The 71,388-nt window shown below is 44.0% G+C and overlaps 2 protein-coding genes across 7 annotated transcripts; one reads left to right on the top strand and one right to left on the bottom strand.

Annotated features, from left to right (window-relative positions):
• The first annotated feature begins 10,927 nt into the window (after positions 1-10,927).
• Positions 10,928-17,005, top strand: FABP1 (fatty acid binding protein 1). The gene is made up of 4 exons (XM_084900036.1): positions 10,928-11,059; positions 12,822-12,994; positions 14,693-14,785; positions 16,886-17,005. Exons 1-4 carry the CDS (start codon positions 10,993-10,995, stop codon positions 16,934-16,936), a joined length of 384 nt encoding a protein of 127 aa, XP_084756162.1. The 5' UTR covers positions 10,928-10,992; the 3' UTR covers positions 16,937-17,005.
• Positions 17,006-30,879: 13,874 nt separating this feature from the next.
• Positions 30,880-68,164, bottom strand: SMYD1 (SET and MYND domain containing 1). Of its 6 annotated transcripts, none has more exons than XM_084900248.1 (11): positions 67,676-67,955; positions 50,634-50,810; positions 47,242-47,455; positions 45,000-45,130; positions 43,056-43,094; positions 39,604-39,793; positions 36,807-36,899; positions 34,663-34,826; positions 33,553-33,721; positions 31,729-31,898; positions 30,880-31,406 (listed from the first exon to the last, which is right to left on the bottom strand). In XM_084900248.1, the coding sequence occupies exons 1-10, from the start codon at positions 67,810-67,812 to the stop codon at positions 31,740-31,742; spliced, it is 1,473 nt and encodes a 490-aa protein (XP_084756374.1). In that variant the 5' UTR covers positions 67,813-67,955; the 3' UTR covers positions 30,880-31,406; positions 31,729-31,739. The 6 variants fall into 6 exon arrangements, with proteins under 6 accessions (XP_084756374.1, XP_084756373.1, XP_084756377.1 ...); XM_084900247.1 differs by having other exon boundaries at positions 30,880-31,245; positions 67,676-67,948; XM_084900251.1 differs by lacking the exon at positions 43,056-43,094 and having other exon boundaries at positions 30,880-31,245; positions 67,676-68,151.
• Between the last annotated feature and the right edge of the window lie 3,224 nt (positions 68,165-71,388).

Raw genomic sequence — 71,388 nt, 5'->3', positions numbered from 1 at the left:
TGGCCAATACATTAGTAGCTCTTGGGAGTAATAGGAATCAAGAATATCCCAGGTTGCCAAAACTGGTTTGGCTCAGTGGATAGAGCGTCAGCCTGCAGACTGAAAGGTCCCGGGTTTGATTCCGGTCAAGAGCATGTACCTTGGTTGTAGGCACATCCCCAGTAGGGGGTGTGCAAGAAGCAGCTGGTCGATGATTCTCTCTCATCGATGTTTTAAACTCTCTATCCCTCTCTCTTCCTCTCTGTAAAAACTCAATAAAATATGTATTTTTAAATTCAATAAAATATATTTAAAAAAATATCCCAGGCTATAAGAAAGCAAACATCTTGCCCTGGCCGATATGATTAGGGCACTGAGGGGTCACAGGTTCCATCCCAGGCTCTGGTTGGGCACATGCAGGAGGCAACCAATAGATGTGTTCCTCTCACGTAGATGTTCTCTCTCTCTTTCTCTCTCTCCCCATCCCCCACTCAAATTTCCACTCTCTCTAAATATCAATGGAAAAATATCCTTGAGTAAGGATTAACCAAGAAAGAAAGAAAGAAAGAAAGAAAGAAAGAAAGAAAGAAAGAAAGAAAGAAAGAAAGAAAGGAAGGAAGGAAGGAAGGAAGGAAGGAAGGAAGGAAGGAAGGAAGAAAGAAAGAAAGAAAGAAAGAAAGAAAGAAAGAAAGAAAGAAAGAAAGAAAGGAAGAAAGAAAGAAAGGAAGGAAGAAAGAAAGGAAGGAAGAAAGAAAGAAAGAGAGAGAGATCAAAACATCCCAAAGAGTTGCATTTATCTATTATAAAAGATAAGCATATCAGCTTGGGGAAGTGGCCCCAAATTTCCTTCTTTTTCAGATCCTAATAAAAATCCTCATTCCATCCATTGGCTCAGATTCGCTGGGAAGGTGTAGTAGGGAAATCAGTGGAGTTGTGAGGTCCAAAGGTCCTTAGCCATTTTGTCAAGCATGAGAAGACCTTTCATCCACACAGGAGCCAGGGTGCAGCTCTGCCTGTTATCTAGGGCCATCAGAGGCCTCTGGACTGAATGCTGAGTTCAGAACATTTCAGGCCTGCCAAAGGAGCCATTGGCTCCTGCTGCTTCCTTAATCTCAAGGAGATTAACTTTATCTGCAAGTCAAAGGTCCTAGGACCAAGTTCTTAGATAGGAAGAGTAGACTCGAACCACTAAAGCTGTGATCCACCCACTGGGACGTGTGTGCTGACACAGGGCTCCCAACCACTGCCCATCATTCTTCCCAGCCCTGAAAGAGAGGCCCCAGGTAGAAGGAGGGTGAGAACAAGGGAGGCTCATCAGAGGACTCACCTGCCCAAGATATTTATTTCCCCCATTCGCCTGATGTCCTCCTCTTCTCATTCCCAGTCTGAAAACCCTACTATTATATCATGACTGGCTTAGATAACATACCAGAATAAGGTTACCAACTGTTCTGAGATAATGCCTTTCTTTGTTTGTCTTTTTTGTTGTTGTTGTAGTTATTTGTGATATGACATGGTAGTCCATGGTATCTATTATTATTCTATTTTAACATCTTTGTAACAATTCTTTTGAAAATGTTACTGGTTTATGAAATCCAGAAATTGAGGGCACTGAGGGGAAAGAGGGGGAGTTATAAAGTAAGGTTGGTAAAATACAGCCCTTCACCATCCCCTACCCAAGTTCTCTTATTTCACTAGACTTCTTTTGTCACTTCATCTAGTTGACAATGAAGACCAAAAAGTAATAGGAATAAACAACATACACACAGAATTTTAAACCCCACATCTACATAAACATGATTCACAGATTTACCTCTACTCGACTCAGACAATAGGTATCCTCCAGAATGAAAGTCAGTGTACCCAAAGTCATTATAACCAAACCAAGTCTACTTTCCAATATCACTTCTCACAATGTCCATCCCTCCCTCAAACATTCATCGCTCACAGTCAAATAGACTATTTGCTTTCATAGCCCTGCTTTTTCTTCTGCCATTAGTCAATCTGTTGAACTCCTACTCATTCTTCAAGTTAAGGCCTCAGTATCACTGCCTCTGTGAAGTTCTCCCTGATTTCTCCCCACAACTTTTCTTTCAGGCAAATCAAATGCCCTTTGTCCCTATGTCCATAACATCCTGGACATATCTCTTATTCAGCATGTAACACATGGTATTTGAAACAGCTGACTTGCTCTTCTGCTTTCCCTAATAAGCTACAACTGTCCCTCAAAACCTTTACCACCTGTGTCTTTCTACATCTAGCACCTAAAATAAACTACTTGGCATATATTTGTGCTAAGGAGATTATTTAATTCAAAAGAAACAGATTGAAGCAAGTAAAACTTTATTGGCTAAAACCAACATCAACCATTATACTTAGTTAAAAAAAATAAGAAAACTTAATAAAATTAAAGGTAAAGCAATGTAATTTACTATGACCATTATTCTTATCACAGTTTTGGGGATCCTGGCCAAGACTATAGAGCAAGAAAAAGAAACTATAGGCATAAGAACTGTAAAGGAAGAGATAAATTGTTATTATTTAAGATTATATGAACATCATCAATTAAAAAAGAAATAGAGAGGACTTCTGTTTCTGGCCATGATTAACCTTCCTGCCTAAAACAACCAAAAACTAACAAAATATATGAAACAACAGTTTTGAAGCTACTGGACAGCATGCAATGAGGAAAACTGATCTCCAAAGGATTGGAAATAGTTGATTTGGACCTTACAATCGTCCCAATTTATGGCCTTGAGTTTCCAGGCTATGGCACAGGTAGGGGAAACACAGACAGACCATGGTGAATTCCCTGAGCTGAGTTGGGGAAACACAGCTGAAAATCCAGGAGGACTAAGTCGGCTGGAGTTTTCAGAACAGAGTACTGGAAAAGGGAGTGGCATAGGCAGAGAGCCCCAGAGATCTGCAGAGTGTAGCTGTAAGTATTCACCAGAGAACTGATCAGCAAGGGAACTATTCAAAGCCAGCAAAGAAAGAACCAAATGGATTAAAGCTAACAGTGTGATGCTTACATGAAATACTGCCTGTTCTATTGCATGATTTATGGGACATTGAATACATCACACTGAAAGGTCTTGTCTCAATACTGGGGAATAATTATCTCTAGTCAGAACACTGATCAAGTCCTGCCTGTCGAATCTTAAGATCCAAAAGGATCAAATTATTTTGAAGTAATAAAACTATATCTCAGAGGGGAAAAAAAAAGGTAAAGGATATTAGTGGGAATTCAAAAATATTCACAACTCAACAGGGTAAAATTTACCGATAAAAAAATTACCAAGCTTGGCCTTGGCCTTCATTGCTCAGTGGTTGGAGCATCAACCCACATGCCAAAGGGTCTTGGGTTCAATTCCTGGTCAAGGGTGCATGCCTGGGCTGCAGTTTTGATCCCCAGCCCCAGTCAGGCATGTGGGGGAGGCAACCAATCAAAATCTCTCTCACACATTAATGTTTCTCTCCCTCTCTCTCCCTCCCTCCATGCTGCCTTCCCTCCCTTCCACTCCCTCTAAAAATCAATGGAAAAATATCCCCAGGGGAAGATTAAGAATAAACGAACAAAAAATTACCAACCTTGCTGAGAGACAGGAGAAAACAACCTATAATAAGGAGAAAATTCAATCAATTGTACCTTCTCAGACTGACATAGATGTTAGAATTGAAAGATAAGGATGTTAAAATGGTCATTGTACTTGTATTTCATATGTTCACTATGTTAAGTACAGATATGAAAGATTATATTAAAATCCACATTGAATTTCTAGAGACAAAAACTGCAATGTCTGAGATGGAAAGTACAATGGAAATAATTATATCAAACACTAAATGAAATGTCAAGCAAAAAAAGAGTGCATAAGATATGATTTCATTTGTATATAAAATTTTAGAAAATTCAAACTAATTCATAGTGACAGAAATCAGACCAGGGGTTGCTTAGGTATGGGGACAGTTAAGTGGCAAGGAGTAGTGGGGGCGGGGGAGGTGGGGGGGGAGAATTACAATGGGACTTGAGGAGACCTTAAGCTGTGATAAATATGTTCATTATATTGATTATGGGGATGGTTTTAAGAGTTCCTATATCAAACATTAAAGTATACATTTTAAATATGTACAGTTTATTATATGTCAATTAGTTCTAAGTAAAGCTGTTAAAAATTATCTCCTAATATAAAATAGTTCAGCAAGGTTTCCAGCTTTCTAGCAACCAAAAATAATTGCATTTTTCTGTATCAGGAATAACAGATTAGGAAATATGATAGCCTGGCCAGTGTGGCTCAGTGTCAACACAAGAACCAGGAGGTCATGGTTCAATTCCCAGTCAGGCCATATGCCCAGGTTGCCAGCTTTATCCCCTATAGGAGGTAGCCAATCAATGATTCTCTCTCAGCATTAATGTTTCTATCTCTCTCTCTCTCCCTCTCCCTTCCTCTCTCTGAAATCAATAAAAACATATTTGAGAAAAAAGAAAATATGATAGAATTTACAAAATCAGCAAAAATCATAAAGTACTTAGGAGTTAACATTATAAAACATATGATACCAGCCCTGCCTGAGTAACTCAGTGGTTGGAGCACCAGCCTAGTGTTCAACTTCCGATCAAGGGCGCATGCCTGGGTTGCAGGTTCCATCCCTGGCCCCAGCTGGGGTGTGAGACACAAAGATGATTTTTCAATCACTGCTTACATTTGGACGATTTATTCAAACTCCATTTTGTTCAAAAGGCAACTTGAACTGCCTTCATGCTCCCTACTAGACGGTAAGCTCCTTTGTAGAGTCACAGTGTAACCCCACATGAATTACATGGTGGGTCACAGTATGCTTGTTGAATAACTTATTCAGAAGTGGATGAGTCGCCCTAACCAGTTTGGCTCAGTGGATAGAGCGTCAGCCTGCAGACTGAAAGGTCCTGGGTTCAATTCCGGTCAAGGGCATGTACCTTGGTTGCAGGCACATCCCCAGTAGGGGGTGTGCAAGAAGCAGCTGGTCGATGATTCTCTCTCATCGATGTTTCTAACTCTCTCTCCCTCTCCCTTCCTCTCTGTAAAAAATCAATAAAATATATTTAAAAAAGAAGAAATGGATGAGTGGTGTGTGGCATGAATGGAACCCAAGCTGGGTTCCATTGGATGAGGGAAGAGAATAATGTGCATGATCACCATTGAGCACAGAGCGACCCAAATGGGATGGTCCTGTAAATCCAGTATAGGATGAACTACAGATCCAGCCTCAAAGCTTTAGTATTCAGTGAAAGTGCTTTGTGCAGTTCCGCTGCCACCTCAGGGTCTTCCATTTCTTTGTGATCTCTCTTCATGCACACGGACTGTCCGCTTTTTTTAATTACAGTAATCAGACATTTGTGAATCAACAGTCGCCCAACAACCGTTAATGATTCAAGAGGTCAATAGCACCTGGACTATTGTCCTATCCACGTTTTCCAGACACGTCCTCACAGAATGGCAATGCTAAACTCTGGTTCAGAAGAATTTTCAGGAGAGTAACCAAAATGCACCTCTACATATTGTATTGTGGAAATAATAAAAATCAAAGACACAAGCTTTGGAGTCCAACAGACTGGGTTCATTTGTTCTATTTGGCAGCTTTCTACTTAAGTAGATGGAAGCAGTTACTAACCTCTTCATACCTGAGTATTCTCATCTGAAAAATGGGAATAAGATAATGCTTGCCTTACAGTATTGTTTTTGAGATTTCAGTGTGACAGTACAGACAAAGCATCTACTTAGCGTTCAATTAATGGAAGCTGCTATTTTATCACTATAAATAGAACTAATGGAATAGAATAGAAATTTGGGGACATTGATCTAGAGGAGCTGAGAAAGCAGCGGAGCCTGGAGGGATGTCAGTGGAGTGGCTGACCTGGCTCTGAAGGGCTGATGGCTCACAGCTCAAAAACAAAGAGGATGTAGGATTGCAGGGTGTGGAATGCCAGTTAGCCAAGGATCATTTGGAAGAGATTTCTCTTTGACCTATCAGGCTAATCTAATGCCAACTGGACCAGCGTTCAACCCTCAGAGGGCAAAGGAACACACGAACCCAGTGATACAAGACAAACAAATGCTATTAGCTTTTTACAACCAAAACAGGGGAGTTATAAACTAGCCTTACAGTTAGTTTTGAGTTCTTCCTTGATTGCATCAGCCCTCAGATGATCTCCACTGCCTGCCACGTAATCCACGGCTTTCCCTCTTCTGTTCACAGCAAAGGAGATCCCACTGAGGACCTAAACTAAGTCCTAGGAAGGCCTCACTTTATACAAAAAGGATATTTCTGAAAGTTATTGTGTAAGAGGAAATTTTGCTGAGTACACTTTTCAGAGTAGTCTGTGTAGTCTGATTCCTTTTACAGTGCAAACCACCACCCACCATGTTTGTTTGCCATATGTGTACTTTTGACCCTCAGTGGGTCTATGTCTAAAATGTCCTGGGCATTACATGGCTTTAATGCAGATCCTGCTCTAGGTACTGGACTGTTGTTATCTGGCATCCTTTAAGGAATTTACAGTGAGAAGAGACAGGGTAGGAATACGAAATAAAAGCCTTAAGAATGTCTTTTTAAAAGTTTTCCTGCTTTGCCGAGACCAGTTTGGCTCAATGGATAAAGCGTCGGCTTGGGGACTGAAGGGTCCCGGGTTTGATTCCGGTCAAGGGCATGTACCTTGGTTGCAGGCATATCCCCAGTGGGGGGTGTGCAAGAGGCAGCTGATCGATGACTCTCTCTCATCGATGTTTCTAACTCTCTGTCTCTCTCCCTTCCTCTCTGTACAAAATCAATAAAATATACTTTTAAAAAAATAAAATAAAAGTTTTCCTGCTTTGACCAATATTTCTAAGTGGTTAGAGCACAGGCCTGTGGACTAAAGGGTTCAATTCCCATCAAGGCCACGTACCTAGATTGAAGGCTCCTTCCCAGCCCCAGCCCTGGTCAGGACTTGTGCAGGAGGTGACCAATGGATATGTCTTACATCAATATTTCTGTCTTTCCATCTCTTTTCCATTCTCTCTAAAAGATCAATGGAAAAATATGCTCAAGTGAGGATTAATAAAAGAATGGCTCAGTGGTTGAGTGTCAACCCATGAATCAAGAAGTCACTGGTTCGCTGAAACCGGTTTGGCTCAGTGGATAGAGCGTCGGCCTGCGGATTGAGAGGTCTCAGGTTCGATTCCGGTCAAGGGCACGTACTGGTTGCAGGCACATACCTAGTCGGGGGTGTGCAGGAGGCAACTGATTGATGTTTCTCTCTCATTGATGTTTCTAGCTATCTGTCTCTCCTCTTCCTCTATGTAAAATATCAATAAAATATATTTTAAGAAAGAAAGAAAGAAGAAGTCACTGGTTCTATTCCTGGTCAGGGCACATGCCAGGGATGTGGGCTTAATCTCCAGCAGGGCATGCAGGAGGCAGTTGATCAATGATTCTCTCTAATCATTGATGTTTCTAACTCTCCCTCTCCCTTCATCTCTCTCTAAAATCAATAAAAACAATTTTTTTGTAATTAATGAGGAAAAAGTCCTGGGGTCAGAATTAATAATAATTTTTTTTAAAGTTTTTCCTGAAGGATATATATCCTTAAATCAAAAGGATTTAAAACAGCACAAAATAGCTCAGCTGGTTTGGCTTAGTGATTGAGAGTTGACCATAAACCAAGAAGTCACCGTTCAATTCCAGGTCAAAGCACATGCCCAGGTTGCAGGCTCAATCCTCAGAGGGAGGCATGCAGAAGGCAGTTGATCAATGATTGTCGCTCATCGTTGATGTTTCTAACTCTCTCTCCCTTTTCCTTCCTCTCTGAAATCTATAAAAATATATTTTAAAAAAATAAAAATAAAACAGCACAAAATAAAAACACAACAGTTCCAGGACCTACAACATGGCCAACAGAGCTGATGCAAACTCTTTACTCAGCACAGCTAGAAGGTACAGAAAATACAACTGAGGTCACAAGCAAGGATTAAAATCCCAGGTGCCAGTAGCACAGAGGGCGCTGAAGGTCAGAGCAATGAGCAGTGAGATGAGTCTGGGCACCTGGCGTGGTTGCCAGACCTGGAGACAGGCCGAGTGGCCAGGAGCATGGCTTTTCACACCCCTCAGAAGAGGAGGCCTTCGGCCTGACACAAAGTGGGATATGAGACACCTGGTAGGGCAGCTGCACCATAGTAAACCAGGGATTAGAGACACTACCCAATGGCCCAGGGAAATAGGAAGAAGCTTGTCCCCAAGCATGGAGACAAACATCAAAATTGGTCCTGGGCTGGTGACACCTGATAACCTCTGGACACGTGGCAGAGGCAAATGCAAAGTGCTCTGAGTCTCTCTGATATGAGCTCACGTGCCAGAAGGACTTGACTGTCACACAGGGCTTTCACAGGCGGAGAGAAGTGGACACTCTGAAAGGCTGACTCCTTGTCCAGGCGGAGAAAAGAGCTGGGCCCAAACCCAGTACTTCCCATCTGCAGCCCTGCCTCTCGCCGATGGGTTCCCAAGGCACACAGGAGAGTGGCCAAGCTAGTACTGTAGATGCCTGGGATCAGACACAGGTGCAAAGCTGCCTCACTTAGAATGAATGCCAGTCATATCCTGGCCATTACCTCCTCTCCCTCGCCTCCATGCTGCTCAGCTGAGAAGGGAGCGTGAGAAGAGGGGATGTCCAGTGGGGACTGGAGGGGCACTGGCATCTCTGGTTGACAAAAATCAGAAGCCGCTCCCATGAAGTGGGAGTCTCTGTCTTGAAAGCCACTTGAACTTTGTCATCCCAATCAAGCTTATCTCTTCCTGTGTTTGCTCAGCTCATGGGTGGGAAATGTCCTTCCCCTCTCCTCATTTTATGGAACACTGTTCACAAGGGATAAATTTTGAAATGGCCACTACCTCGTTGGCCTCAAAACTCACACACAAGAAACCTGACCAAAAGGAGGCTGGTGGGAGTTGCCTGAGGATTGCACTGTGTAGGACCTGGAGGGAAAGAGGGGTCAGGATCCTTGACTGCCAGCTTGGTCTACCTGCCTCTCCATCTGTCAGACTTCCATTTGGGGCGGGAGCTGTCAGCTCTTCACTGGCTGTGCCAGACCCCTGACCAGGCTATGTGCGTTCTGCCCAGGAAAGGAGTACCCAATGGGTCCAGGCTTCCTAGAGGCCTCTGGGATGGGTGCTGACTTGCACTAAGGAGAAACTTTCTCAACCCTCCTTCCCAATCTCCACCTTAGAGCGCAGTTAGCAGCACTGTGGGATGGGGGGGCAGAGGGGGTGTCACCTGACATCTGTGGTCATGGGAGAGGGTCCTGGATGTGGAATTTATATGCCAGCTATAAGTCAAAAGGAATTTTAGGCTGTAATAAAGCATGAAAAGCATTTCTTTCAGCAAAAAAAGGAGCAACAGCTCAGGAAACACAGAATCTAAATTGTGTTCCGCTAAGACAAAGGGGAAAGTTCCCAGCCAGGTTCTCAGTCTCCCGGCTGCCCAGAGCAGTGATCCTGTGGTTTGAGAGTATGTGCTACCGGACTCTCCATACCTCTCTCTGCCCCTTCTTTTCCTCTTACAGGAAGAGCCGTGGCCTCGTTATGGTTTGATGGCTTTATTTGGTGACCCATCATTAATTGGACACTTCTCAAGCTCCAGGTATTGGGAAACCCAAGGAAGAAGTGCTGTGAAAGAGAATACATCAGGAAGTAATCCCAGTAGGAATTAGAGTATAGGTGTTTGCCAAGTGCTCTCTGGGCCCAGATGAATCCCAGAGGGGGTGCACATGTGAAGGAAAGACGGGCACAGAGAGCGGAGTGAGAGCAAGCACGAGGCATGGACGGCCCTGACCTGTCCAGTCAGCTCAGCAGGTACTGCCTTCTTTCTCTCCACTACCCTTTATCTGCAGGATAAAACGCATCTCAAATGCCACACCTTCTCTTTAATATGTACTGTTCTAACAGTTCAAAAAGGAGACTGCTGCCCCAGTTAGACTGTTACTAATTAGACTAATTGACTAATGAGTTTGCCAACCACTGTCATATACTACCCTTTACCTCTTTGCACACAATATGCCACAATTGCCTAATCCTCACAGCTTCCAACTACATGGTAACAGTTAGTCTAGCAGTGGTCAGCGAACGCATTTGTCAAGAGAGCAGCAAACCGCAGCTCTCGAGCTGCATGTGGCTCACAAGCCGCAGTTTGCCTACCACTGCCCTAGCCAGTTTGGCTCAGTGGGTAGAGCATCAGCCTGAGGACCAAAGGGTCCCAGGTTAAATTCTGGTCAAGGGCAGGTACCTTGGTTATAGGCTCAATCCTCCACCCTTGTCAGGGCACATGGGGGAGGCAACCAAATGATGTTCTCTCTCCCTCTCTCCCCCTCCCTTCCACTCTCTCTCTAAAAAAAAAAAAGAGAGAGAGAGAGAGAGAGAGAGAGAGAGAGAGAGAGAGAGAGAGAGACTGATTTGAACTGCGGAGGAGTCTGTGGAGGAGACATTCCTTGGAATACAAAATAGCTCTAAGACCTAGAGTCTAGGGGCTGATGGCATCTTTGTAAAAATTAGATCTGTGGGAAGAGATCAAAAGGTTATGTAAATAAGGAGAGGTTTTGAGTTTAAAGGGATTACTTAGTATTTTCCTGTTTGTATAGCTCTAGATACACACACGTATATATACACACATAAACATGTATGCACAGATATGTATACATACACACATATATGCACACATTTCATGGGTGAGTAGCACCTTAAAGGCTGCAGGACCATAGGGCTTTGCACTTGATTGACACCGTTAATGTTTGCTGAATTAAAGCAAATCTCTGCTGTGCCCATCCTGTGTGTTCTTTATCGTTGACCATTGCTCTCGAGTTAATATTTGAACCTGGCCATAAAGGGGGTGACAGATGTTGACCTATGGCCAACACTTCAAGGGGAAATAGCCTCTTATAAATCAGCCCACACTGGACAGCCCCACCAGCAGAGCTGCCGATCAACTGTGGAGGGAGCCTCATCGCCACCATGAATTTCTCCGGCAAGTACCAGCTGCAGAGCCAGGAAAACTTCGAGCCCTTCATGAAGGCAATGGGTGAGTGCTGACCTGGACACCAAGCGGCGGTCATGGCAATCGGTGCCTGGCCCGGCAGGTGGTGGCCAGTCACAAATGCAGGCTGGATGCTGGGATGGGAGGAGAGGCTCGGGCTTTATGCAGCCCAGGGCCATGCTGTGCTTGTTCCTTCTGTAGTCTCTGGCAGCTTGTGCTGGTCCTCACTGGACGAGCCACCCATAGGCAAGTGGAAGGAGCACTGATCTAGTGACTGATTTGGATTGAAGCAACCTCTGCTAGTAACTCATTGTGTGACCTTGCTCACTCATTCATTCATCCAGCCAGCCATTCATTCTCCAAACATTGACTCAAGGCCAACCATATTTTAAGCATTGTGCTGGACAGATACAAGGGAAACATGTCAATGACCCACATTTCCAAAGTCACAGTTTAGCGAGGAAAAGGAGACGAAATAAATACAACAAAGAATCTCCTAATGTGTATTGAGAGTTGACTCGGTGCCAGGCACTGTGCTGAGCCCTTGACATGCAGTATCCCACGGAATCCTCAATGAAAAGCTCTGAGTTGGGGACTATTACTTTTCCGATTTTACAGTCAAAGCAACTGAGACCTCGAAAGGTTAAGTAATCCCAACCCAGGTCACTCCGGTAGGGAGCGTTTGCACCAGGAATTGAAGCAGGCACTGGTTCCCAGAGACCCCACTTTCACCCGCTGTGTCCCCCAGAGGATTGTGCAGGAGGATGTGGTGCTCACAGGAGGGCAAGGAGAGGAGGTTTGATGGTGATGAAGGTGAGCCTTGGCTAAACCTTGGAAGATGAGCCGGTGTCCACTAGGGGACTGGAAAAGGGGATTGCACTCCTGGTAGAGGAAGCATTATGAGCAAAGGGGCCATGTGACAAGGAAGGGTGATGCTCTACCCACTGAGCCACTATCAACGCATGTGGGTTTGTAAAACTCAATTCATATGACACCACATACATGCTATGAAATTTGTAAAGCTCTGTCCCAGGGGAAGGGACTCCTGATACCTCCTCTTCGAGAGCCTTGCCAGCAGAGGTCAAGATAGGGCTAGGTGGACAGATGTTGACCAGGACAGGCCTAGTTGGTGCATGTTGCTCTGGTATAATAGCATCCCCAACCCCACTTCTCACTCTCAAGAGTGATCTGGCTTGAAAGATAAACTGTATCAGCCAACTTGAGTGTGGAGGATGAAATGCTTATACTCAAAGAGCAAATTCTCTGGGTGTTAAAGGAGAACAGTGAGGAAGAAGAGTGAGCAAGAACCAGGTGCTCATGATGGGAGAGATCTTCAGCCCTAGCCGGTTTTGCTCAGTGGATAGTGCATCAGCCTGAAGACCAAAGGGTCCCAGATTTGATTACAGTTGGGGGCACGTACCTTGGTTGTAGACTCCTCCTTGGTCAGGGAGCATGCATGAGGCAACCAATCGATGTGTTTCTCTCACATAGATGTTTCTCTCTGTCTTTCTGTCTTTCCATCTCTCTAAAAGATCAATGGGAAAATATCCCCTGGTGAATATTAAAAAAAAAAAAAAATTAAAAATAAAAAAAAGACAGAAGAGTATCTTCTATATAAACCAACTGACAAGATGGTGAGCCAGCTGGGGCAGGTCAAGGCCCAGGTTACTAATAGGACTCCATGCTTGTGGCCTCCTGGGAGACACAGCATTTCCCTCTCCCCCTCCATACTACAAGCTTTCTCTGTGACCTCTGCCTTGCAACTCCCACCTCTGCTGGTCTCTAAACCTCAGATGGTTTTCACCAGGTCTGCCTGACGACCTCATCCAGAAGGGGAAGGATCTCAAGGGAGTGTCGGAGGTCGTGCAGAATGGGAAACACTTCAAGCTCACCATCACCACCGGATCCAAAGTGATCCAGAATGAGTTCACCTTGGGGGAGGAGAGCGAGCTGGAGACCATGACTGGGGAGAAGGTCAAGGTAAGAGATGCCCCTCCAGTCACACTCTGCTTCTGGAACTTTTCTTGGAACTTAGTCCCAGGGCTTCCTCCCTCGAGGGTCACACCTCACATTCCCACCATGGATGCCCTTTCTCTGAACTTACTTCTGGGAAAGTAAGCAGAAAGACAACGTCAGCTCCTAGGGAAGAAGCTCTTAGGGAAAACTTCCCAAAGGACCGATGATGAGGGTGCTCTGGCCCAAGAATCCAAGCTCTCCCACTACGGAGGAACTGGCGGGACCATGCATTCAACAAGGAACTAAGTCCCAGGTTCTTCCAGGCCCAACAGTGGGCAAGTGGGGGTCAGTGAAAAACCCTTCACAGAGTCCTGGTCTCCTTGAGTCCAAATTAAACTGGCTTTGCTAGGCCTCGAACCATTGGTCCTAGGGAGAAGCTTCCTGGAGGAGGTGCTGACAACCCTAGAATACCAAGTCTTCAGGGGTGACCCCGGCCTCAGCAACCTCATCTGTAAAACAGGCACCGTCACCCTTCCCAAACTGAAGACAGGGCCACATCTTTTCCGCTGGGCGGTGGCTCAGGTGTGTAATGAGCGCTGGGTGCGGGCTGTGTGAGCATCAGCAGGTGCTGGCATGGAGATCCAGGCACTGGGGTGTCCTCCACCAGGAGCCTCTCTTCCTTCCTTACAAACTCCACCCACCCCACATGGCCTTCAGCCACCTCTACTCCTCCCCTCCAGACAATTTCATGCATTGGGCTCAGCACGTCGGTACTTTCACCTTTGATCGGTCTTTATTTCTGCTTCTCCAGATAAAACACTACAGGTCAAGAAATCTGGAATAAAACTTAGGAGGAAAATCTTTTCCATGTGCCCATAGGAAGGGGCACATGGTCATGGGTTTTACCACAGACCTTTTCCGATTGTCCGTTTTGGAGGCAAATTTTTAATGCTGGCCAGTGTCTTCTGCTCCCTGTTTCCTCTTCCTGGGTTTCTGTTAGCTCTCCCTGGATACATAAAGCTTGAGGAGGATAGATACCCCAAGAAGAACGATAAGCATACTGGAATGTGCTCTCCCAACCGGCCAGTTCTGAAATCTTGCTACCACCTCCCTCCATTAGCTTGGAGAATTGAGATTTTACTCAAGTTTACTTCAGTGTTTTGAGCCAGTTAGGTGTTGTATGCTGATTTCTAGATCACCAAGTATAAATCTAAAAGTCTGGCAAAAGATACCCTGACCATTTCTTCCAGTTATTTTCTTTTAAGTAAATTTTTTTCATGTTTTTATTGATTTCAGAGAGAGGAAAAGAGAGGGAGGGAGAGAGAGAGAGAGAGAGAGAGAGAGAGAGAGAGAGAGAGAGAGAAAGAGAGAGAGGGAAACATTAATGATGAGAGAGAATCATTGATTGGCTGCCTCCTGCATGCTCCCCGCTGGGGATATAAGCCCACAACTGGGGCATGTGCCTTGACCATGAATCAAAAGGTGACCTCCTGGTTCATAGGTTGACGCTCAACTGCTGAGCCACATCAGCCAGGGCTTCTTTTAGTTTTTAAATACAATTCATTTCTATTAGGAGTCAGAGAGCTGGGAGGTTGGCCTTATATAAAGATGAGCAATGGGTTGTTGTAAGCAGAGACCCATGTCGGGGAGCCAACATCATTAGCAAATGCCTTGCTCCCAGCCAAACCCTTCCTCACAGGTCATCTCTTCTGTCCCCTGCAGGCAGTCGTTAATATGGAAGGTGATAATAAACTGGTGACATCTTTCAAAGGCATCAAGTCCGTGACGGAACTCAATGGAGACACAGTCACCCACGTAAGTTGCCACTCTGAGCTGTGGCTCCCAGTGTTTGAGGGAAGAGGTGTAGGGCCAGGTGAGAAGCCACCTTTCCCCCTCCTTTGCTGCTGTTCGTCTCTGCTGCCACCTCCTGAGGACCCACTATGTACCAGGCAATTGACACACATATCTGCAATCTTCCCAGTAACCCTCCGTTTTCTAAATGGGGACACTGAGGCAACAAATAGCAAGGAAAGGCAGAGCTAGGGTTCCTCTGAGTGGGGTATGTCTCACAGGCGGCCACCCACAGTTGCGCCACAGCACACCTTCGGGGGAACCACTCCCCTTACAGACAGGTTAGGCTTGCACACTTGTTACACTCGTGCAGTGTCTGCCAGTCAGAAGTGTTAGTCTGAGTTGAGTGCATTAGGTAGCTTTCCAACAGATCAGTGTCTTGAGGAAGGGGCACCCTTTTCTAATTCACCAGACTCCACATGTGCAGGCAGCGACCCCCCACTGGGGCTTCCCCACTCTCCCTGGGCTCCTGCGGGCTGTCCTTCCACCACCACATTCCCGGTCTGGATTCACCACTCCAGCCTTCCCATTTCCTTCTCTCCTCATTGCTCTACCCTTCCTTCACCAAACCTAAGTAAGATGGGGCAAGAGAGGCGCTGGGTAGGGTCATGTAGACCTACCAGCACAGCCCACCCTCCTCAGTCTCCACTGGGATTTGGCCTCAGGACACACTCATGGGCTAGAGGGCAGAAATCCACTTGTCGCTTCCTGTGTGCCTCTGATTCCCAGAACAGCCCTTCCACTGACGCAGAACCCACATGCAAGGAAGGTTTTGTTTGGCCAAAAGTTGGGCCCTTTTGTTGCTTTTTGTTTTGTGACAATGCAATGATTATTAGTCATAATAGCCCTTCTCTTCTGCCTCCACACTCACCAAGAAGCCACAAAGACATCTATGTGCCCAGCAAGCCCAGAGCAGGCAGCAAATGCCTTTGCCTATTTGGCATTAATAAGGAAAATCCTATTCATGGCAGTTTTATGGCAGCTTATGAATCTGGCACACTGTCGTGGTGTGTGCCATGTCATCCTTGGTGCCTGGCTGCCAGCCACTTCTGTCTCAGACCCAGTGCAGTGTCTCTCCATCAATTATGTCCCCTGGCTCTTCCTTGCCCCAGACTGTACTTTAGGGAGTAACAGCTGGGGTCTGTCATCACTCAGTCCAAGTGGGGAAATCCCTCAACTTGGGACAATGTGAGCAAGCCCTCCACCCCCCACCCCCAGCACATTCACAGCAGATCAGGGAAACACCAGCAGGGGAGCAGAAGAGAATCAGTCCTGGGCTTGGCCTTGGCCAATGTCCTTCAATACTCTCTGTCTCTTCTAATCCTCACATCTCCCATGAATGAGGCAGGATGAGGGGTTTAATAGACAGGTTGGCCTGTCCAAGGTCATCTACAATGAGTTGTAGAATCAAGGTTCAAACCCAAATCTTTCCATTCCATTCCATTGCTGCAGAAACTAAGAGACTCCTTTTTAACTGTAATGACACTGCAACAATCTTGTTCAAGAGAATTAGTGGATCAGTGGGAGGGTGAGGAGGGGGGGGAAAGGGAACATGCCTCAAAAACTGATGAGTCCAAGATATCTAGTGTTTTTATATGCTTTGCAGCTTTGGAGGAAAATTATGCTCTATCTGCTATGTTCCAGACTGGGTGCCTCAGTGTTTCCATATACGTGTGTCCTTGCTATTCAAGATGTGTTGGGTACATAGTAGGCACTCAATGAAACTTTGAGAAACTGGATTGGACAAAACTGGTTTTGATAGTCTTGCTCTAAGAGCCATTAATGTAGAAAAGACTTCAGTAAGAGTCAGGACAAGTCTCTACATGAGGAAGGAAAGTGACAAGAAGTTGGCCTGGGATTTTAGAAAAGATTGCCAACCCTTTCTCTGGTCTTATAAAAAACAGAGGGCTCTTTGAGCTGTTCCATATGATAGCATATTTACAGCTATTTTGATGATTTAGTCATCTTTTGTAATTCAACATCAGGTGGTTAGAGAGGTTAGATTGTATACTTATTACAATTTTGCAATCATACTTACTGCATGATTTCTTTTCTGACTTTCAGACCATGACATTGGGTGACATTGTCTTCAAGAGAATTAGCAAGAGAATTTAGACATCTTCACTTCATATTCTTTCACTGTATAAAATTAATGTAATAAAGTAACTTTGTTTTAAAAAAAAAAAATGTCTTTGCTTCTTGGTGGCCTCTCACGGATGGTGTTATTGACATCAGTAAGCACTTACCACCTATATTTTCATAAACTTTGATAACCTGCACATTCCATCCTCATGGGGTCAGGTCTGAAGCAGACCCCAGGCGGCCCACTTGAGCGACCCCATAAAGATCATGAAATGTGGCTGGATTTGTAGAACAGTCCTAAATGACCTTTCCCAGGAGTTGGGGCACATGGATTCGCAGTGTGCTGGCCCAAAGGGAAGGGTGGGTCCCTGTGTGGACAGAGAGTGTGGCCACAGCGGCCTCCCACACCAGTGGACATGAACAAAGAGAGTGGGCACTGGCCCACCAATGAACAGTTCCCCTCCTAGGGGAGGAATGGTGAGGAGCTTAGCAAGGGTGCCAGAGTAAACAGAGAAAGCTCAGAGGGAAATCCCCTACATGCAATGAGCAGAGGCAGAATGTGGGAGAAGAATGATTTCTCTGAACAGTACCTTGTACCAGGTTCTGGTAGTTGTTATAGGTTAAGCTGCATCTCCCCAAAATTTGCATGTTAAAGTTCTAGCCCTCATTACCTCCAGAATGGGACCTTATTTCAAAGGGTGAGAGTTGTTGTTGTTGTTGTTGTTTTACTGCTGTATACTATTCCATGGTATAAATGTATCACAATTTTTTAATCCACTCACCCACTCATGGGTATTTGGGCTGTTTCCAGATCTTAGCTATTGTAAGTTGTGCTGCTATGAACATAGGGGTGCATATATTCTTTCTGATTGGTGCTTCAGGTTTCTTAGGATATATTTCTAGAAGTGGGATCACTGGGTCAAATGGCAGTTCCATATTTAATTTTTTGAGGACACTCTGTACTGTTTTCCATAATGGCTGTACCAGTCTGCATTCCCACCAGCAGCAGAACACTTTATTCTGATATTTCTGATCACAAATGTGTGTGTGTGTGGTGGTGGGGAGGGAGAATGGTACCCACGCCGAGCAATTTTAGGACACCAGCTGTGTGTGCTACAATTTAACTCAATTCTGACACTGTCTACCTGGAGATAGTGTCAGATCCTGGGCTCAATCCTGTGAGACGCCACCCTCCCACACAGGTTAGAGGCCAATCGCAAGTAGCAAGCCCCAGGTTACCCACCGCTTCTGTCCAACTTGGCTGGAAGTGACCTCTTCCACTTTGGATCTTATTATTTGCTGAAATAGCTCACAGACCTCAGGGACACACTGGCATTCATCTGTTTATTAAAAGATGTGATAATTTTTTAAAAAATCCAGGTGAACAGCCAGATGAAGACGTACATGGGAAGTCTGAGAGGGTCTGAGCACGGGAGCTTCTGCCCCTGAGGAGTTGGGGGTTGTCACCCTCCCTAAATGTGTTCACCGTCCTGTACCTAAATGTGTTCACCGTCCTGAAAGCTCTGAACCCCATTCTATTGGGTCTATGGAGGCTGCCTCATACAGGCATGATCCAGTATTAACTCCATTTCTAGCCCCTTTCCTTCTCTGAAGAAGTGGGAGGCGGAGCTGAAAATGACAACCTTGGTCTTCCTTACTGCTTCCTCTTTCTGGGGACCGGAACACACCGGGAGCCACCCAGGAGCCCTCCCCAAGTCCCCTCATGGGAACAAAAGAGGCTCCTCATGCCCTTATGACTTGAGAAGTAGGAGGGTTTCGGGAGCCCTGTTTCAGGGACTGAGGATGAAGACCAAATACAGAGTTCTTATTATAAATCACAAACCTTAATAAAGGAATGAACCTGCCACATCTCCCCTCCTTTTTTCAACTTCTAGATTTGAAACCCAGTTACTTGTTACTTAGATTATTTCACAGTCAACCTAAGGCATGCATCTCTCTCTCTCTCTCTCTCTCTCTCTCTCTCTCTCTCTCTCTCTCTCTCTCTCTCTCTCTCTCGTCTGCAAACCTCCACCCTGGTCACAGTCATCTTCCTCATAAACAGCTGATCCTATACTTCCTGGTTCATTGCCCAGCACATAAGGGTCAAACTCCTAAACCTCATTGATTCGAGTCTCTGTATCAGGGGTCAGTCAACTCTTTCTGTAAAAACCGAGAAGGTGAACATTCTCTGCCACCACCCTCAGTTATGCTGGTGCAGCACGGAAGCAGCCACAGACAGTACACAAACGGGTGCAGCTATGTTTCAAGAAGATTTTACTTATGGATGCTGAAATGTGAATTTCATGTCGTTTTTATGTTATAATCATCTTCTTTTGTGTGTTTTTTTAATCATTTAAACATGTGAAAACCATTCTTAGCTCCTATGTTGTAAAGAAGCAGGTGGCAGCCACATTGGAGCTATGGACAGTAGGTAGCTTGCCAACCCTCCCTCGATCATAGCTGCCCCCTCTTATCTAGCTTTGATCCCTTTCCTGGAATATGCACAGCAGCCAAGCCAAACAACCTCTCAGTCCCCTTGTGGCTTAATTGCCACCTCCTGCAGAAAAGCGTCCTGCACTGCCCAGTTGGCATTTAATCTGCACCCTTCTTATGTAATGAAGTTCTTCCTGCCTTTCCCTAAAGTGTTCTCCATACATGTGCCTTCCTTCTCAAGGGCATGTATCTTGGTTGCGGGCACATCCCCAGTAGGGGATGTGCAGGAGGCAGCTAATCGATATTTCTCTCTCATCGATGTTTCTAACTCTCTATCCCTCTCCCTTCCTCTCTGATAAAATATATTTTTTAAAAAATAAAATAAATAAAAGCCTCCCAAAATTAATAAGAAGTCCAACAAGTCAATGGCAAGGTGGGCTGAGGACATTCATGAGGAATTCACAATAAGAGATACACTTAGTGTCACAGTAATCAGGAAGGGGGAATGTAAGATGAGCCATCATTTTACAAATCCAACTAGCAAAAAGTAAAATGATTGGTAGTATCCAGTGTTTGCAAGGTGATGGAGCTAGGAGATTCGTGCAGCCCATATGGAGTACCATTTAACTGTATTCATTACTTTTACTCCACGTGACTTCCCTAGCACCTAGCAATGCCACTGTGTGTATCTCCCAGAGAAATGCTTAAACACGTACACAAAGAAGCATATAAAAGAGCAACACCAAAAGCAGAAAACAAATGCCCATCAGTAAGAAAAGGTTAAATCAACTGTGGATCAGCCATACTCTGAAATAACCTCTGGTAGATGAAATAGACAAGGCAGATCTATATGGACTGTTATAGAACTACCCTGTTTCCCCGAAAATAAGACAGTGTCTTATATTAATTTTTGCTCCCAAAGATGCGCTAGGTCTTTTTCAGGGGATGTCTTATTTTTCCATGAAGAAGAATACAGTACACATTTATTGTTAAATGAAAATAAAGGAAATTTATTACCTGTATACGGTACTGTAATACAGTAGTTGTCAACACAAACCAGACAAACTGTGAATCCTACAGTATTAAGAATTTACTCATTTATTCAATGACAATCATGTCATCATCTTCTCTAGAACATCATCATAACAATCCAATTCCTGAATTTCCTGGTGAATTTCTTGTGACTCTATTTCTTTCAGAATCAGTGGACCAACTCTCTCATGTTTAGCAATAACACTGTCTTTAAATGAGTACTTCTTGTCAAGGTAGCCTGCTTGCAGTGCATTTGCAATGCAACTGTCAGTGATTTTCTCCCATGAATTCTTCACCCAAGTCACAACTTCTTGCAGTTTAGGTTTCACAAAGTTTCCACACTGATTTCTCTCCATTCTATTTTCAATGTAGTTATTAATTTCCACAAATTGTCTTTGAATGGCTTCTTTATTGCAATATCAAGAATCTGGAGATAGGCCGTCATTCCTGCGGGAATCATTATCTGATCTCTTTTTCTTTCATGAAGAAATGTCTTCATGTCTTTAGCGCGGTGAGTGCTGGCTGCATCCCAGACTAGCAGACCTCTTTGTTTTGGGTTTTTTGTTGTTGTTGTTTGTTTTTATTAGAGTATTTTATTTTATTTTATTTTATTATTGATTTTTTATTGATTTTTTTTTTTTTTTGCCCCCCTTCCTCCTTCCCGTACATACCCTCCCTCCCCAGAGTTTTATGTCCATTGGTTGTACTTATATGGATGTACACAAGTCCTTGGGTTGATCTATTATCTCCCCCAGATCTTCCTCCCCTCTCCACTGTAATTTGACAGTCTGCCTGTTGTTTTACTGTCTCTATATCTGTCTCTTGGTTCATCAATTTATAATGTTCTTTATCATCCACAAATGAGTGAGGTCATGTGGTGTTTCTCTTTCATTGACTGGCTTATTTCACTCAGCATGATGTTCTCCAATTCCATCCAGGTTGCTGCAAATGATGAGAATTCCTTCTTTTTTATGGCAGCATAGTATTCCATTGTGTAAATGTACCATAGTTTTTGGATCCAATCATCTGCTGACGGGCACCTAGGCTGTTTCCAAATTCTGGCTATTGTGGATTGTGCTGCTATGAACATAGGAGTGCATATATCCTTTCTGATTGGTGTTTCTAGTTTCTTGGGATATATTCCTAGAAGTGGGATTACTGGGTCAAATGGGAGTTCCATTTTCAGTTTTTTGAGGAAACTCCACACTGTTCTCCACAGTGGTTGCCCAGTCTGCATTCCCACCAGCAGTGCATGAGGGTTCCTTTTTCTCCACAACCTCGCCAATACTTGTCGTTTGTTGATTTGTTGATGTTGGCCATTCTGACAGGTGTGAGATGGTACCGCATTGTTGTTTTGATTTGCACCTCTCGGACAATTAGTGACTTTGAGCAAGTTTTCATATGCCTTTTGGCCTTCCTTCTGTCTTCTTTTGAAAATATTCTATTTAGATCCATTGCCCATTTTTTAATTGGATCATCCATCTTCCTTTTATTTAGTTGTATAAGCTGTCTGTAAATGTTGGAGATTAAACCTTTATCAGTGGTATTATTTGCAAATATATTCTCCCACACCGTAGGCCTTCTTGTTGTTTTGTTGATGGTTTCTTTTGCCGTAAAAAAGCTTTATATTTTGATGTAGTCCCATTTGTTTATTTTCTCTTTAGCTTCCATTGCTCTAGGGGCAGTATCAGTGAAGAAGTTCTTTTGGCATACGTCTGAGATTTTGCTGCCTGTGGATGCTTCTAGTATTTTTATGGTTTCCCGTCTGATGTTTAAGTCCTGTATCCATTTTGAGTTTATTTTGGTGAATGGTGTAAGTTGGTGATCTAGTTTCATTCTTTTGCATGTGTCTGTCCAATTTTCCCAACACCATTTATTGAAGAGACTGTCTTGACTCCATTGTATATTCGTGCCTCCTTTGTCAAATATTAATTGAGCATATTGATTTGGGTTGATATCTGGGTTCTCGATTCTATTCCATTGATCTATATGTCTGTTCTTGTGCCAGTACCAGGCTGTTTTGAGAACCGTGGCTTTGTAATATAGTTTGAAGTCTGGTATTGAGATCCCTCCTACTTTACTCTTCTTTCTCAGGATTGCTGTGGCTATTCGGGGTCTTTTACTGTTCCAAATGAACTTTCGGAGAGTTCTTTCTAGGTCAGTGAAGTATGCTGTTGGTATTTTAATGGGGAGTGCATTGAACCTATAGATTGCTTTAGGAAGTATGGACATTTTGATGATGTTGATTCTACCAATCCATGAACATGGTATGTTCTTCCATCTCCTTACATCTTCCTCTATCTCCTTTTTCAGTGTCATGTAGTTTTCCGCAAATAGGTCCTTTACTTCCTTAGTTAAATTTATTCCTAGGTATCTTAATTTTTTTGGTGCGATGGTAAATGGAATTGCTTTTTTAGCCTCTGTTTCTGTAGTTTCACTGTTGGTGTATAGAAATGCCATGGATTTTTTGGCATTAATTTTGTATCCTGCTACATTGCCAAATTCATTTATTAAGTCAATTAGTTTTTTAATGGAGTCTTTTGGGTTTTTTATGTACAATATCATGTCATCTGCAAATAAGGATAACTTTACTTCTTCTTTTCCAATTTGGATGCCTTTTATTTCCTCCTCTTGTCTAATTGCAATGGCTAGTACTTCCAGTACTATGTCAAACAGGAGTGGCGAGAGTGGGCATCCCTGTCTTGTTCCTGTTCGTAGAGGGAATGGTTTTAGTTTTTGCCCATTGAGTATAATGTTGGCTGTGGGTTTATCATAAATAGCTTTTATTATGTTGAGGTATGATCCTTGTACTCCCACCTTGTTAAGAGTTTTTATCAGGAAAGGGTGTTGGATTTTATCAAATGCTTTTTCTGCATCAATTGATATGACTATATGATTTTTATCTTTCAAATTGTTAATGTGATGTATCACGTTTATTGATTTGTGGATATTGTACCATCCTTGCATTCCTGGAATAAATCCTACTTGGTCATGGTGTATGATCTTAGTGATGTTCTTCTGGAGTCGATTTGCTAGAATTTTGTTGAGGATTTTGGCATCTATGTTCATGAGGGATATTGGCCTGTAATTCTCTTTCATTGAGTTGTCTTTATCTGGTTTGGGTATTAGGGTGATGCTGGCTTCATAGAAGGAGTTTGGAAGTGTTCCTTCCTCTTGTATTTTTTGGAATAGTCTGAGGAGGATAGGTTTTAGTTCTTCCTTGAATGTTTGGTAAAACTCTCCTGTGAAGCCATCTGGCCCTGGGCTTTTGTTTGCTGGAAGCTTTTTGATGACTGTTTCAATTTCTTCCCAAGTCACTGGTCTATTGAGATTTTTAGATTCTTCCTGATTGAGTTTTGGAAGTTTGTATTTTTCTAGGAATACGTCCATTTCCTCCAGGTTGTTCAGTTTGTTGGAATAGAGTTGTTCGTAGTATTTAGTAACAATCCGTTGTATTTCGGTGGGGTCTGTTGTTATTTCACCTCTTTCATTTCTGATTTTGTTTATTTGGGTCCTCTTTCTTTGTTTCTTGGTTAACCTGGCTAGAGGTCCATCTATCTTGTTTATCTTTTCAAAGAACCAGCTCTTGGTTTTGTTGATCTTGTGTATTGTTTCTTTGGTCCCTATGTCGTTTATCTGTGCTCTGATTTTTTGTTATTTCCTTCCTTCCAGCAGACCTCTTTGGCTCCCTCGCATAACAAGTGGCAGCATTAAATCGACCCACTTCCTTATAACTGCTTGTGTGGCCCAGGCTTTTTCAGTTTCAAGAATAAAAATGCCCAAAACACGTTCAATCTTTTCCTTCTTGCCCTTAGAAATGATTAAAGGTGGGATTTTAGTGCCATCCAGACGAATTGCCAAAGTACAGGAAACGTGCACTTTCGTAAGCAGTGGAGGGAATGTACACTAAGGAGGCACCCACTGTTCAATTGTTGTTTGAGATGATTGGCCCATAAACACTGCAGTTTCATCCATAGCAATCATGTTGTAAAGATTGTATTTAGAGAAGTTAGCATCATCAATAAAGGACTTGAATGCACGCGCCTGCTTAATAACTTGAATATCTTCCAACCTAAACAATGTTGTAGATCTTCTTAAAGACAGTTCACTTCGCTGAAGGAAATTATCCAGCCAGTGTTGTGATGCTTTGAAGTCTTCGGGGGCTATTTCCAACTGTGGTGCCATTGCAAGGGCAAATTCTTCAATCTGAGCCCTATTCACAACCAAAGCCTTTGCTCTCCTGTCAACAACCCATTCACAGATCAGGTCTTCCAGCTCGGAAAATAATGGTTGCCGACCTGATCCACACTTGCACTTTTTAGCATTTCCCTTGTTACTTGTTCAATGAGGTTACCATACTCTGCTTGCCATTTTCAGATCAATCGGATACTCAATATCTTCTCTTTGCAGAAAGCAGTAAGATTTTGGCCCCAAGACTCTTCCACGATTCCTTTCTTGTACTCCAAGGAGTAGCTTTTTCTTTTTGAGCTCATTTCTAGGGTAAAAAAAAGGAATTGGGATATCAAGGTGGGGGGAGGAGGATCACTTAAAAGGACACAGGGAGGATCAGAGGGGGGAATCAAAATGGCACCGGAGAATCAGAGGGGGGACTACCATTTTAGTAACCCCTTTGATCCTCCTGTGTTACTTTGATTGCCCCCTCTGATCCTCCTGTGTCATTTTAAGTGATCCCTCTCCCCCCACCCCTGTGACACTGAACACCTTCACCAGACATCCCCCTACCCCTTTATCAGACATTTACCCCCTGGGGCCTGCCTGGGACTGTCACTGGGCTTGCTGGGGCCTGGATCTGGGCTGGAGCAGAGTCTGCCACTGACTGAGAACCTTCAGTCATCATGAGGGCGGCCGCGAGCATCAGGTAGTGTCACCAGAGACAGATCAGCACTCACCACCTTCGCCGCATCCCATCTGCTCTAATCCTCCTGTTCTTCTACGTGCATCTGCGAAAGTCTCCTCCTCTCTCCCAGCCCGTGCTCACCGCTCACTCCGACCTCCGCTCCGCCTCCACACAGCAGTGACGTCAGGACTCCACGTAATGTCACTGGTTGCTAGAGGTCAGTCGGGGCGGCCCTAGCGACCAGTTTACGGTAAATTAATTTTCATTCTGAGACAGAGCCTGGGAGACCTTATTTTCAGGGGAAGCCTTATATTTCACTCAGAAAGAAACCTGTAAGTAGGTCTTATTTTCGGAGGACGTTTTATTTTCGGGGGAACACGGTACCTCTAAGACAAAGTTCAATCTTTTTTATTTAAAAAAGCAAGGTTTACAACAATATCAACAGTATAATATCATTCATGTAAATTTTGTTAAAATGTGAAACAAAATTATCTATTTGTGTGTGTGTGTGTGTGTGAGAGAGAGAGAGAGAGAGAGAGAGAGAGAGAGAAATAATGGATGATTATATATTAGTAATGGACATTATTCTACAGTGGGAACAGGAATTGTGTGGGAGGTCAAGAGAGCTTTCTGCATTATTTGTATTGTTTGAATCTTTTGCAAGAAAGTAATTTTGTGGAACTGTTTTTTTTTAATGAACAATTATTTTTTTATAATTAAAAAAAGCAGATGATGTAAAATAAAAATATTGGGCTTTAAGATATAGTTCAACTAATCTGATTTTCTATCTCAGTTTTCTCATCTGTAAAATGGTCAATACAATATTTCTCTCGTGTTTTCTATAAGGAGCCTGTGAAACAATGCAAACACCATCCAAGTGAAACGTTATTATTTCCACTTGGATTCCTCAGGAAACCGCAGTGGGTTTGACATTCAGACCATGAGCAGAAGCTCTGTTATGCCCAGAGGAACATCGGTGAGCAGATAGATGAAGGGGCACAGAGAGGAGAAGCAGTTTGCCTGGGACGACCCAGCTGGTAAACGGTGAAGCTGAGGTCCTGGGACTCTGAAGACACAGGAGGAGCGAAATGGTAGAAACAAGATACCTCAGCCAGGCCTTAGGCAGCTGAACAAATCCCCAGTCTCCTCCTAATTGGGAACAACACCGGGTTTAGAAGGGGATTGTTTATATGTTTTCGCCTGAAAAGGAGAATACATTTAAATCAGTGTTTCCCAAACTTCTCTCATGATGAGAATCACCTGGTGGAGTTGTTAAAACACAGATTCCTGAATCCCAACTAAGAAGTGCTAAACTAGAATTTTTGAGAACATATAGGTAAAATTGCATACCTAACTTAGTGCTCTGTATATAACATCTGTCTTAGAGCACTAGTTAAGTATACAATTTTACCTATATGTTCCCAAAAATTCTAGTTTAGCACTTCTTAGTTGGGATTCAGGAATCTGTGTTTTAACAACTCCACCAGGTGATTCTCATCATGAGAGAAGTTTGGGAAACACTGATTTAAATGCTGGACTTAGATTTTGTACAGGTGCCCGAAGCCTGCTTTAAGAAAATTGAATTAACAGCTGTTGCTTGTATCAGCTATTTTTACTTTGTTCCCCTTTTCCCTCCTTCGGCTTTCTCTCTCTGGCTGTTCTGTATACATCGCACCAACAGAGGGCGCTCCTTCTCAAAGCCAATTGATTTGAGAAGAGCCAGTTTAAGTGTATATAGCCACATAAACGTAGACATTTCTGTGGGGTTTTTTTTTTTTATGTATTTTTTCTTATTTCAGAGAGAAAGGACAAGTGAGAGAGATATAGAAATATCAATGATGAGATAGAATCATTGATCCGCTGCCTCCTGCACATCCCACACTAGGGACAACCCTGGCATGTGTCCTGACCTAGAATTGAACCTTGACCTCCTCGTTTATAGGATGATGTTCAACCACTGAGCCATGTCAGCCTGGCTTTTCTTCTTCTTTTTAACTGATTGCCATTAGAGTAAAGAAAGTTATTTTTCCTTTTTTGTGGGAGGGTGGCTCTCAGTCCATACTTAATCTTCCAAGCACTTTTCTATGCATACTCGAGGCATAGAGTGACCACTGATGATTTTCTAGTACTTCTTACAGATGCAGATATTTACATTACGATTCATAACAGTAGCAAAATTACAGTTATGAAGCAGCAACAAAAATAAGTTTATGGTTGGGGGTCACCACCACATGAGGAATTGTATTAAAGGGTCGAGGCATTAGAAAGGTTGAGAACCACTGCTCTAGAGGAAGGGTTGGTAGTGTTATCAGAAGTGGGGAGAAGTTGAACTCAAAAGACAAGCTACAGAAGCTCATTACAGGGGGGTGAAGGAGAGGGGAGCATCTAAGATCACATGTGTCAAACACAAGGCCCGCGGGCCAAATCCAGACCGCCAGGCCTTGCAATGTGGCCCGCACCGCGCTGTCATCACTGCACTCCGCTGTCAGTTTATGACATTGTCAGTTTATGACTGTTCAGTAAACCATTCGGCCCGTGATTTAGGCTGGATTTTAGATTTTGGCCCCTTCTCTGATTGAGTTCGACACCCCTAATCTAAGATGATATCCCAGATCTTGGGGAGCTACTTAGATGGTGAGATGGTGAGAAAAAGTATAGAGGGAAGTGATGAGTGATTTCATGTTTAAACAAGTTGAGTATGAGTCGCCTGAACATTTGAAACCACAAGGAAGGCAATAGTTTTCCATTCAAGAAACATACACTCTAACAAGACAGATGGTGAATAAAATGCAAAGGACTGTCTTACAAGGCCAAATGAAAATGCCAATTAAGGTCACAAACATGTAGCAAGAATTCTAGCTGCTGCTCAAATTGCAGCTCCCTGCACTGCCCAGCTCTTTGCCGTACCCAGGAAGGTTCATGGTCTACAGGAGGATTCAGGACTGGTGGGCAATGGGGAGCACAAAGACTGGCTGTGATGTGCTAAGTGAGAACTTAGGAACCCTGACTTGGTGAATGAGGAAGAGAAAAAAGGCGATTGGACATGGCTGTCAGTGTGATGGGTAGGAAGGAAAAGTCATTCTCCTGAGGCCTGGGAATCAGGGCTCTAGTCCCAAGTCCTCTGCTCAGAGCTTGCAGCTGTGCCTGGATGACTGGCCTGAGGGCTTGAAAGCAAGCCTGCTGGGTGGCAGAATGATGGCCTCCAAAGCTGTCCATGTGCGAAAGCTTGGACCTGCAATGTATTCCCTTACTTGGCAACAGGGTGTTTGCAGAAGTGATTAGGTAAGAGGAGATTTCCTGGATGATCCCAGTGATCCCAATATAATCACAAGTGTTCTTTTTTCTTTTTTCTTTTTTAAATATATTTTATTGATTTTTTACAGAGAGGAAGGGAGAGGGATAGAGAGCTAGAAACATCGATGAGAGAGAAACATCGACCAGCTGTCTCCTACACCCCCCTCCCCCCACTGAGGATGTGCCCACAACCAATGTAAATGCCCTTGACCGGAATCGAACCCAGGACCTTTCAGTCTGCAGGCTGCTGCTCTATCCACTGAGCCAAACCAGTTTCTGCCACAAGTGTTCTTAAAAGTGACAAAGGAAGGCAGGAGGGTCAGAAAAGGAGGGATGCAATTGCTGGCTGGGGGGCCACAAGCCAAGGAGTGGGGGCATTCTAGAGGAAGCTTTTAGAAACTGAAAAAAATTAAGAAGCAGATTCCTGCCCTGGCCTGTGTTGCTTAGTGATTAGAGCGTCGTCCTGTGCACGGGAAGGGTTTTGGGTTCAATTCCTAGTCGAGAGCAAGTACCAGGGTTGCGGTTTGCACCCCATCCCCAGTTGGGGCATGTGTAGGAGGCAACCAATCAATGTATCTCTCATATCAACGTTTCTATCTCTCTCTCTCTCTCTTTCCCTCCTCCTCCATCCTTTCCACTCTCTCTCACTCGCTCCGAAAGGCAATGGAAAAAATATCCTTGGGTGAGAATCAACAAACAAAACAAAAAAAAGAAAAAGTATATAAATTCCTCCCCTACAGCCTTCACGAGAAACACAGCTCTGCTGACACCTAGATTTCAGACCCGTTTGGACTTCTGATCTAGAACAGTAAACTAATAAACCTGCATTGTTTTAAGTCACTAAGTTCATGGTAACTTGTTATAACAAAAGGTAATAAATACAACTCCTGAAGTCCTTTGAGACACTCTGCCAGGACCAGAATGTTCTGAGACCACGCCCTGTGAGGTGAAGAGGTCAAGACTGACAGGGAGGGCTAAGTTCATGCCAGAGTCAGTGAGCCCAGGTGTTGGTCATGCTGCACCCGGTGCTTTTCTGAGCTTGGTGAGCGCTCCTGGACAACCTGAGATCCGGTGATTTGTATGAAATGCTGCGCCAGGAGGGAACCAGGGGCTTCAAGAAGTGCTGTTCACCTTTATGCACTGGGAGTTCATCAGTCGCAAGTGTGCACACCGCGGTCCCGAAGCGTGCACCTCTGACTGCCCTCAGACATGGTGCTACACTCTTTTCTGTGCCCCAGCTACATGGATTCCCTCCTGCACCCTATAGAGAAGTAAACCCTGAGCAATTCCCTCAAAAGTAGCTGTACCTGGGCTTTAGTAGTTGTGTCTGTCAATGCATTGGTGTCTTATTCTGAAAGGTATGAATCAGAGGTTTTACACTGGTTTGTTATGACCCGGGGATTGAGGTTTCAGAATGCAGATTTCACTCCGATTTAAGTAAAGACTTCTTTAATGGTCTCTAACTATCCATTCTGCTACTTCCAGGTAGAAAACCCCATTTTTACAGACTGAAACACTACTGATTAATGTGTTCTTCCAATGTTAAGCCAATTACCATGGTATAAATATTCCCACCACGGCCAATGTCAAGGTATCATTGTGATATTGATGACTGTAGAGTTGGGAAGAGCTGTGTACTATCAGCTCTCACAAGGTGGTAAGAGCTGGTTCTAGCGTACACTGTTTATAGCTACCCTTTACCTTCACTCTCTGATCAGGAGAAGGAACACACCAACAGTAGCAAGGTTGAAATGCTCATGGAGAGCTTGTGATGGGCCAGGCACTGTTCTAAGAACTTCACAGATAAAACATTTAATTCTCGCCCAGGCAGTGTAGCTCAGTAATTGAGCTTCAACCTATGAACCAGGAGGTCATGGTTCAATTTCCAGTCAGTTTATATGCCTGGGCTGCAAACTTGATCCCCAGCAGGGAGCATGCAGGAAGCAATCAATGATTCTCTCTCATCATTGATATATCTATCTATCTCCCTTGCTCTCTAAAATCAATAAAAAATATTTTTTAAAAATTAAATATTCTAAATTTTTAGAATATAAAATATAAATATAAATGCTCTAAAATATAAATGTTCTAGATTTTCTCAACTTAATCTTAAAAACTACATTAAATTATTCTCTAAAACTGCACTAAAACAGTAGCCACCAGCAACATTGGCTATTTTAATTGAAATTAAATAAAATTAAAAAGTCAATTCCTCATTCATACCAGACACATTTCAAATGCTGGATAGTCTCCTGCCACTAGGGGCAACACAGATATAATACATTTCCATCATCACAGGAAGTTCTGTAGATAGTGCTGCCCTAAATAGATCGTCAGAAAGGAAGAAGCCACACAGATCTGTTTGGAAACAGTGGATTTAATGGCCTTTGTTGATGGCTGTAACATAAAAACTCAAAATGCACAGTCCCTATATCTTCTGCTCTGAGAAGTAAATTCATTCACTTATTCATTCATTCAACACACATTAACTGAGCACCTACAATGTTCAGGACCTGTGCTAGGTTCTGGGGATAGAAAGATGAATAAAGGGACACCGCTCCTGCCCTCCAGGAGCTCACAATCTGACAGAGGAGGCAGAGAATTGTACTGCCATGAGGCGAGTTATGATGGAAGATTCGAGGGTAATACCAGAGACTCAGGCAGCCAGCTGAATTGAAGGCATTCAAGGAAGACTTCACAGATGGGATGACTTCCAAACCGGATGCTGAAAGATGAATAGGAGTCGGCAGGTTTTAGCTATTTTAGGTAGAAAACTCAGAGAGCCATGGAGAACATGGGTCACTCAGGGACCGGGGAGTGAATGGGTTCAACTGAAGTCTAGGATGCAACAGAAGCAGCAGAAGTCAAGTGTTCTCAGGTGGTGTGCTGAGGAGGGATAGATGTTGGGGAGGGGAGATATGAAAGAGAAAGAGAAACAAAAATTTATTCTGGGAGTGCTGAGTTTGATGTGCCTGCAGAACATTCAAGAGGGTGTGTGGGGCTGGAGCTCAAGAGCAAGGTTGGGAAATACGGATTTAAGACCATCAGACTCAAGGTAGAGAACACACCAAGGGCCTGGCGAGTTCCTGCAGCGAATGTGCACAGACTGAGATGAAAATAAAGAGAGAGTGACCAGATGAACTCTCCAGAATGTCTCCCTAGTTCCCGAGCCACAGTGCCTCCCGCGCACACACACATACACACACACCAGGAAGGTCCTCATTGCTTCTTATGGAACAGAGATGGCGTCGGCTCACTGCTGGGCTCAGCCATGACCTGCATGGGCTGGTTGTTCAGGGCAGCCTCGCGCATCTTGCGGTACATGAACTCGTTCTGGTGGAACAGGCGCAGCTCCATCTCCGTCTGCATCCGCATGCCCTGTGGGACGCAGACATACCAGGAACAGTGATGACAAGCCCCAGGACAGGGTGGCTCTGCCCTCCCTGGCCCTTTTGGAGAAGGCAGGCAATGGGGTAAATGACTCCCAGGAACCAAGATTCAACTGTGCCCCCTCAGCAGATACATCCACTGGGGGCCTAGAGTCCTGGCTTCGGGTCACTTGTTAGGGAGTCAGACCCCTGAGAGAGTAGCTGAGGGGTTGTTCTCAAGAGCCATCCAGTGGGGATCTAGATTTGAACCCTGGCCCCTGCACTTGGGTCCCGCCTTATGCAAGGAGAATCCCTTCAGCCCTCTGTTTCCTCATACATGAAAAGGGTAAATTCCCAAAAGACCAGGGAAATTACAGTATGTGACACACACAGGAAGTTCTCACTTCCCCGTGTGTTCTTTAAGAAATACTTATTTCCCAGCCAGTGTGGCTCAGTGGTTGAGCATCCACCATGAACCAGGAGGTCATGGTTTGATTCCCAGTCAGGGCACACTCCCAGGTTGTGGCTCGATCCCTGGTAAGGAGTGTACAGAAGTCAGTCAGTCGATCAATGATTTCTCTCTCATCATTGATGTTTCTCTGTCTCTCTCCCTGCCCCTCTTCCTTCCTCTTTCTTAAATAAATAAAAACATATTTTTTTTTAAAAGCATACTTAGCAAGCACCAGGCATCGCTGAGGGGCCAAGGATGCAGCAGTTAGTAAGACTGGCAAAAACTCTGCCTTTGACTGGCTTAAATCACTAGGCATGAAGTCTGTTTCCTCATACACTTTATGACACCAAGTCTTTCATCTTTCCCTGCACTGCACTGCCTGAGGACAGCTCCCTGAACTTGGTCACTCTTGAATAAACCAGCCCTTCAAAATGTGCATTACAGAATGAATGGACTAGGAAGCACAGACTCTAGAAGTAGCTGCTGGGATTGAGTTCCAGCTTCGCCATTTTCTAGCCATGTGACTGCAAATATTAAATGTGTGGGCCTCAGTCTCCTCGATCCCTGTCTCCACAATCCCCAGATTGTGCTCTGAATGTTACTACGGGAACCTCAGAGCCCTCTCCCGAGAAAGCAGTAGAGACTGAGCGCATGCCCTGTGCCAGGCACGGTTCTCAGTGCTGTTCACACATCAAGTCATTGCACCCTCCTTACAGCTCTCTCCTCTTTCTCCAGTTTACCGACGAGGAGACTGAGGCCCACACATTTACTATTTGCAGTCACATGGCTAGAAAATGGCGAAACTGGAACTCAATCCCAGCAGCTACTTCTAGAGTTTGTGCTCCCTAGTCCATTCATTCTGTAATGCACATTTTGTCACGTACATGGCTGCACATGTATACACACATACACACACACACACACACACACACACACACACCATTATTTAGGTTTTCTCAGTCAAGCCTGGAGCATCTCAGGGTTCAAGTCTCAGCTGTCGTCCACCAGCTATTTGACTATGAACAGCTTACTCCCCTTCCCTGGGCCTCAGTTTCCTCGAATGTAAACAAGGGGAGTGGGCTAAAGCCTTGTGAGCTCCCTTCAGGTCCAGCAAGCAATCTAGGGACTTTCCCAGAGCAGAGTTAAGAAGTCAGCTCTCATCCTCAGAGAGCTCAGAGCAGGCAGGCGGGCCCAGCGTCAAGGTGCTACTTGCCTCTAAGTCCTTGGTAATTGGGTGGGTGGGTCCGTGTGTCACCAGGAGAATGGCATAGGCTTTGCAGATCATACCATGCCCCACCTCAATGTTACCAGCATGCCAGTTGGTCAGCCCCGCCCGCATCACGGCCATGCCCAGTTGGGCATTGTTGGGGTGGTAGAGCTTCCTGTAGAGGCAATAAAATAATCATAACACATAATCCCAGCCTCCCTTACATCGGCAGAGTATTTGACAAGTTATAATGTGCTCTCATTGAAGTCCTTCTTCTTTCCCACCAGTGCCATGAAGCATCTGCAGGCACTGGGAGGGGACTGAGGCACAGATAGGTGGGAGATTGCCAGGACCCCACTCAGGGAAGCTGTAAGAGCTGAGACTCTCACCTGAGTCTCTGAGCCAGATCCTCATGGGGAAAGGAATCAGGATTGTGCTCAGAATGTTACCATGGGAACCTCGGAGCCCTCTCCCGAGAAAGCAGCAGAAAGGCCAAAGGTGGGGAAAATACTTGAATGTCCTTCTTGGGACAGAACTGCATTTTTCCCTCCTTGGCACCTTCTTAACAGAGCTTCCTTTTAACATGTTATATAGTTTTCCCACATTTTATTTATGAGTAACACCCTCCCTCCAAAAATGAACCTTCTTGTGCCAATGTAATCATTTAGCCAGATATACAAATTCATATGCCAATGTGAACAGAGAGGACATCGCCAGAGAAAAGCAGGGACATTCTATTTTATACTTTACAATTTTAATAAACGAAAGCTCACAGGAATTTCTGTGTTGGCTGTTAGGGGGAGACCCTTTTTAAACACTTAAAATCAAGCTGGACTTGGCCATCAGGAAATCAGAAGCCACCAGGAAATAATAGATGTGCTGCAGGATTCGGGAAAGACCAGGGATGACAAATAGGTTTCATTTTAGGTACCAACTCTGAGTATTTGGTCATTATTAATAGGAGCACCGTGATAAAAGAGCATTCCACTGTAGATTCCTGATTACTGCTGCTTGCTGTGGTACAGGAGGGAAAGGTAGCAGCATACGTGCCCTCTATTTGTCCTGCCTGGAGTAGACACATTTCCAGATTATCTGACACCCAGGATTGTCACCTACACATAGCCATCCACCATCCTCCTGGCGTAGTAGGAGGCCTCCTCAAACGCCTGGAGGTAGGAGAGGACCTCGGAAACAATGCTCAGCATCCTCAGCATGTAGATATTGGTGTCAGCAAACACCGCGTCCTGCTTCTCCAGGCACTCCCGGCACAACTTCACAACCTAGAAGAACACAGGCCCTGTCCGTTACCAACGCGCCATGACATGTGCTTAATTCACATGCGGGAGCAGCACAATGACATTGGACACTCCTTCTTTGAAAGTTGAGGAGATTGCTCACAACTCATGATTTGAATAGAAAAATGGTCTTATTTGAGTGAGATGTAGAGATGGAAAGGGCAACACGAGAAGTTTCCATATATAAGTCAGTTGGTAGCAGGGAGTTAGGAAATATATATATATTTATATTACATATATATATTGCATATATATTTATATATATTACATATATATTTATATATATATTACAACAGCGCAATGAGATAATTACTATGAATATTCACATTTTACCAGAGTTTCTGCTCCTATGATTTACCAGGGTCTCTGCTCCTATGATTCTCTACTCTGGCTGTGCTCCAGATTAACCTAGAGACCTTTTTAAAACATCAATGTCTAGGCCTTACCCTCAGACCAATTGAAACCAAATACATGGGGGAGGGACCCTGGCCTGTGTAGTCTGTATAAGCCCCTGGTGGTCTTTATGCAGAGTGGAGCAAACAATCAGGTTGTCCTGCTTGAAGTGCACAGGATGGATAGGCAGACAGGGAGGCTCCCGGGAAGCTAGAAGACCCATCAGGAGATCATCCCATTAACCCTGGTGAGAAATAATATGGACCTGACCCCAATCAGCTTGGAGTCAGGCGATTCCAACTGATTCACATGTAGACATAGCTTGGGTCACACTCTACAAAGTCAGATGTTCCTTAGACTTGGATTGCTCACTGTTCTCTTCTCTTTCCCTTGCCACTTTCATGGAGAAATGCCACACACTTTTTTCTATTTTAAGTGAGTGGAAACTAAGTTTGCTCTGAGACTCTCTCAGAGGCCCCTGAGGCAACTGGGTGGGGTGGGGCAACATATGGGCTGGCAATCAATCATCCTGAAGGCAACTCCCTTAAACCCGGGGGCAGCCATCCAGCCCTACACGTGCCCTGGCAATTTTGAATGAGAAAAGGAGAAATGAAGAAGAGAAGAGAAGCCGGAGAAATGGAGCGAGCAGATCCCTCCTGATTGCTCTGGCTCCTTTATCGTGCCTCTGACATACACTTTCCATATTGTTCAATAACACTTTGTTCATGTGACCGTCTCCCCTGCCTAACAGAACTCCTGGGAGTCAAGGAGCATGTCTTTTGTGGATCACCCCAGAAAGGCCTCAAAAATGTGCAATGAATGAGTGAGTCAAGAATGAAAACAAAGACCAGATACATACCTGAGTTGCTAAAAGAGCTTGGGAAAATATGGATTTATGGTCCCTGTGGTCTGTTGTAGATAAATTATATCTTAGGGGGTGAGCACAGGAATCTATGTTTCTAAAAAGCTGTCTGGGTAAGTTCAATTCAAGTGCTCTGCAGGTCAGTATTTGGCAGTGGGTCTCAACTTCGGATGCACTTTGAAACCACTTTCGAGGTCTAAAAATGGCGATGTCTGGGTCCCACCCCAAGAGATTCTGCTAAAATGTCGGGGGGCAGGATCTGAGCAGTAGGATTTTTCAGTGGTTATATTATACAGCCAGCTGAGAACTCCTAGTTGAAGGAGCCAGGACTGAAGGCTCAGTTACTGGAGACTGGAAACTGAAGCTAGGACATGTGTTTAATTATGGGAAAGCAAGCAACCTACTGCCATCTTCATTTCTCCATTTCTAGTGCCAACTTGTAAACCACAGCCCCCCAGGGACATTTGTCAGGCTGCCTGAATTCTTCCCAGACCCAGTTTCAGCGGGTTGAACAGTCACTGAGAACACATCCCTAAGGAGTGCTAAGAGCTTGAGGGCAAGAGGAATCCTGGTCTCAACAAAAGAACATCTTCAGAAAAACAACCTGCTTGGTAGCCTCTCCATTTTCAACCCACCCCATCTCCCTCCCTTCCTAGAGAACCTTTCTGCCCTCCTCCCCACCCTTATCCACCATAAACATGAATCCTTACCTCATGGTAAAAGCCCTCAGAGCGAGCCTTGTCTATCTTTTCTAGTGTATCCTTGGAGACCTGTATCATCTCCTTGACAACATCCTGAGAGGGCTGAGAGAAGGAGGGACACTGAGTTACATCTTCGCATAGTCGCATCTTTTACATTCAGTATAGTACAAAATTAATGCCTTCCACATTCTATTTTTTTTAATGTTTTTATTGATTTCAGAGAGAGGAAAGGAGGGAAAGAGAGAAACATCAATGATGAGAGAGAATCATCAATCAGCTGCCTCCTATACACCTCCTACAGGGGATCAAGCCTGCAACCTCAGCATGTGCCCTGACTGGGAAATCAAACTGCGACCTCCTGGTCCATGGGTGGCCACTCAATTATGAGCCACACCGGCCAGGCACCTTCCTCATTCCAAATACTTCACTTCTATAAATGCTGCACAAGATCCCTGTAGGTTTTCCAGCTCCCTCACCATGCTTCTGACTCCTGCTGTCCTGTCCATTGACCAAGTCCCAGAGCCTTGCCGCAGCCAATCACTCCTGCCCTGTGCTCATGCCTGGGCTTTGGACCCAGTGCAGAATCTGACATTGATGCCTGTTGTATTTTCTCTGGCCTTTTAGATTCTTATTCTATCACCCAAAGTATTCCCCAGTTTTTCTTCGTACTTCAAGTCCACCATATATACTAAAGATATCCCCCTGCTTTTCTGTCTTTGCCCAAGTCAATGATTTAAATATTAGCCAGCCCAGGACTGAAGGCAAAGGCTGAGGACTTGACTAAAACTTTGTACTCCAGTTTGCCATCGGAGCTCATGAAAGATACCCTTTGTGGCTATGGGTATCCAAACCCTTCCAGTGTCTTAGCACCCAGTTCATGTTTCCTTGTTTTCACCAAAAACATATTATGAGAGACTTTGTCAGCTGTCTCTGTGAAATCTGTCACTGCTTGCTGCATTGCCTGAGCAGTCTAGTGATATTGTAAAAAAAAAAAAATTATTTTAATGAAGTTTTAATATTTGTGGCAAGGAGGTACCATGATCAAGAAGTCCATGGGGGTGCCATAATTTCAAAGAAAAAGTGCCAAATTTGTTTAATGTCCAAAGGAAATGTTTACTGGCTATGCTTATCCATATTAGAAGCTCTTCTCTGATTTTTTTCTGATAAAGCTTTTTTTAGGCATGTGGAAGCTATAAAAAATTAAAACATATGAAAAAAAAGTAAAAATCCCCAGAATCTAGCCAAAGATCGACACAGCATTTTGAGGAAAATATATTACAAAGTATTCCTACCAATATTTCCAGTACCCCCCTGACACTATACATAGCTATTATTGTATAATAGTATTGACTATATTTCCTATGCTGTACTTTACATCCCTGAGACTATTTTGTAACTACCAATTTGTAGTTCTTAATTCTTTCACTTTTTTCATCCATCCCCCAAACCCTCTCCCTCTGGCAACAATTAGTCTCTTCTCTGTATTTATGGGTCTGTTTCAATGGTGTTTGTTTATTTACCTTGTTCATTAGATTCCACATATAAGTGACACCATATGGTATTTGTCTTTCTCTGACTTATTTCACTTGGCATAATATCCTCTAGGTCCAGCCATGCTGACTCAAATGATAAGATTTCATTCTTTTTCGTGGCTGAGTAACCTTCCGCCGTGTATATGTACTTCTGGTTGGCTTCACAGGGTAAGCAGCCCTCCACACCTGACTTGGTGCACAGTCTCTGAAGGGTGTTGCAGTCAAGCACTCAGGCCCTGCTGGCTGCTCCTGCTCTTAGAATATTTGCATTCCTAGCCCGGCAGAGACCTTTATTCCTAGGTCTCTTTCCCTGAGGCCTCGGGCAGAGGTCTTCTTTAGGCCCTTCTACCGCTGAGGCCTCCTTACTGGGGAGGGATGGGGAGACTTGCAGACACTTTTCCCCGCTCTGACTCAGTGCCCAGTGCTTTTCCACTCCTAGCCCTTTCCCCAAGCCCCGCATCTCAGGGTCCACAAGCCTTTTGTTCTGGGTCCCTCAGCAGTGAGAAGACCCCTACATCTGTGCTGATCCACCTGACCCTCCACCAGTCTACCTTCCCATGGGGACTAATGCACTAGGGGGAGTGGCGCCTGCCCCAGCGCAGCCTCCAGCTTTCCCACCGCAGGAAGTGATGGAGGGCATATTGCTTTAATCGGCCGCTCCAACACCTGCAGCTCCACTTTCTCCCAGCTTCACTGAGCTCCTGACATGCCCCTGAGCAAGCCTTCCCACTGTTCAGTGGTCCCACTATCCACTAGGCAACAGCTCCTCAGGACTTTAGCAAATGAGCCAATCTAAACAGTGCAGCATCTCCACATTACCCATTTCCATGGGACTCGGAAAATCTTTGTGATAACCAGACAACGAATCTCTGCCCATCTGGTCTCAATATGTGCAATTCCCAGCATATCTAAATGGCAAAGGGGCAAGAAGAAGACTAGAATTTACTGAGTGTCTACTCTCCATGCCACACCCTTTACATATGTAACTGTGTTTAATGCTCAGAACAACCCCTTATTACGGTTGCCACCATTTCTATTTTATAGATGAGAAAACTGCGTAATATCCCCAAACGCAAACACCTAGCACTTAGCAGTGCCCGGACACTAGCGGGGACCTATAGGCAGTGCGCTATCCCCCACCCCTACAGCCTTCCCCGGGGTTACAGTCTGGTCCTCTGGGAACTACTGAGCAGGGTACATTGATTAGCTGGGAGATCCCCCTGCCTGGCTCCTGTGGAGGTGGCACAAACACCCCCCATGAGGGCTGTGTGTACCTTTGGGTCCTCTTTCACCCCCAGGAAGAGGTCATCCTTCAGCCCTTTCTGGCAGTGCTCACACGTGCAGTCGAAGTAGTACTGCCTCTTCAGCTGCTTCTTGCGTTCTTCGCTGACGTTAAGGAAGTCTATATAGGACACAGTCAGCTCTTCGCCTTCAGAGATTTTGCCCAGGGCCCGGAGCTCAATTCTGGAGCAAAAGGAAAAGAGTAAATCAAGTCCGTGGCATCTGTGCTCTTCCGGGTTCGAGGAGTTGAGTCTCAAAGACAATGACTTCCACTAGCACGTGAGGAAACTCCTGTTCCCTCCAAAATTAGAGGAAATGTGGCCTAACGCACAGTTTTCTGAGTAATTCTGCTCTACTCATTATAACAATCACATGTGCTTCGTTCCGTAAATCGCCCTGAAATCTGCTCAAATAGATTCCCTTGAGAGGACCCGTCTTGGTCTGAAAACCACATATTGCTTCCCTGCCCGCAATCATCCCTGTACATTCAGCTATTGGTTGTTGGCAAAGAAAGGGAGAAATAATAATAAGGTGAAAACTCAAACAAGTGAAGACTCAAGAGTCATTCCTGCTTAATTTGAGGACTGCTCACTCAGAAACACACACATTCATTCACCGCCAATCTTGGCCTATTCTGTAAGTCCCTTTTTACCTCACCCAGTGGTTGAGGAGACTTATTCAGCAAAGGCTGGCTCTGTTAGTCTGATGCTTTGTTGACTTTTGTGTTTATTGGAGGACAGGGCTTTGTGGTTGAAGGTGGTTAGCAAGAGCAGATGGCATTTCAATTCCCTTTCAGCCTAGACATGACCCTCCAATGACCTACAGCACAACCCACTTTGCCATGTAATAGATGCAGAATGTGCTGAAAACAAAAGCCTGTGGTGAAACTGACACCTAGGTTAGCCAACCAAGCAGAGATCAGCCTGTGGGCCTCTCAGCCATGCACAAGGCCAGAAGCTATAGAAAACAAGTGGTGAGCCCTGAGCTGTGCTTCTGTGTCTCCCCAGGATCCTGGGGCCTCACTACCCAGTAGAAACCATCCCCCAGAGAGTGAGTGGCAGGATGCGGAGGCTGGGCAGAGCATCTGAGGAGGGATCCATGATCGTTTCTTTTGCCTCCCAGAGCGGCTGTCCAACACCGTGTGAAAGGCCAGGACACAATTTCAGCACCATAGAAGGATCTCAGTCAAAGGCATCCCCTTCCACGTGCCCTAACGTGACAATCAAGCAGGCAGCTACTGAACGGCAGTGACATGCGTGTCCAAGTGTCAGAGGTGACATGCCTTCTCTCAAAGTGGAGTCCACTGACATGCCAAATGAATGTGATACTGCATGTAAAAACAACTCAAGTGGCACCTGCCAAAATATAAGTTCCCCTTCACCTCCTGTTCCTTCTTTCCTTTCTTCCCACCCCAATTTTTGGCAGCAGCTGGTACTGAAGGGATGAAAGGCAAGAGGGAGGGGAGGGCCCAGTGATTCTACTCCTAGGTCTGCTTGGAATCCTAATATGTCCAAACTGCAGGCATTCAATCCTCTCAATTCACAAATGAGGGCACTGGTACCCAGAGAGGTGGAGTATCATCCTCAAAGGTCCCACACACGATGGTCACCGAGTCAGGATTAGAACTCAAGTGCCATTCACACCTCACCACATCGTATTGGCCTGATGGTTTCCAGTCTGCCTCCTGAGTCTGCAATGCATGGGAAGTGAGGCCCACGAAAGCCCTCAATTTTAGAATTCTGGTGATGTCCTAAGTAGGTCCATGTGAGCAACTTTAGAGCCAAGGTTGAATGTGAGTCTTTGGCATTTGGTCCTGGTAGGGTAAGTGAACTGCTAACCCCACCCACTCCTTTTACAGAGGCAGTTCACCATAGTCACATATCCCCATTCAACAGTGGCTCAATGGCCAATAAGTTAGGATTTCCAATAGCTTTACTTTCCATCATGGTTAAGCCAGTTCATACAAGGTTTCAGTGTCTCAAATTATTTCAATGCTATTAGTGAATTTTCAAAACCAAATTAATTTAATGTCACTTAAATGTGAAAAAATGCATACCCCATTTACTAACTTGGAATTGGGGATCAGGAAATGAATAGTGACTACCGCCCCATTCTGGACCCCAGACCCCTCCCATCTGTAATGCTCTGCAATTTTATAGTTCAATCAATTGAGCCACAAATAGGCAAGTAATTTAAGTATATTTTTAGAGGTTGGAAAGGTCCCTAGAGATGCTCTCATCTTGACCTTTGCTCTACGGATATGGAACAAAATGCCCAGGAGATGATGTGAATCGTTCAAAGTCACGTGCAATGCATGCCAACACAGTCTCAGATGCACAAACCACTCTGCCCCTGCATTCCCAAAGCCCAAACTCACATGCAGCATTTTGTTCTAAATCCAAAGAGTATTTCAAGTACTTTTAAGCCCCCTTTGAAAAAAGACCCATCTGGGACCTTTTGGTTGTAATTTTAAAAAGTCAAAAGTAAAAATCTAACCTAAACCACGAATACATAGTTGGCTAGAGCAGTAAACAGAATACTATGAATAATTTATCAAAATATCACAGTTATGGGTGTGATTTTCAGAACCCAGTCTGGGTGAGAGGTTGGGTGTTATAAACAAACACATAGTACTTTAGTAGGTCAGTAGTACCAGCAGTCCTCACTTCATGGTAAGCAAGGTTTAGAGGGGAAAACCTGGGTTTTTGCCAAGATGATGTGGGCCAGAAGAGACAGTCACACTTTGAGGTTGGAGGAACAAAAGAAGTAAGGCATGAAAGAGGAGAAAGGAAGAAAACAAAGTAGCCCGGGCCAGTGTGGCTCATTTGGTTGAGTGTTGTCCCAAACACAAAAATGTCGACAGTTCAATTCCCTGTCAGGGCAGGTGCAATAGATTGCAGACTCAGTCCCCAGTAGGGGTAGTGCAGGAGGCAGTCTGTCACATTGATGTTTCTCTTTCTCTCTTCCTTCCTCTCTCTCTCAAATCAATAAAAATATTTTTTTTAAAGAAAAAGAAAACAAAGTCATGTCAGGTAGTTGGTGAGTAAAGAACAAAATGATTAAATGCATTAAGAATAGCCCTGGCCAGCATGGCTCAGTGGTTAGAGTGTAGGTTCAAGCACCAAAGGGTCTCAGATTTGATTCCCAGCCCCAGTCAGGGGGCATGCAGGAGGCAACCAATCTATGTGTCTCACATCGATGTTTTTCTCTCTCTCTTCTCTGAAAAAGCAATAGAAAAAATATCCTCGGGTGAGGATTAACAAAACAACAAAAAAAAAATGTTAAAGAACAAAGAATAAAGCATTCAAAAATGATGAGACTTTGGGGTACAGAAGGACAGACAGACAGACAGCAGCCACAGAATCTTGGAAAGGGGCATCTTGGGAACCAGGCAAGTGAGGGAGGTGGGTCAGAGGAGCAGGGAAGTTTGACAGAACTGACCCACCTCATCTGGGTGTGAAACATGGATTTCACTGCCTCATGACTGAAAGACAAAACAGACACCCAAATGGACATCATTACCATTGACAGATCCCGCACGGCTAGCAAAGGTGCACAGTATTTCAGGTGCAATCAAAGCTTTGGCCATAACAACAACCTCTAGCCCAGCCCCTGTTGTCCAACCCCTGTGGCTGGGCTCACTTGGCAAGGTGTGCCTGATATAATGGAAATGTCACTGGATTTGGAATGAGAGGTTCTGAGTTCAAAAGCACACAGCTCTGAACAAGTGACTTCCCTTCCCAGGCCTCAGTGTTCTCAACTATAATCAGGCAATAAGACTCATGAGACAATGCATTTAAAAGTAGAGTACTTTTAAAAAGTATGAAAAGTGTATTATCCCACCAAGAAGAACCTTGGACAGATAAGTGTTGCCTCTTTTGGTGTCTATCTCATGGGGAGTTGGAGCCGTGTATGGAGGCTGGGTAGTCACACAGGTAGAAGATAAAATAATTGGGGTTTGAATTGGGCTCCTAACATCATGACCAGTGTTCTTTCCACTATGGCAGGCAGCTAGACAGTGACTGAAAAGTCACCTTCTCTTTTACAACAACCAAGAAGCCCAAGTAAAACATGGTTGCATAGAAGCCCGTGCAGACACTGGAGCCGATCTGGAAAAAGGGTTTTGGGTTCCTGGGGCAGTTACATGTAGGGAAAGAAGAACCTGGGCCGCCATTGCTTAGTGAAAGGGGTTCAAGAAAGACCAGCCCCGTATGGGAGTGAATTTGACCCTCTCTATCAACCAGGCTAACCCTGGACAACAGCTTGTCTGGAGAGCATTCCATGAAGTGACCCCAATAGATGTAGGAAGAGAAACACAAATGCTGTTAAAAGATTTTCATTTGGATCAAAAATAAACTTTCCTGTCCTGAGTGATTTTCTCAATTTCTTATTGTGTCATGTAGGCCCTTGATTCCAAAAATAGGAAGGAATAGGAAGGTTCTTAGCCAAGATTCAAGCTTAAGCTCCAATTATCTTTGTTTTCGAGGAAGTTTTGGGGGGAAACTTGCCCATTGTTGATGACTCAGTCAACTTGTATCTGTCATAAGAGCTTGTCTCTAAGAGCAAAATTGCTCAGGCCTCATTCCCCAAATCCTCCCTCCCCCCACCTGAGCCAGGAACAACTGGGGCTCATCCTCTTTGCTGATTCTTTTCCATTTGTGTCCCACTCCCAAATTCCCTCTGTCCTCTCTGTGCCTTATTTGGAGGAGAGCGCTAACTGACCTCTGGGGACTTCATCACCAGTTTCCTTTGCCCTCAGGCTTCTAGATGGAGTTTGGGCAGTGGGAGGAGATTGGTTGGGCTATTTAGTCTCCTGGCTCCCTCTCTGCCACACTGTGGTTCTCAGCAAGCACAAAACCAGTAGTTCTTCCATTTGCCCTTCCACTCTAGATGTAATAATGATTTCATGCTGTAGCGAGACCCTGAACCCTTCACTGTTCTTTATTAGTTGCTTAAATGCTACTCGCATTTCTTGAATAGTCCTTTGATTAAATTCCATCCAGGTAAACTCTGAGTATGCCTTTGGATTTCTGCTGGGACCTTGACTGATATATGCTTCTCAGTTGATGTTTTGTAATGACCTCTAGGGATCAAGGCATCAAGTTTTAAAATAGTAATTAGAGATTTATCTGACATATCTAGGCAACCTCAAGAAACATACAAAAATTCAGAAATTACCCATGTGGAGTTCTACTAGCCTCCCCATTACCTTTCTCCTAACCACAAATATTCTACAATAAAATTTCTATTTTTTTTCCATTTGAAAACCATACTAGTTCATGAAACCTTGCCTTAAGTCAAGTGGCGAGAACAACATGAGGTCTTTCCGCCCCCCCGCCCCCCCCCCCCACCGCCATCACAGCATCCCCAGTGTTAGACATATACTCACTTGCCATTGTTAAAGATGACGGTGCAGTTGGGCCAACAGTCATGGTTCACCAGGCCCAGGTTGGGGAAGATGCCCACGCCTACTGCCTGCAGGCCCCTCTGATCACTGAGCGTGAAACCATTGCAGTTAATCTACCCAGAGGAAAAGACAAAGAGTCAGCTAACAAACACAGACGAGGGACACAGCACCATCCTCTCTACTGAAAGGTGTTTTTTAAAAAGTAGAAAACCGGTCTCATCCTAGAAATGCTTAGAGTCTGGAAACAAAGAGCCTCTGTTCTTTGTGTGATTCTAAATGACCGTCTAAATTAGTACCGTGGGAGACTCCCATGTTTGCTAAAATGCAGCACTGCCTTGAAAGTTTTGGGTAGCTGTATTCTAAAAAGGCCAAAGAATGTCTGGCCAGTGTAGCCTAGTGGTTGAGCATTGACCTATGAACCAGGAGGTCATGGTTCGATTCCTGATCAGGGCACATGTCCAGGTTGTGGGCAGGAGGCAGCCTATCAATGGTTCTTTCTCATCACTAATGTTTCTCTGTTCCTGCCAGAAGCCAATTCCAGCATGTTATGGTTACAAGAGTTTCATCAAAAGGTTAATGAAGCTTGGGGGCTCAACAAGGGCTGAGTCACATATATGGTTGCCTGTTGGAATGGCTAAAAAACATCTCCCCCAAACCTGAATAGGATAATTGTTTGCTGCCAGACAGCTCAGGGCAGTGGTCGGCAAATTCATTAGTCAACAGAGCTAAATATCAACAGTACGATTGAAATTTCTTTTGAGAGCCAAATTTTTTAAACTTAAATTTCTCCTAACACCACTTCTTCAAAATAGACTCACCCAGGCCGTGGTATTTTGTGGAAGAGCCACACTCAAGGGGCCAAAGAGCCACATGTGACTCACGAGCCACAGTTTGCCAACCACGGGCTCAGGGCATCTTAATCTACATGTTATTGCCTCCTGTTGTCCAAACACTTGAACAGCTATAGACCATTACCCAATCTGACAATACTTCTGTAGACCCTACCCTTTGAAACCCTACCCTTTGAAGTGTATTATCACCACCTTGCTTTAGGACAAATTGTGTTAATAAAAAGCAGGGGGTCCTGAGACAAGGGAGTTTTTAGTTCCTTTAGCTGAAGCTCCTCTGACCCCCAATGCCTTTCAAAACTATCTTTCATCTTTGAACTCACATATTTAGTCAAACATTATTCTGCGTTTCTGTGAAGGTGTTTTTTGGATAGGTTAGCATTTAAATCAGTAGATTTTGAATAAAGCAAATTATCCTGCACAATGTAAGCGGCCTCGTATGATCAGTTAACAAACTTAATAGGACAAAGACTGACTTCCCCTGAGCAGGAAGGAATTCTGCCAGCAGTCAGCCTTTGGACTCGAACCACAACTCTTTTTTGGGGTGATCTGCCTTCAGGCTTACTGGCAGATTTTGAATTTACACTCCATAATCTCAAGAGCTAATTCATTAAAATAAATCATTTCTTTCAATAGGTTGGTAGATGATATAGATAGATAGATAGATAGATAGATAGATAGTTGATTGACTATTTCTCTGGGGAACTTTGACATTACAGAAGCACTGACACAGGGTAAAGGCTAGAAATGCTGGTTCTGATTATGCTGTTGCTATTATTAAATAACCTCCCTCTTCAGCCTGTTCACCAACCCCACAGAAGGTGCTGGGCCTGCCAGAAGGAAGACATCTATCCCCACAGCCCAAGGTCTCCCCACTCCGGACTCCCACCCTCACCTCCTGGACTCCCAAGGCTGCAGGAGAGAGGCCCTCACTCCCCTCTCTCTGGCTTCCACATCCACTACTCCCATTATCCTTCCCCTCAGACCTCAGAAAAGGAAGGGCCTTATTTTCAAGGTGACTAATAGGCAAGAAGGGATGGGTAATTGGGTCTTTGTTTTCAAAGTGGAAAGGAGAGAATACAGGACATGCGGATAAATAAGGAGGTAAAATAACATCCAAGTCTACCATTCAGAGATCATAGAGTCTTGTTGGGATGCAACGTCAGATGACCTCATAGTAAGCAAGACCAGAAAAACAGAGGACAGGATGATAGTTGTTCATTCTAGGGCTCTGTCTCCCTCCAGTTCTTCTCTTGGCCCCTCTTCCCCACTCTGCCCGGGCAGCATCTAAAAACTTATTCGGTGGACAATCCCAGCTGTCACTCACCCCATATCCCCCACCACCACCACCACCACCACTTCATGAGAAACCATACCACGCCGAAGATGTGCGAGATGTACTGCATGCTGAACTGCTGGCTCTGGGGCAGCCAGTACTGTAAGAACGTATCCACGTCCACCCGCAGCTGCTTCTGCTCCTCTTCCCCAAAGTTCTCCACGTGGTTCTGCAGGTCGTCCACGGACACCAGGCAGCCCTCTGTGAGCCCTGTGCCCTCTCTCTCCACCCGCCACATGATGCGCGCAGCCAGCCTGTGGAGAAGGGCAGGGTTAGGGAGACCCACTAATTCATTCCATTCATTCAACAAACACATACTGAGTGCCTAATGCATGCCAGGCACAGTGTCAGGCCCAACACACAGTTTTGGACCAAATAGAATTTCTTCTATCAAGAAGGTTCTTATAGTGGGGGAGACAAACGTTTAAAAGATCATTAAACTAGGTTTAAATGCTATGCGGAAAATAGAATCAGGTAACATGATGGAAAGTGAGGCACACTCAAGCTGAACAAAGGAGCCAGCTCTGTATGCAGAGAGGACCCCCTGTTAACTAGTAAACAGCTCATACCCACAAGATGAAGCCTGTAACCAAGAGACACTTTGACAACTCTGCCATTCACTGGCCAGGCACCAGGGAAGGACTGGTGGCCTAGGACAGAAACCCCCTGAAGAGGAACACCCTTGGCAAAGTATGGCCTTTTTTCCTCTCATTTGGGTCAGGGGGTTATTTCCACAGAGATGCCCTGCCGGGGACCCCAGCACCTGAGAACCAAGGTGTCCCCACATGGAGTGTAGAATAGAAATGGGGAAAATAAGACTCGGGCTGGGGTGTCTGCTACCTCCAATGTTAGGAAGAATGTCACGACGCTCAGAGATTAAAACTAATGGGTGACAGACTTCAACCCAGTATCAGAGGAAATTACCCGCTGGGACTGTGCAGCTGGAGGGAGAGACTCCTCCTCACAGAAGGGAACACTGGCTCTGGGCCTTAGAGACAAGTAGGTGATCAGTGAGATACCTGCACCCATGTTCACTGCAGCAGTATTCACAATAGCCAAGATGAGGAAGCAACCTAAGTGCCATCAACAGGTAAATGGGAAAGGGAGAGGTGAATTTTTTTATATTCAATTATGGGAAAGGAAAGCCTGACATTGGAGACAACATGGATGGACCTTGAGGATATTATGTTAAGTGAAGCAAGTCAGAGAAAGACGAATAGTGCATACTATCCCTTATATGTGGGATCTTTTTTTTTTTTTAAGCCAAACTTACAGAATCAGATAATAGAAAAGTGTTTTCCAGGGACTGGTGGTTGAGGAAAATAGGGAGAAGTTGGTAAAAGGGCACAACTGAGGTGATAGACACATGCTATGATATACAAATCATTTATTATAGAATTGTATACCTGAAACCTACATAATTTTATTAACCAATATTACCCCATTAAATTCATTTTAAAAAAGGATACAAGCATTCGGGTACAAGATGGATATGCTCTAAGAATCTATAATAATAAAAGCATAATATGCTAATTAGACTGGACAGCTGAACATCCTTCTAGACAAAGCCACAGCAGCCGGCAGTAGCAGCAATGGCATGGTGATGGGGGCAGTGCCTTCCCCTGATCGGCCGGTCACCTCCCACAGAGAGAGGCCAAACCGTGAGGAGTGGGTCTAAGCCATCAGTAGGACATCCCTTGAGGGCTCCCGGACTGTGAGAGGGGGCAGGCCAGGCTAAGGGACCTCCCTCCACCCCGAAGTGCACGAATTTTTATGCACTGGGCCTCTAGTCTAATATAAAACATGGCTGTATTGATAACATTGTATTGTATAATTAAAATTTCCTAAGAGAGAACTTAAATGTTCTCACACACACAAAAAAAATAAACATGTAGGGTGATGGCTGTGTTGGTTAAGTAGGTGGGGCACATCCTTTCACAATGTACATATATATCAAATCACCATGATGCACACTTAAAATATCTTACAATTTTATGTCAATTCTATCTCAATAAAGTTGAAATCAAAAATAAATAAAGTATTGGCCAGTGTTGCTCATTGAATAGAGCATCAGCCCATACACCGAAGGGTAGTGGGGTTCGATTCCTGGTCAAGGGCACATACCTGGATTACAGGTTCCATCTTTGGCCCTAGTTAGAGTTTGTGCAGGAAGCAGCCAATCTATATGTCTCTCTCACATCAATGTTTCTTTCTTCCCCACTCTCTCTCTCCCTCTCTACCTCTCTCTCTTTTTCCCCCTCCATTCTTTCCTTCCACTCTCTCTAAAAATCAATGGAAAAATATCCTCTGGCGAGGATTAACAAATAGATATATAAATGCATGAATAATACATGCATACAATTGCATGTGAGATTACAAAAAAAAAAAAATGAAGTAGGATTTCAACAGCTGGAACTAATGGGGATAGGGAAGCTGACTGAGGCATTTTATTTTGCAGTTTACTAAAAGTTACCAGCACAGCATGTCTGGTGTGACTCAGTGGTTGAACATCGACCTATGAGCCAGGAGGTCAAGGTTTGATTCCCGGCCAAGGCACATGCCTGGGTTACAGGCTCAATCCTGGGTAGGGGGCGTGCAGGAGGCAGCCAATCGATGATTCTCTCTCATCATTGATGTTTCTGTCTCTCTCTCTTTCTTCCTCTCTGAAATCAATAAAAATACATCTTTTAACAATCACCAGCACATGATGATTCCAGTCTGTGCTTTAACGTCATATCCTACAAGCATGATAAAGATGACCCCAACTTCCCCTTCCCCATCTCCCCTGCTCTCCACTGCCGGCTTCATAAGCCCCACGCCCTGGTAGAGCATCAGGCCCTCCCCTGGTGGAGCTCCAGGAGTTGGGATTTCTTGGACTGGGGCGTCCAAGGCATTAGCCCTGAAACTTCTGGCGATGGCTGCTCAGGGAGGTCGCTAACTGCTGCCAATGCAAGTGCCTTTCGGTGCAGAGGACTGTATGTACAACCAGCAGGACTAGAGGGGCTGTGATTCCTTGAAAAACTCCATATTTTATAAAGGGGGTAGATGTATTGAGCTCTAGCTCATTTTGCCAAATCTTCAGATATTTTTTCAAGACGGGCCAAAAAAAACCTAATTTTTTTAATGTGAAATTTCCAATTTTTGAACATTGGCAAATCAATATTTTTAAATTAAATATTAGGGAGCCATACAGAATAAGTCTGCAGCCAGCTCCAGCCTGGGTCTGTATTTTGGAGCCATTAACCCATCCTCCCTCTTAGGCGGGCTCCCAGACCTAAGGGGAGCTAATAGATGTGGCCATATCCCATCTCTTGGGGGCTCTGTCCTGCTTTGCACTGAGCCCGGCTTCCATGGGCCTGAGCATGCTCACTGCCACCCATCCCCCCCTGACATCCAGAAACCCCAAACATTTCCGCAGGGCCCCGCTCTGACCTGATGTTCTCATTGGGCACCTTCCCGTATCTCTTGATGGCCAAACACTCCTTCTTGTGGTTTACCCATGCATCCTTCTGGCAGGTGCGGTCACAGTAACGGGCAAACTTGCACTGCCCGCAGTGATGGAGCTTCTCCTGCCTCTTGAAGCAGGTGTGGCACACAAAGTTAACGAGGCTGGAAATGGAGAAAACGTGACTGAATTCGGGGGGCACCATGAAAAGGGACCACACTGGCCTTTCAAAGTCTGGGGGCCAAGTTTGTCTTTCTAAGCTTCAAACTCCCACTTTTCAAAGAGAGGGGCTGGGCTTCAAAAGGCCCTTTTGCTGTAACTATCTTTTTAGCAGATATTTTAAAGTGAACCAAATGGGGACACTACTGAGCTCTGCATATACTAGTAAGCCTTTCAATGTAACTCGGCACGTATAGGTGGATGACCTACAGGCACCGGGACTCCCACAAGGGGCCAGAGGGACAGGGGAGCATGCAATCACCGTACAGTGTGAGGAGCGCTGTGACAGGGGAGGCACAAAGTGTTCCTGGCACACACTGGAGAAGACACTTGAGAAACCGGGACGTCTTCTAGGCAAAGGGAGTGAGTGGAAATGCCAAAATGCCCAGGTTATTGGCACGGTGGCATGGGAGGGGCGTTCTGTGTGGCCTGACCTTCTCATTGTTGAAATGAACTGTCCCTTTTCCCAAAGAATAAAAAATCATAACTATCCACAATATGTCGCAACAAGAAACATGATATATTTTATACAAAATGAGGTCTGCACATTATGACATATGTCATAGTTCTGTGTTTTGCAGCATTGAGAATGACCAGGTTAGCCCGGTCAGTGTGATTCAGTGGTTGAGTATTGACCTAGGAACCAAGAGGTCATGGTTAGATTGCAGGTCAAGGGCACATGCCTGGGTTATGGATGCCATCCCTAATAGGGCTCGAGCAGGAGGCAGCCAATCAATGATGCTCTCTAATCATTGATGTTTCTCTCTCTCCCTTTACCTTCCTTTCTCCAAAAAAATAAAAATTAATAAAAACATATTTAAAAAAAAAAAAAAAAAGAGTCAGAGGGTTCCTGATATCACAGGTGTTATCTGATGTGGTCTCCCGGCTCAGAGAGAGTGGAAATGATGTAGGTAGGGAACAATGCTTGCCCTTTCGGAGGGTGAGGGAGAGATGTGGGAAGATGCTTCTGGCTTCCCAGAGTTCCCATTGGGGTCCCATGTCTCCCCATGTTAAAGCCATGATTCAGACAGACAAGGTTATGGGCTAGCATGAAGGAAACATATTTCAAAACATAACCCAACACCCAGATGAGTGAAATCTGGTGGGTTTGGGACCTATAGATAATACCGGCCCCAATCGCATACTGGGAAAGAATGTGGGAAAGAAATCCTGGCCACAGAAGCAGAGAGGTGACGGGAAGAAGTTAGGTGACACCCAGGGAAGTGTTGCGCTCCCTGGGAGGAAGTGGGTATGGAAACAGGTTGGGGCTAACAATCCGAACATGGCTCTTTAAAGTATAAGAAAACAAGGGCTTTTAGAAATGTGGGATTCTAGAGCCTGCAGGAAGAACCTTCAACAAAATATACAAGTACAGAAATCCTATCCCTGGCTATGACTTTTAATTCCCATAGTAACAAAGAGTTTGCTGCTTCCAAGAACAGTTCATTGTTGGCAAGTCCTAATGACTGCCGACCTCCTCCTTATGTTAAGCTTGAGTTTGCTCTCCAGAAAAACAGACTCCTCTAACATAATTTGGCCCTCTGGATCCTTGTTTAATGGAACAAGCCCTTCAATAATTTGAAGACTGTCCAGGCGGTGTGGCTCAGTGGTTAACAGTCGACCCATGAACAAGGAGGTCACGGTTTGATTCCCAATCAGGGCACATGCCTGAGTTTTGGGCTCGATCCCCAGTAGGGTGCATGCCAATCAAAGATTCCTTCTCATCATTGTTGTTTCTGTCTCTCCCTCTTCTTTCCTCTCTATGAAATCAATAAAATACTTTTTTTTAAATTTGAAGATACTTCTCCTTCATTTTCCTTCTCCAAGTTAAACATTCCCAGCTCCTTCAGCAGTTCCTTATACATGTATCTGAAAATCTCACCCTGTTCCGGTGTTCTCCGATGTGCCTACCACATGTGCCTGCAGCCAAAGGAAAGTGAGCTAAGCAGGGCAATCAAACAAGACCCAGCAGCCAGTGCTGAGGCCTCAGGCTCAAGGACCAGCCCAAAGGCTAGGCCCGGGGTTCTAACATAGTACCAAGGGATGGAGAGACAGGAACACAGCCAATTTGTACCTACCAAACATATTACACTTCATAGTTCTCACAATGTTGCATTCTTTTACATTTTAAATGCTAATAAGCCCTGGCCTCCGGGGCTCAGTCTATTGAGTGTTATCCAATGTCACCTAATATTCAGTTCCGGGTCAGAGCATAATGCCCAGGTTGCTGCTCAACCCCTGGGTCACCCAGCAGGGGGCGTGCAAGAGACAGTCGATTAATGGTTCTCCCTCTCTAAAATCAATAAAAACATATTCTTTAAAAGCTAATAAAAATTCCAGTGGTCACCTAGAATAACAGAAGTTCTGCTTCTTTATCTTTTACTGGTGATTTCTAAGCTACTTACATTGCGGGGAGATGTGGTGTATTGGGGACTGGAGACATCACTGTGGCCCATGTAAGCTCCAACTCTGAACCTTAAAAACTGACCTGACAGCAATCAGTGCAGCCAAGAGCACATGTGTTAGGGGCTGGCCATCCAACTGAGAGTCTTCGAACTAACTTCCAGGCAGAATACAATGTTTATTCAAGGATAAGTAATTTTAAAATGTGCTGAGTTGAGGTTTGCTCACCAGCAATCTTTTTTTATTTTAGAGCAATATAGATTTTTTTTTTCAAGGAAGAGTTTTTATCTCTGACATTGTTTAGCATTGCTAGTGCACGGTGACAATTGACTTTTACTAGATTTGTTATTGTTTTTCAATCCTGTGCCGAGAGCGCCCCCTTATTGCCTGCACCCCTGGCACTGCCCTCTCTGGCTGACACTGCCTGGGAGTCTCATTAGGGCAGATCTTCCTAACGTGGCACAAAGCGAGAGAACACACCTGCTATGGCACTTGCCTCCAGACTCCTGTGAACTGACTTAAAGAATAACAGGGCTTGCTTAGAGAATAGTCTATCTGCCATGAGCTACAGGTATGTCCTTAAGAAATTCAGTGGAATGCCCTTCAAAGTCACTAAGAACCACTTTGTCCAGGAGAAGGGGGAGACAGAGCCCTGGAGTGATGCAATATTAACTTCCCTCTCTCAAAGCAATAAATTTTTTTAAAGAGAAAGAAAATGTAATGATTTTGAAATGATTCTTTTTCTCATGATGAACTCATAGTGAGTCCCAAGTGTTAACTATCAAACTATTGTCTACAGGCTCACACACCAGTTTTAGATTCCATTCCACGATTTTTCTGGAGCCTAGACTCTAGGGCAGTGTTTCCCAAACTTCTCTCATGATGAGAATCACCTGGTGGAGTTGTTAAAACACAGATTCCTGAATCCCAACTAAGAAGTGCTAAACTAGAATTTTTGAGAACATATAGGTAAAATTGCATACCTAACTTAGTGCTCTGTATATAAAATCTGTCTTAGAGCACTAGTTAAGTATACAATTTTACCTATATGTTCTCAAAAATTCTAGTTTAGCACTTCTTAGTTGGGATTCAGGAATCTGTGTTTTAACAACTCCACCAGGTGATTCTCATCATGAGAGAAGTTTGGGAACACTGCTCTAGGGGCCTAGAGTCAAGTTTTAAAAGTTGGAGAAACCCAGCAAGCATGTGAGTAATCTCCTAATTTAGATCACCTAAGAATGGGCTGACCTTTCTCTCCATTACCTCACCTGCCACTAAGGCTTAACTGAGGAGGAAGAGAGAAGTCTGTGATGCAGAGCAGGGCTTCTCAGGCCCTGGTGGGCATCATGTCACTAGAGATCTTTTAAAAACTGGCTTCTAATTCAGTGGGTCTGGGTGGGGCCTGACACTCTGAATTTCTAACAAGCTCCAGGTGATCCTGATGCTACAACTCTGAGCAGCAAGAATCTAGAGATGAGAGAAAACCTAAACCCCACTCCTTCCGGTGGGGTATGCAGGGAAGTATCAGGTAGGCAGGAATGGGAAGTTTTAAACGTGTGTCCTTCTGGTCTCCACCTCCTTACAGGGGTGGCAGGATGGGTATTTTGGAAAGTCAGACCTGGAGTCAGTCTGGGTTGGGTTCAATTCCTGATTCTAGTATCTACTGGCTGTGACCTCAAGTAAGTACTCTAACCTCTCTGAGTCTTGGTTTCCTTATGTGAAAATGGGAATAGCAACAACTTCAGGGGTCCTCAAACTTTTTAAAGTGGGGGCCAGATCACGGTCCCTCAGAGAGCTGGAGGGCCGGACTATATGAACTACTAATTCCTACTGTAACACCTCGGCTGCGCTCACTGCCCAAAAAACCTGGCGGGCCAAATCAGACTCCTCTGCGGGCCGCATGTGGCCCGCAGGCCGTAGTTTGAAGACCCCTGAGCTAGATCATGACAATCTCTTAGACTAATGACTATTACTTTCTTAATGAAACATGCTTACTATTTTAAAAATACAAGCAAGAAGAAAATTACAAAGAAATTCCAGGCCCAGCCTGTATAGCTCAGTGGTTGAACATCGACCTATGAACTATGATATCAAGGTTCCATTTCAGGTCAGGGCACACTCGATCCCCCGTACGGGGCATGCTGGAGGCAACCAATCAATGATTCTCTCCCATCATTGGTGTTTCTCTCCCTCTCCCTCTCTCTCTCTCTCTCTCTCTCTCTCTCTCTCTCTCTCTCTCTCTCTCTCCCTCTCCCTCCCTCCCTTCCTCCCTTCCTCTCTGAAAATCAATAAAAACTTTTTTTTTTCAAAAAGAAATTCCAAAATCTGACCACTCTTGAAGTGATTTGGAGGGATAGGTGAAATAACGAGTAAACTATCGATAGCTCAGAGCCTAGCACAGGATGAGTGCTCAGTAGCCGCCAGCCGGGTTCCCCATCCATCTGGCTCACAGCCACGCTGAGCCACGTGAGTATGAGCCTCTGCCCCCCTCCAGCACCAGCACCCACTGATTCCCTGGCAGCCAGCAGAGAGGAAGACCTCTGGGCCAGAAGAGGTCCCCTCCACAGAAATACATTATCCCTTTCTTTACAGCTCCCATGAGAGAAAATCCAAGACATGAAGCCCTAAAATCTTGTGGATTCCAGGAGAAAGTGCTTCATCCAGACACCGTGACTGGTCGCCAGCAAGTCTCTTTTCCCCTAGTCGCAGTTTGCCAGGCCCCACAACAAGAGTCCCATTCACACCACACTTGGAAATATGTCCTCAAGCAATTCTCTTTTGCTGAAACTTCACAACAACCCTCAAAGGGATGTTATTCTCAGAGGGGCCTCTGAGGCCTGACACTGCTGCCAGCACACAGGGCAAAGGAAGCCGCCAAGCCCACCTGGTTTGCCAGCAGAGTGCTTGCCCCCGCCAGCGGACCCCACTCACTCTTTGCTCTGCAGGCACTGGGTTATGTCATCTGTCACAGTCAAGAGGCATGGGAGGGCAGCTGCTGCTCAGCTCCTTGTATGGAAATAGCCAATTACTGGCCAGATAAACACACAGAGATCTCTGCAAGTGAGGCGAGCCCTCTCGCCAGAGAGCACGGGACCAACAGTTCCGGCTGGCTGGCTGCTTAAAATCTCCCAGCCGGCCAGGAGGACTCTCCTCAAAATTCCAGGGTCAGGAGGCACATCTTAAAGAACAGCCCGTCCCTCAAGTGCCCAGAGAACTTTACAATATTTTTTATTTTATTTAAATATGCATATTTGTTTTTGTTGACAGTATTACAGGTATCCCCAATTCCCCCCACCTTTACCTCTCTCCACCCAGCCTCTACCTCTCCCCCTAGGCCTCACCACACTACTGTCTGTATCCATGGCTAGGCATATAAATATATAAGTACTTTGGTTTATCTCTTCTCATTCCTCACCACCTGCCCCAAGATATATCAGTCAGTTCCATGCCTCAGGTATTATTTTGTTAGTCAATTCATTTTGTTCATTAGATTCCACAAATCAGGGAGAGCATGTGATATTTGTCTTTCTCTGATTGGCTTATTTCACTTAGCATAATAGTCTCTAGGTCCATCCATGCTGTCCCAAAGGGTAAGAGATCCTTCTTTTTCGTAGCTGCATAGTATTCCATTGTGTAAATGTACCACAGCTTATTTATCCACTCGTCTGCCGATGGGCACTTGGACTGTTTCCAAATCTTAGCTGTTGTAAATAATGCTACTGTGAACATAGGGGTGCATATATTCTTTTTTTTTTTTTAATTATATTTTATTGACTTTTTACAGAGAGGAAGGGAGAGAGAGAGAGCTAGAAACGTCAATGAGAGAGAAACATTGACCAGCTGCCTCTTGCACACACCCCCACCGGGGATGTGCCCACAACCAAGGTACATGCCCTTGACCCGAATCGAACCCAGAACCTTTCAGTCCACAGACAGATGATCTACCACTGAGCCAAACCGGTTTTGGCGTGCATATATTCTTTTTGATTGATGTTTCAGATTGTTAGGATATATTACCGGAAGTGGTATTGCTGGGTCAAATGGCAGTTTCATTTTTTGTTTTTTGAGGAAACTCCTTCTGTTTTTCCCTAATGGCTGCACCAGTCTGCATTCCCCCTAACAGTGAACTAATGTTCCCTTTTCTTCAAATCCTCACCAGCACTTGTTGTTTGTTGCTTTATTGATGACAACTATACTGACAGATGTGAGGTGATATCTCGTGTGGGTTTTAATTTGCATTTATCTGATGATTAGTGACTTTGAGCATTTTTTTCATATGTCTATTGGCCATCTGTATGTCCTGTTTGGAGAAGTGTCTATTCAGGTCCTTTGCCCGTTTTACAATATTTTCAATTACTTCTCTCCTACCTTGTTCTGCCCACTCTTCCTTCCTTTCACACGTAGGTATTGGGTAGCTATTATGTACTGTGTATCTAGCTAGGTGATGGAGGGCCTTAAAGATAGACAAGGCACAACCCGTGCCTTCGAGCAGTCCCCAGGCTGGGCTGGTACTTACACACATGTAAGCAAGGTGAGGCATGCAGCCCAGGAGTGCTGTAGGGATGCTGGAAGAAGACCTGACTCCCACTGAGGTGAAGGAGAGGAGGAATCTGGGAAGGCAGTCATCCAGGAAACATGGTTCTGATTCTCTGAAGCTGGGCCAAGTTTGTACTCAGAGAATGTCAAGTTCTCCTAGGGACAGCCACTACAATTAGTCAAAGGCATCTGTGTAGAGGAACAGGCATGTATAGGAGACAAAAATAGCTATTTGACGAGATCATAGGTTGAACCACATTGGGAAATAATGTTAGAAAGATGACTAGACTATGGGGAGCCTGGAATGTGACTCTCAGGAGTATATCCTTATTCTGCAGGCAAACGGGAGCTATGGAAGGCTTTTGCAGAGAGGAGAGAGAAATACAACCAGAGTTGGTTTCTTTTCCCAATGGCATCTACCTAATGTCATTTTTAAATGGCTTGTTTAAATCTTCGAGGAGCATTGCTGAATTGTTATTTGCACTATTGTATTTTAATGTAAGAAGTTTGGTGGTACTGCTTTCTTACATCAAGCCTAGGGATTGCCTATTGTTTGTTTTGCCACTTAAAAAAACACTATGAACCCGGTAAAAAGTATGTCATGGGACAAAGGTTAGCAAATGTTTGCTTTCCTTTTTAAATAATTAGAAAAAATCTGTAATATAAGCTATATATTCAATATAGCTTCAGGAACACAGCATTGTTGTTAGGCATTTATATAATTTACACGGTGATTCCTCCTGATAAGACCAGTACCCACCTGACACCATATATAGTTATTACAAAATATTGACTGTATTGCTTATGCTGACTCCATGACTACTTTGTAACTGCTAGTTTGTACTTCTTAATCTGTTCTGTTTATTTATTTTGGGGTTTTTTTAGACCCTACACAAGCAAAATTATATGGTATAAAATCATATGGACTATCTCTATCTGACTTATTTCACTTAGCATAATACCCTCTAGATCCATCCATGTTGTAGAAAATATCGATAGTAAGATTTTTTTTTCTTTTTTATGACCAAGTAATAGTTCATTGTATATATGTGCCACTTCTTTTTTTCTTTTTAAATTTTTAATTTTTTAAAATATATTTTTATTGATTTCAGAGAGAAAGGGAGAGGGAGAGCTAGAAACATCAATGATGAGAGAATCATTGATCAGCTACCTCCTGCATGGGGATTAAGTGTGCAACCCAAGCATGTGCCCTTGACTGGAATTGAACCTAGGACTCTTCAGTCCCCAGGCTGACACTCTATTCACTGAGCCAAACCAGTTAGGGCTTAAATTTTTTTAATTTTTCAATTAAGTTGATATACAATCTTACATGAGTTTCAGGTGTACAACATAGTGATTACACATTTATATACCTTACGAAATGATCACCCTGAGAAGTCTAGTACCCATCTGACACCATACATAGCTATTACAATATCATTGGCTATATTCTCCATTCTGTACCTTAAATCCCCATGACTGTTTTTAATCCCCTCTCCTTTATCACCTGTCCCAAGCCCCCCTCGCATCTAGCAACCATCAAAATGTTCTCTGCATCCATGAGTTTGTTTCTGTTTTTTTGTTTGTTTGGTTTTGTTTTTTGTTTATAGTTCCACAAACTGTAAGTGAAATCATGTGGTATTTGTCTGTCTTTGCTGACTTCTTTCACTCAGCATAATCCCCTCAGGTCCATCCAAGTTGTCGCAAATAGCAAAATTCATTCTTTTTTAATACTGAATAATATCCCATTGTAATATCTTCCTAATCTATTTGTCCATCAGTGGACACTTATATTGCTTCCATATCTTGGCTATTGTAAATAATGCTGCAGTAATATAGGAGTGTGTATGTCTTTTACAATTAATGTTTTGAATTTCTTTGAGTGAATACCCAAAAGTTGGACGGCTCTGTCATGTGGTAGCTCTGTTTTTAATTTTCTGAGGAACCTCATACTGTCTTCCATGGTGGCTGCACCATTTACAATCCCTCCAACAGTGCAATAGGGTTCTCTTTTCTCCACATCCTTGAAAACACTTGCTGTTTGTTGTTTTATTGATGTTAGTCCTTCTTACAGGTGTGAGATAATATCTCATTGTGATTTTAATTGAGTGTCTTTTCATATGTCTCTATGTCCTCTTTGAAGAAATGTCTATTCAGGTCCTTTGCCCATTTTTTAAATTGAACTGTTAGTGTTAAGTTGTATGAATCCTCTATATAACTTGAATATTAACCCCTTATCAGCTGTATCATTGGCAAATATCTTCTTCCATTCAGAAGATTGTCTTTTTGTTTTGCTGATGGTTTCCTTCACTGTAGATAAGCTTTTTATTTTTTTATGTATATTTTTTATTTGTAGTTAATCCTCACCTGAGGATATTTTTTCCATTGGGTTTTTTTTTTTTTTTAACTATGTATTTTTATTTATTTCAGAGGGGAAGGGAGAAGGGGAGACAGAAACATCAATGATGAGAGAGAATCATTGATTGGCTATCTCCTGCATGCACCCTGCTGGGGTTTGAGCCCCCAACCTGGGCATGTGCCCTGACTGAGAATTGAACCCTGAACTCCTGTTAAGTGGGTTAACGCTCAACTATTGAGCCATGCTGATCAGGCTCCATTGATTTTTAGAGAGAGTGGAATTGCGGGGGCAGAGAGAAGAAAATATTGATTAAGGGAGTCACACAGGAGCCCTGACTGGGGCAGGAATCAACCCTGCAACCAAAGTACCTGCCCTTGACTGGAATCAAACCCAAGACCCTTCAGTCTGCAGGCTGATATTCTAACTACTGAGCACAATGGGCCAGGGTTTTCTTTTTAAATGTTTTTACTGATTTCAGAGAGAGGAAGAGAGAGGGAGAAAGAGAAGAAAACATCAATGATGAGAGAGAATCATCAATCACCTGCCTCCTGCACACCCCCTACTGGGGATGGAGCCTGAGTCCTGGGCATGTGCCCTGACCATGAATCCAACTATGACCACCTGGTTCATAGGTCAACACTCAACCATTGAAGCACACCAGCCAAGCCAGGAGCTTTTCAGTTTGATAGAGTCCCATTTGTTCATTTTTGCTTTTGTTACCCTTGCCCAAGGAGAAATAATCAAAAATATATATTACCCAGAGCAATGTCAAAGAGTTTTCCTCTAGGAGTCTATGGTTTTGCATCTTACATTTAAGACTTTAATCCATTTTGAGTTTATTCTTGTATATGAAGTAGGAAAGTGGTCTAGTTTCATATTTTTTGCATGTATCTGATCATTTTTTCAAACTTATTGAAGACACTATCATTTCTTCATTGTATAGTCTTGGCTTCTATTTTGTAAATTAATTGACCATAGGAGCGAGGGTTTAATTCTCTAATATGTTTCCTAATCAATGTCTCTGGTTTTGTGCCAAAACCTTACTGTTTTTTATTATTATAGCCTTATAGTATAGTTTGAAATCAGGGAACATAATATTCCCAATTTTGTTTTTCCTCAAGATTGTTTTGATTGTTAGATGTGTTCTGAGCATGAGAAGTGGGGTTTGGTTCTGGCCAAACAGGTGTTTTGTGGTTCTATATAAATTTAGAGTTATTTGTTTTAGTTCTGAGAAGTTGCCTATTTATTTTTAAAATATCTTTTATTAAAATGGGAATTCTTAAACTTTTCTCTGCCATAAGTCACATGATGAGGTTCACACAATGCACTCAAACCTGTATGCATTTCCCACACTCTAGCTGCAACCACACCCCACTTATTTATTTATTTATTTATTTATTGTTAATCCTCATCAGAGGATATTTTTTTTAAATATATTTTATTAATTTTGTACAGAAAGGAAGGGAGAGAGATAGAGAGTTAGAAACATCAATGAGAGAGAGTCATCGATCAGCTGCCTCTTGCACACCCCCTACTGGGGATGTGCCCACAACCAAGGTATTATACATGCCCTTGACCGGAATCAAACCCGGGACCTTTCAGTCCCCAAGTCGACGCTCTATCCATTGAGCCAAACCGGTTTCGGCCAGAGGATATTTTTTCATTGCTTTTTCAGAAGAAAAAAAGTAAATAGGAGGAAGCAATGGAGGGAAGAAAGGCGGGAGGAAAAAGAGAGGGGAGAGAGACACATCTACTAGTTGCCTCCCACACATGCTGCAACCAGGGGCAGGGAGCAAACCACAACCCATGTAGAGCCCTTGACTGAGAACTAGAGGCCCTTTAGAAACACTGGTCAGAGCCAATCCCCACTTCTCATGCTCAGAACACATCTTCAGATGCAACTGAGGGAAGATGACAATGCTATGGGGACAAACTGGCATTTCCTTTAATCTATGTTCTAAAGGAAATTATTCCCAAACTTCTGCATTTCAAGATTATTTAGTAAAATTCAGCAATACAGTTCATAACAGGTCATGTGACATTATCAACATGTCTTATCTTCACAGCTACAAGTGACAAGTTAAGGGCATAGTTTTTAATCGACTGTGGTTATCCTCATCATCAAGCACAAACTTTTAATGTTATAATCTGAAACTTGAAGTTATTCATTCATTTTCTGAACTAACTGTTCAGCAATTTCTCTAACCCCTTTATTAAATTATTTCCATTTATAGCATCATTTCTCCCCTACCACCCTTCTACCAGCTGTTACCAGATTAAAGGCCACAGGAGTGTTTGTGCAGATGCCACAGCTAATCCCAGTGTTCCCACAACCCCTCATAGAACAGCTAAAGGCCCAGCTGTCTGCACTGGCCCTGAAGAAGCTCATAACTCGTCTGATTTTCACCAAAAAAAAATAAACAAACAAATAAATAAATCTGCTAATGGTACTTGTTTTTTAAAGTACTCAACGTTTTTTCATGTTCTCATCTTTGTTGTTCTCTACTCACATACACATTTACATAATCTCCTGGGCTCTTTCAACTCTTTTTTTCTTTTGATGGAACTTTATTTTTTTAATATTTTATTGATTTTTTTACAGAGAGGAAGAGAGAGGGATAGTTAGAAACATCGATGAGAGAGAATCATGGATCAGCTGCCTCTTGCACACCCCTCCTGGGGATGTGCCCGCAACCAAGATACATTCCCTTGACCAGAACCTTTCAGTCCGCAGGCCGACACCCTATCCACTGAGCCAAACTGGTTTCGGCTCAACTCTTTAAACAGAATCGTTCAATAGCTAGTAACATTTTTGTCTAACGAACTTTAGAAAAAACTCACTGTCCTTGCTCCTTTTTTTTTTTTCTTAATATCTTTTGTAATAAATTGGATTAACAGGAAATTAATATTATTGGCTACAATAGGCTGGCTAGCCTCCCCAAAATGTCAGTATCCTAATCACTGGAAACTTGGAATAAGCTACCTTACCTGGCAAAAGGGACTTTGAAGATGTGATTAGGAGTAAGGTCCTCAAGCTGGAGAGATAATGGGTCTAATGTAATGACAAGTCCTTATAAGAAGGTGGCAGAAGGGAGGAGAAGCCAGCTGGCTTTGGAAATAGAGCCCAGGAATGCAGATTTGATTCTGCACCCAATTTTAATGTGTGTGGGAGTGGTTTCTTACACCATCCAAACAATACTCCAACACTAGCGGGGCATCTTACAATTCAACTCAGCTCTTAGAGTACATACATAGAGATAGCATTGGTGGTGCGTCTAAAGGTAAGGGTGCCCACTGCTTTTGTCTCCTGATCAGAACTCTATTCGGGTTTCCGTTTGAACCAGTGTGTCCTGAATAGCTATTCTTTTTTCTTGTCCTTTTGTTTAATCTCAAATAGATGCATGTTGCCTCTCACTTTTGGCCAATTATTTTTTAGGTTAACACATGGATTCGAGCCTGCCCCTTTTATAGAATGACTTGTGGGTAACTCAGTCCTACCTCCTCAGTCAGGTTTTTCACCTACAGTAGCAGCGTCTCACAGAGAGGGAGGACCACATGTACATGGTTATCCTATGGCTCCTCTCCAGGCTGTCTCCATATACCCAAAGAAGGAGTCTACCCTCATCTTTGCAGGGATAAAGTTGGGCAAATCACCTTTAAAAAGTATTGCTTGCCATAACCCGTTTGGCTCAGTGAATAGAGCATCAGCCTGCAGACTGAAAGGTCCCAGGTTTGATTCCGGTCAAGGGCATGTATGTTGGTTGAGGGCACATCTCCAGTCTAGGAGGTGTGCAGGAGGCAACTGATCGATGTTTCTAACTCTCTATCCCTCTCCCTTCCTCTCTGTAAAAAATCAATAAAATATTTTTTTTTAAGTATCTCTTTTATATTTTAAAATTTTATTTTAAAGATTATTTACCACAATTATTCTAATTCTTATTACTATTATAATGATAATATTTTATGTAGCAGTTTATCTGTGATGTCCACTAAGGTTGGTTTTGTAGCTATTCCTTCAAATGAGTGATTAGTTATTTATAGTAACAAAGACATGTAAACAGCCTAATTGTCTAGTCATAAAAGAGAGAAAGAGAAGGATAGTCCTAACCAGTTTGGCTCAGTGGATAGAGTATAGGCCTGTAGACTCAAGTGTCCCAAGTTCAATTCTGGTCAAGGGCATGTACCTTGATTGCAGGCACATACCCAGTAGGAGGTGTGCAGGAGGCAGCTGATTGATGTTTCTCTATCATCGATGTTTCTAATTCTCTATCCCTCTCCCTTCCTCTCTGTAAAAAAATCAATAAAATATATTTTAAAAAAGAGAGAAAAGGATAGCATGCAACCATTAAATATTATGCTTGTGAAGAGTGTCTAGTGACACAAAAGATAATTAAATTATTAAGTGAATAAAGAAATATAACATTTTGTAAAGTAAGATTCCAGCTGTGTAGTAAAAACAGATGTCTCTCTTTTAAAACAAGCCCAGCAGGTGTAGCTCAGGTGGTTGAGCATCGTCCCATGCTCCAAGAGGTTACCCGTTTGATTCCAATCAGGGCACAGGCCTGGGTTGTGGGCTCAATCCCCATACAGGAGGCAGCCATCATCAATGTTTCTGTCTCTCGCTCCCTTGCCCTTCCACTCTCTCTAAAAATCAATTTTTAAATAAATAAAAGTAAAACAAGAAGGAAATAAACAACAATGTTAAGAATGTGAAGATATATTGCCAAAACCTGTTTGGCTCAGTGGATAGAGCGTCAGTCTGTGGACTGAAAGGTCCCAGGTTCGATTCCGGTCAAGGGCATGTACATTGGTTGCGGGCACATCCCCGATGGGGGATGTGCAGGAGGCAGCTGGTCAATGTTTCTCTCTCATCGATGTTTCTAGCTTTCTATCCCTCCCCCTTCCTCTCTGTAAAAAATCAATAAAAAATATATTTAAAGAAAAAAAAGAAGAATGTGAAGATATGCATACATATGAGCCTAACCAGTGGTCGAGGACAATAGGGGGAAGGGGATATGTGTGTGTGGGGGGGGGGGGGGGGGGGATTGGAATGGAGAGGTTGAGGACAAATATGTGATACTTTAATCAATAAAGAAATTTTTTAAAAAAGAATATGAAGATACATTTTTAAATATACTTTTATTTACTTTAGAGAGGGAGAAATAGAAACATCAATGATGAGAGAGAATCATTGATCGGCTGCGTCCTGCATGCCCCACACTGGGGATTGAGCCGGCAGCCTGAGCATGTGCTCTAACCGGGAATTGAACCATGCTCCTGGTTCATAGGACTATGCTCAACCAATGAGCCATGCCGGCTGGGCCTAAATTTTGCTTTTATACTGGAAGGAAAACTCACTCAAATCGAACATTCATGAAAGGGAAAGTGTCTATATTTCCTTTGGAGAACTGGAGGAACCAGTGAAGGTGTTCTATAGAAGGCAAAATTACAGCATCAACATCATTGTTCAGAGTTTTTGTTTTTCTAGATTTTTATATCTAATTCTGAACACAACTGACTCCTTAACTGTACTCACTTCCATCCCCAACACACACACACACACACACACAAACACACTAATGAAGTAGGACAAGCTCCCTCTGAAGAGCTATTACTGTCACCTAAGCACCCTTACATTCTTCAAATGGTGGTCAGCCATATGCCCCATATGTTCACTGTCTTTTCCCTGAAAGCCTTGGTAGGCAGGAAGAAAGAAGAATTTCTCCAGAATCAAATGTAATCAAATTATGTCTGAAAAGCAATGTCCATTCTCAGGATGTTCAGTCCAGTGAGCCAACCTCAAAGCCTAGATTATCAGAGGCCATCCTGATTCAGACCACATAAAAGTCAGGCAGGTCACCCCAATGTTGGGTTCAGAGAAGTTTGTCATGTTGAATCACTGAGTAGGTGGGGGTTTTTGTTTGATTGTTTGTTTTTTATTTTATTTTATCGATTTTTTACAGAGAGAAGGGAGAGTGATAGAGAGTTAGAAACATCAGCCGCCTCTTGCACACCCCCTACTGGGGATGTGCCCGTAACCAAGGTACATGCCCTTGACCAGAATCGAACCTGGGACCTTTCGGTCTGCAGGCCAACGCTCTAGCCACTGAGCCAAACCGGTTTCAGCATAGGTGGGGTTTTTTTTAATAAATATTTTTTAAAATATATTTACAAAGAGAGAAAGGGAGAGGGAGAAAGAGAATGAAACATTGATGTGAGAGTGAAACATCAATTGGCAGCCTCCTGCACACCCCCTACTGAGTTTCAAGCCCACAATCCAGGCAAGTGCCCTGACAAGGAGTCAAACCAGCAATCAAACCGGCCTGTTTCAGTGTACAGGCTGGAGCCCAATTAACTGAGCTACATCAGCCAGAGCAAAACTAAAGATTTACTGTAACTTTAAAAGCATGAGGTGTTGCCCAGCTAGTTGTCAATAGGGAACGAGACTCTTAAAAGTGTGTAGTAGGTGTGAACAGGGCGTGGGGGAGAGGGAATGTAAATCTAACAGAGCCGCTTTGCAGAGCCTGTTAGAACTGGAAACAGCACACCTGGGGGCACAGCAATCCCTCCTCTGGCCATATATCCTGGCAGTCATCACATGCCCCTTGACATAGGCAAGGGTTTTAATCTCAGAAATGTCCATTTTTATGAAAATTGGGAAACCACAAATGTCTTTCAATGGAGAAATGGATAAAGTTTCACATGTTTATAGAGTGGAATATTTACAGCAGTTAATCCAGATAGCATATGGAGATATCTACATGTGGGTAAAAGACGTAGATCTTTGTAGATTTAAAAGACATATCTATAGACTTATAGTTCCCATGAGAATAAGTATCAAAAACATGTTTAATGAAAAGAGTAAGTTCTAGAATGACATCTGAAGAATGATACCATTTCGGTAAAAAAAAAAAAACCAGACAAACTACAGCTGTACATTTTGATAGGTGCAGAAATATGTATGTTATAATACAAGAACATTCTAGAAGGAAACACATTAAAACCATTGTAGGGATTATCTCTGGGGAAAGATAGAGGGGACTGGGGGTAGGAGTGGGAAGGCAAAAAGGGATTCCAGCTTTGTTTGTGAGATTCTAAAATTTTTCAAAGGTAAATGCATTCCTGTGTTACTTATGTATCTACAATTCCTTTTTTTTAAATCTCACCAACTAGGAGCCTCATAACACTACACCCAATATCCACTCCTTTCCCTCCACCCTCACCACAGCCAGCACACCACTCAGCCCAGTTCACTGGTGTTGTAAGGGAGTGCCACTTTTGTAAGAGTTGCTCACTTTTACAACCCTTCTAGGGACCAGAACAAAACACATTGCCAATGAGTCTTTGCAGAAAAAGTTATGTCAGCAAACAGCTGGCAGAAATGCCATCCGGTTCCAAATGATCCCATGGATTTTATATCCCTTTCCTGCTGACTTTGAGAGCAAAGTATGTTCGAGTTTGGCACTAGCCAAACCAACAGGAGAAAAGAAGGCAGCTCCGCACGGTTCCTACCTGTCGAAAACCACTGCCGAATACGCCCGCTCGGCAAAGATGACGTCCGAAGCCCAGAACTCCTTGGTGGCCTTCAGACCCCGGCCTTTGCCTTCAGAAGTGAAGACCTCCACGTTCTCCATGTTCCCTATTGTCATCTCACGGGCTTTCAGGCAGCGGGGCAGATACCGAACACTGAGCCAAATCTCTTGTCCTCGCTGCTATTTTAGCACCTTCAGCATCCCAGAGAGCAAGCCTATAAATGGGCAGGCCACCTCCCCCTCCCACCCCCTCTGGCCACTGGGCCCTCACCTCCCCCTCTGCCCCTTCTCCTGGAGGCGGGGAGGGGGCAGGCAGGAGGACAGTGAGGTGGGAAGGGTCTCACTCTTCACCCAGCAGAGCTGACAGAGCGGAAGATGGCCATGGGCTCCTGCGGCTGGGGGACTGGGTCGGAAAGCTTGGAAAGCTCTCTTGCAAGAGGAAGTTCAGGCCTGATGGCTGTTGCGCTGAGCTTTAGTTGGAGTAGGGAGCACTTGTTCAATAAGGTATTTTTAGCATCCAGATGCCGCTGTCAATCCAAAGCAGACAGCTGAAAGGGTCCAGGAGAAGAGGCGATCCTGCTGCTCTGGGACCCTTCATCAGTCAGGCTTCACCTTCTCCAGTGAGTTATCCCCTTGTCCCCCTGCCTTTCAGAAAGCTAACGGTGGATACACATAACAGTGCTAGTTAGACTCCAAGGACATCTCGCTTCTCCAGCATTTCTTGGGGTTCCCCCAGCACCCCCACCAGGGCATAGAGTTTTGTAAATTACCTGATAATGCGGGTGTGCTGTGTGCAGGCTATATGAGAGGAGGCAAGCCTTGAAAATAAAAACCCTATTTCTATCAAATCTCTCTTAACATGTGTTTACTGCCAGGAAAATCTCAACGTGCCCTGTGCCTCTTACCCAGGAGTGATGACACTGGAGAGACGATTCTAAAATCTCCAGTGAACTAAGTACCGACTCCCGCTCAGGTTGAAACAAAAGATCCTTGCAGATCTAGGGCTGTGGCTTATCTTCCATGTAATCTTTTTTATTTCTGGGATGCATCTATTTCTGGATCTCTGTGAGTACGGTCCTTCTCAAGCACTAGCTTCTGAGTCAGATCCACTTTTGAATGCTGAGTCTACCACTAGGACTTTGAGATAGAAGCTGTAAAACAAGGATGATAATTTCTGTCTCTCTTCCATCATGCCAGGACACAATGAGAAGTCTGAACCCCAGAAAAGGGCCTTTACCAAGACTCTGCTGGCACCCTGATCTAGGACAGCCAGCTCCCAGAACTGTGAGAAATAAATTTCTGTTGTTTATAAGTTATGCAGTCTGTGGTATTTTGTTATTGCCACCCAAATGAACTAAGACATGAATCTAACCTAGTAAGGGAGAAATATAATGAAAGTTATCCTATAATAAAATATATAGTCACTAGAGGGCTGGTGCACAAAATTTGTGCACAGGGGAGATGGTGTCCCTCAGCCCAGCCTTCACCCTCTCCAATCTGGGATCTCTCTCACAATCCAGGACTGCTGGCTCCAACCACTTGTCTGCCTGCCTGCCTGATTGCCCCTAACTGCTTCTGCTTGCCAGCCTGATCACTCCCTAACCACTCCCCTGCCAGCCTGATCAACACCTAACTGCTCCCCTGCTGACCCTATTGCCCCTAACTGCCCTCTCCTGCCAGCCTGGTAACCCCCAACTGCCCTTCCCTGCTGGCCATCTTGAGCCCACATGGGGGCAGCCATCTTGTATATTGGAATGATGGTCAATTTGCATACTACCTCTTTATTATATAGGAGGATTGTGAACTAAATATGTCAGTGTGCTCATTATGCTAATGTTTGGGTACAACGACACTAGAAAATATGATAAAGTCAAATTTTTCCTCCTCAGTAGAATCAATGTGACGGGAGCTGGTTGAAGCTGGAGACACAAATTCCACACAGAGCATTGTTGTATGTGACATGGTTTCCTGAAATGGTGAATGGCGTTTAGTCAAGGTCTGAATGAATGAAAATATAATCTTACTTCAGTTAACAAGAAGTTGCATTCCTGGGAAATTTTGTGAATTTTAAATTTTTATAAAAGCTACTCTATGATTGAATATAAAACAGAACCCTGGAATGAGCACCTGGATTTTTGAGGTTGTGCAGGATGGGCAAAGATTCTTCACTGTATCAGGGTGTCCCTTGCTTCCCAAGACATCTAACATCTTTGTCCAAGGTCAAAGAGGCAAGGGGTGTTAGCACTGTTATCAGTCTTTTGGTTGGTAATGGGGAAGGGGACACAGGGCCCTGCGATGTTGCGTAGCAACACAAATCCTATAAGGTGATTTTTTTTTTCTCATCTGCCTTTGTTCTCACTCCCCCCCCCCCCATTTCAAAATCATCGTGAATGACGAGATCAAGGAAAAGGTGCTTGTGCATATGTAGTAAAAGTTTGAAGAAATGCATGGGAATGAGAAAAGCTTCATTCAGGATAGTATTTACTTCTGAGGGAAGGAGAAGTTCATTAGAAAGTAGGGACCGGACATTCCAGGAAGAGAGAGCAGCATATACAATAAGTTGAGTTTATGCAATAGATTGATATTTACAGGAATCAGTAAGGGTTGCTGGATCATAAAGTGAAAGCAGGGAAGGGGAGGCGACAGGAAGGAAATGAGACCAGGGAAGTGCACAGAAGCCTGGCAGTACTCACTTTTGATTTCCCCAACAGACAATGGGAGCCAGTAATGACTTTGAGATAGAACCCTTTGGCAGCAATATGGGCAGTAGATTGGAGTTGGTGAAGTCAGAGGAGGGATGGATGTCTGTTAGGCAGCTACTGCCCTGGTTGTAACACAAGATGATGTTTTGCTGAAATTAGATAGTGGCAGTGTGGCAGGAAAGGTTACCCAAGAGTAACTTGCACCGTGCACAGGAGACATGCCCATCAAGAAATGGGTAGAATATTGTACAGCAATGAAGCAAATAAATGACACATATGCTACAGCTTGACGAACCTCAAAATGTTGAGTGAAACAAATCCCAGAACTGCATAAGGAAAGACATAAATCTTTTGAAATTAAAAAATAATCTAAACTTTTTAAAGCTATATGTATTTGTGATAAACATATATTTGTAAGGAAATGATGGCTACAAACAAGGTAGTGATTTATTTGGGAGTTGGGGAATAAGATGATGAGATTTACATGTGTATATGTATAATACATACATGATTACAAACACATATTTGATAGAGAGGGAAAGAGGGAGAGGGAGGGGTGAAAGGGGGAGAGAGAATGAGAGAGAATGAGAGAGAGAGAGAGAGAGAGAGAGAGAGAGAGAGAGAGAGAGAGAGAGAGAGAAGGAGAGGAGAGGAGAGGAGAGGAGAGGAGAGGAGAGGAGAGGAGAGGAGAGGAGAGGAGAGGAGAGGAGAGATGATTTATGGACCAATGATGACAGCATATCAGGACCAAGGGTTTTGTTATATCTATTCTATGTACTAAAGGCCCTAGCAAAGGAGAGAAAGATTAAGCAGGAGATGATCTAGTTTTCAGATGCTCTGGAGTAGAACCCGTAGATTCCAGACTTTTATTTTATTTTAGGTGGGTTTAAACTTTAGATTCACTCTGAAAGACTGGAGGCCCCGCAAGCTTCTCCTCTGCCATGGGAAGGTGGAGGTTCTGCAAAAGAATAAGGGAGTTGAGCGAAACTGG

Source organism: Pipistrellus hanaki, assembly GCF_964339955.1.
Source record: "Pipistrellus hanaki genome assembly, chromosome: 12".
NCBI lineage: Eukaryota > Metazoa > Chordata > Mammalia > Chiroptera > Vespertilionidae > Pipistrellus > Pipistrellus hanaki.
This window is presented reverse-complemented; position numbering and strand designations above follow the sequence as displayed.

What these genes read in the sequence shown, in the direction of transcription:
- FABP1 (XM_084900036.1), top strand. Translation starts at nt 10,993, where the DNA reads ATGAATTTCTCCGGCAAGTACCAGCTGCAGAGCCAGGAAAACTTCGAG. An exon ending in GCCCTTCATGAAGGCAATGG is followed by an intron (nt 11,060 to 12,821) that starts GTGAGTGCTGAC and finishes GGTTTTCACCAG; the next exon opens with GTCTGCCTGACGACCTCATC. An exon ending in TGACTGGGGAGAAGGTCAAG is followed by an intron (nt 12,995 to 14,692) that starts GTAAGAGATGCC and finishes TGTCCCCTGCAG; the next exon opens with GCAGTCGTTAATATGGAAGG.
- SMYD1 (XM_084900248.1), bottom strand. Translation starts at nt 67,812, where the DNA reads ATGACAATAGGGAACATGGAGAACGTGGAGGTCTTCACTTCTGAAGGC. An exon ending in CTGAGGGCTTTTACCATGAG is followed by an intron (nt 34,827 to 36,806) that starts GTAAGGATTCAT and finishes GTGTTCTTCTAG; the next exon opens with GTTGTGAAGTTGTGCCGGGA. An exon ending in AGGATGGTGGATGGCTATGT is followed by an intron (nt 33,722 to 34,662) that starts GTAGGTGACAAT and finishes TTGCCTCTACAG; the next exon opens with GAAGCTCTACCACCCCAACA.